The sequence below is a fragment of the Patiria miniata genome, unplaced genomic scaffold, assembly GCF_015706575.1.
Source record: "Patiria miniata isolate m_02_andy unplaced genomic scaffold, ASM1570657v1 HiC_scaffold_20, whole genome shotgun sequence".
In the NCBI taxonomy this organism is placed as follows: Eukaryota; Metazoa; Echinodermata; class Asteroidea; order Valvatida; family Asterinidae; genus Patiria; species Patiria miniata.
Window position 1 is genome coordinate 34761139 of NW_024037059.1, and position 70810 is coordinate 34831948.

At 40.4% G+C, this 70810-nt stretch overlaps 6 protein-coding genes and 1 long non-coding RNA gene across 8 annotated transcripts; 6 read left to right on the plus strand and 1 right to left on the minus strand.

The window, feature by feature from the left end:
• Positions 1-9025: 9025 nt before the first annotated feature.
• On the plus strand, positions 9026-11853 carry LOC119728072 (monocarboxylate transporter 12-like). The gene is made up of 4 exons (XM_038200146.1): positions 9026-9269; positions 10175-10474; positions 11235-11741; positions 11828-11853. Exons 1-4 carry the CDS (start codon positions 9128-9130, stop codon positions 11851-11853), a joined length of 975 nt encoding a protein of 324 aa, XP_038056074.1. The 5' UTR covers positions 9026-9127.
• A 188-nt stretch (positions 11854-12041) lies between these two features.
• Positions 12042-15807, plus strand: LOC119727409 (monocarboxylate transporter 13-like). Of its 2 annotated transcripts, none has more exons than XM_038199275.1 (4): positions 12042-12251; positions 12684-12909; positions 13711-13854; positions 14466-15807. In XM_038199275.1, exons 1-4 carry the CDS (start codon positions 12051-12053, stop codon positions 14711-14713), a joined length of 819 nt encoding a protein of 272 aa, XP_038055203.1. In that variant the 5' UTR covers positions 12042-12050; the 3' UTR covers positions 14714-15807. The 2 variants fall into 2 exon arrangements, with proteins under 2 accessions (XP_038055203.1, XP_038055204.1); XM_038199276.1 differs by lacking the exon at positions 12042-12251 and adding an exon at positions 12284-12346.
• Positions 15808-18889: 3082 nt separating this feature from the next.
• On the plus strand, positions 18890-19710 carry LOC119729340. Its single transcript, XR_005271230.1, has 2 exons — positions 18890-19474; positions 19663-19710. It is a non-coding gene; the product is annotated as an uncharacterized LOC119729340 (long non-coding RNA).
• A 5189-nt stretch (positions 19711-24899) lies between these two features.
• Positions 24900-30512, plus strand: LOC119728073. The gene is made up of 5 exons (XM_038200147.1): positions 24900-25041; positions 25913-26212; positions 27527-28569; positions 28895-29120; positions 30505-30512. The coding sequence occupies exons 1-5, from the start codon at positions 24900-24902 to the stop codon at positions 30510-30512; spliced, it is 1719 nt and encodes a 572-aa protein (XP_038056075.1).
• A 273-nt stretch (positions 30513-30785) lies between these two features.
• LOC119729341 lies at positions 30786-32796 on the plus strand. Its single transcript, XM_038201966.1, has 2 exons — positions 30786-30920; positions 31514-32796. Exons 1-2 carry the CDS (start codon positions 30815-30817, stop codon positions 31759-31761), a joined length of 354 nt encoding a protein of 117 aa, XP_038057894.1. The 5' UTR covers positions 30786-30814; the 3' UTR covers positions 31762-32796.
• A 4305-nt stretch (positions 32797-37101) lies between these two features.
• LOC119728074 (tyrosine kinase receptor Cad96Ca-like) lies at positions 37102-47924 on the minus strand. Its single transcript, XM_038200148.1, has 13 exons — positions 47912-47924; positions 46718-46999; positions 45557-45784; positions 45061-45267; positions 44596-44740; positions 42375-42466; positions 41424-41660; positions 39189-39457; positions 38307-38429; positions 38029-38140; positions 37748-37847; positions 37435-37534; positions 37102-37313 (listed from the first exon to the last, which is right to left on the minus strand). Exons 1-13 carry the CDS (start codon positions 47922-47924, stop codon positions 37236-37238), a joined length of 1986 nt encoding a protein of 661 aa, XP_038056076.1. The 3' UTR covers positions 37102-37235.
• A 2979-nt stretch (positions 47925-50903) lies between these two features.
• Positions 50904-60740, plus strand: LOC119728075. The gene is made up of 9 exons (XM_038200149.1): positions 50904-50911; positions 53683-55352; positions 55440-55591; positions 55725-56105; positions 56769-56933; positions 57490-57822; positions 58050-58298; positions 59061-59288; positions 60528-60740. Exons 1-9 carry the CDS (start codon positions 50904-50906, stop codon positions 60738-60740), a joined length of 3399 nt encoding a protein of 1132 aa, XP_038056077.1.
• The last annotated feature ends 10070 nt before the right edge of the window (positions 60741-70810 follow it).

Consider the following 70810-nt stretch of genomic DNA (forward strand, 5'->3'; position numbering starts at 1 on the left):
TGTCATCGTGTGGCTATTTTAAGTTGAAAACCCTGAAAAATTTAAGTCAAAACCTCACCAATTCTCTTTGTAGGAGCTGATTTCCGCTCTAACACTGATCCAGTATGATCAGTAATGAAAACCCCATCCTCTGGTATATCCTTTTCACAAATAGAGTAAAACGTCAGAGGAATGTGTTGCATAGCAACCATCTTAGCCAGCAGTCTCTAGTTGTGTTGCTATGCAGCACGCAATGCAGGTCAGTAAAATGCTAACAATATTCCAGAATGTCAGGTATGTTGGAATGTACCTGTTTGATGCAGCTAGCTATGCTAGAATGTGCTTGCAGGATGCAGGAAAGTTAAGGAACCAAGCGAGGGCGTTGCAATAAACAGTTTCTGTAACTGCAGAGGGCGCTATTTTATGTTTTCAAAATAATGGCTCATCCTATAAATGTACAGCCTATGTACTGTGCATCTTAGATTTATGAAAAAAGTATGTTACTGAGACCTGTCTGTTGGAAAAACACACTGGTCACAGATGCGTGGGAATGACAACAAAAATCAACTTTAAGGTGTAAGTTATTTATCAAATACAATACACCGTTATAGAGGACTGTGTGTTGGAGGGCAGTCCATAGGATTGTGCATTGTTTGGCCAGCAAGTAGGGTAGCAGTGGGATGCTCGTTCTTCTCATGCAACCACTCCGACGTGTTCAGATCCATTATTTTGGTAGACTTTTCTTATATAACCTCTGCAGACCCTCAGTGTGCCTTCCGCCTGACGTATATGGCCTCGGAAACAAACAAAGGAATCGACAGCAACGACACTCCACTAAACACGAAGAGGGCGCTGCTGAAACTGCCCGTCAACTCATAAATCCGCCCTGTATAGAAAATAGAAAAAAATCGTTGAGATCTCATCATTTATTTAATTTGATGTGTCAACAACATAATTGTAATTGAATTGCATAAGTTTAGATTTAGATCAGGAAATGTGAAACCGACAATCGGAGGCAAAATAAATATGTAGATAGTTAAAAACCAACCTGATATCAATCCGCCAAGTGCCCCAGCAACGCTAACAAACATTCCTTGCCAGCCCAGTACACTAATCAACCGGTCGTCTGTCGAGAGGAATCGGACCATGACATCAATGGCCTGATAGTTCAAAGCAAAACCAACTCCTACTAGTCCTGTGAGAACTAACTGTCCCACAAACGGTTTGATAAAAGCATCGAGGAGGAATGATGCACTCACGATGCTTGCCCCGAAACACGCCCAGAAGGTCATGGGTGGCAGTATGCCGGCCCGCTGCATGAGGGGCACTCCTAACTTGCCAACTACGTTTCCAATCCCAAAGGCAGAGGGCAAAAAAGACGCCTGAATTTCGCTCAGGCCCTGAAACTGCCCATGCGACACCATATACACCAACCACGAGGAGTAGGTAAAAGTAGAAAAGCATCTTGCGCAGGTCAGCAAAACAAACCTCACATCTATCAACACTGCAAAATCGATTGCTTCCATGATGTGCCTGCAACACTGCCTCGCCTTATTTGCCTGACTTTTATGGTTTTCATGATTTGAGCGAGTAATACCATCGGAGCTTTCCGCTTTGTTTTCAGCGTTAATTCTCCCTCTTTCCTCGAGATTTTCATGATCGCTTACCGAAACCTCATGGTACTGCACAGTGTCTGATGAAGAGGAAGATGGATCCCGTTTTACTAACACGGCACACACTACCAGATGAAACGAGATAGCTCCCAACAAGAGTGTAGCTCCTCTCCAGCCATAGATATCCAACAGCACCTGTGTAACTGGTCCGTAAACCATCATACCTGTCGGAATGCCCATTGTCGATAGTCCGACAGCCAATGGATACTTCTCCTTGAAGTACGAGGCCATTACTACGTTGCTGATGAACACACTAAATGCTGCACCGAGACCTGAGAAAACCAATGTTCGGTTGTGAGCTTTAACAGAACATGTGTTTTTAGTGAAATATTGCATTCATAATGTGGTAAGCGTAATGAATCAGGAATAAAGTATGTCTACCTGATACTCCTACAATGAAAACAGCTACTTCAGATACGCTGAGTGATATCGACGTTAACATGAAGCCAAGCGTACTCAGAATTCCTCCAAACACCATCATGGGACGGCTGCCAAGTAAGCGACAAAGAGCTCCAACAGCAGGTCCTGCCAAAATCAAGGTCATAATGTAAACCGTTATCCCTGAGATGGTATATCTTGTCGGGTTGTTTTCCCATACTAGACCTTAACTTTATCTCCCGCCAAACACATCAATTTCCACCTCACCTTGTGATGTCACCCAAGACGAATCCAGGAAGCTCCGGCAATGCGAATGATTTTCAGGAAAAATATGTTCTCATACATTTAGCACATTTTGGATGTACACTTCGTGGAGAACTAAGTTGCAGGCAGCTGGACAAATTAGCGGTACGTTACGCATGACATCGACAACGCACGAGCCGGCCAATGACAGTGCAATACGTCATTATGAATATTTAATTTCTTATGAACTTTATTTAATATTCATTAGTCTTATTTCAATGGATACTTTAAATGCGTCCAAAGATTGATTAATTATTAATTATTAACAATCGACCGTGCGTGGCCTAGTGGTATTAGTGTTGTGTTTCAAATATCCGAGGTCCGAGTCCGAGGTTCGAATCTCGATGAATCTCCGTGAAATAAGTGACTGATCAATAAATACGAATAAAGGAAAGGAGAGGGTGAGAGTAGAGGAGGGATAGTGACGAAAATAATCATAAAAGGATGCAACTTTTTGTTTGGTCTCATAAATCTCCACTACTGATTGGGGCAGTTTTTGTGGTGCAAAAAACATGCATAGTTCAAATTCCAAGATTGTACTGACCCATAAATTTATGCAATAATCAGTAGAAGACTAAAATCCATCCGACCAGCCAGAGGTCGCTGTCCAGGTCGTTGGTCATGGGAAAGAGGAGCACACCCAGCGCTTTCAAGTTACCGTACACAACCAAATTGCAGGTAAACGCTGTGGCCACCATGACCCAGCCCCGCTTGTCGCGGTCGTAAGGAAGAGCAGCTGCACTTACAGATGGTGCCATTTCCAGAACGAATTGATGAAATATTTGGTCCGGCGAAAGATGATATAATTATTGCTCAGAACACGTTGATCTGAAAATATACAAAATGTACAGAGTCTCAAATCAAATCGCGACCAAACAAAAGCATGAACGAAGCCTCAATCCTGACTGTGTCGACTTTAAACCGAATAAGAATTGTGTTCTGTACATGTTCTTATTTTAAATGTGGTTCACGGCATTGCCAGATTCGACATGGATACTGTTCAATTAAATTTCCCCCCCCCCCCAAGAAAAGGTCATCGTTATACTAATATGGTCCACTGATGAAGAGATGGTGTTACTTAATACATGTACATACCAACTTATCACACGTAACATAGCGAATGGATAATTCTCTATTGCGACGAACCAATACTCGATCAGCAGTTTGATGACTCGAATATATCATTCTGCAGTAATTAATACCTGTTCTATTAGTAAATAGATATACCCCTCACCATTCGAATGAGCCCCAACTCTCTATGCTGAATCACTGTGACACGTAGGTACATGCACCGTGTGTGCACAACCTATTCAATTACACGCACAAGGCCACATTGAATGTAGAAAAACCCAATGGCACGCCATTATGAATGCCACTGTCAAGTATGTGACGGATTAGCCTATAACAATCTGAACAATAGCTATCACATGCTTTCGCCGCTAAAGGTCACCTGAGTATGGTGGCCTTAAAGGGACATCGCACATATATATTGACGCCAATATTGACGCCGATATTCACGACATGGCCTCCATGCAAATTTGAACAAAATATGGTACATATTTGTTTTAAAAAGCTTCAATCCTTTCAAACAAACCCTGGCATAATGGGACAGGCTGGCTGGTCTAGGCAGAATTGTAATGACTCGAATCAATGACTCGACTCGAGTCTGACTTGAGTCACAATTTTTGGTGACTCGACTCGACTCGAGTCCCTAAGGGTAAATGACTCGACTCGACTCGAGTCACTGCGAGCAAATGACTCGACTCGACTCGAGTCCCTCATCAGAAGACTCGACTCGACTCGAGCGAAGGCTAATAAGACTCGATCGAGTCCCAAAAATAAAAAGCGCAACTTTGAGAAAAGTATTTGCAATGACTAACGGTGCAAAATTTATGCTCACCTTACTTTGCGAATAGCAGTCATGTACAAATATACAAGTGTCACAGACTCTCACCTCATTGTTCTAGAACGCACAAAATACTATACGGGAACCAGATTTTTAACACATTTTCTAATTCGCTGTTTCATCATTGCCGGTTTTGGGCGATTTCTTATAAAGCTTTTGGATTTGAACGCTCGCTAAATTTATGGCCTCCTTTTATACATTTTGATAAACATAGTGTTCAAATAATCGTGACTCGAATTGACTCGAGCTACATATTTGACTCGACTCGACTCGACTCGACTCGACCTTTGACCTAATGACTCGACTCGACTCGAGTCACAAAAATCAGTGACTCGTTACAACTCTGGGTCTAGGTGCTGAAGTTCACTGGGAAACGTCATAGTGGCCGGATCCGCGTTTTGCCCGAAATTTACGGGATAATTTCAAAACATCTTTATGTGACTATAGATTGTTAATCATAATTCTACATGTGATTTTAAGTGTTTTTAGTGTATTTCGAGTAATTCTGGGGAATTTGGCAGATTTTTGATAAATCGGACAGATTTTGTATGTGCATTTAGCAGAATTTGGCTCTGACCTTACGGTCACACTGATTGGACGTCTGTGTCCTTGCAGCAAGGGAAGTTCGCGCTAACACAAACACAATATTAAAATGTGTGTACTGTATAGTAGGGTGTGCCAGACAAGTTGCTTGAGTTGCTACCTAGGTTGCTCAAAACAAGAAGAATATTCACGCCTGAGTGGGTTTGCGACTGAGGTCATCATGTCGTGAATATTGGCGTCAATATTGGCGTCAATATTTGCGACATGGAGACCATGTCGTGAATATTGGCGTCAATATTTGCGACATGGAGGCCATGTCGTGAATATTGGCGTCAATATTGGCGTCAATATTTGCGACTTGGAGACCATGACGTAAATATTGGCGTGAATATTGGCGTCAATATTTGCGACTTGGGTCCATGTCGTGAATAATGGCGTGAATATTGGCGTCAATATTTGCGACTTGGTCCATGTCGTGAATATTGGCGTCAATATTGGCGCAAATATTTGTGACTTGGAGACAATGTCGTGAATCTTGGCGTCAATATTGGCGTCAATATTTGCGACTTGGAGACCATGTCGTGAATATTGGCGTCAATATTGGCGTCAATATTTGCGACTTGGGTCCATGTCGTGAATATTGTCGTGAATATTGGCGTCAATATTTGCGACTTGGGTCCATGTCGTGAATATTGGTGTCAATATTGGCGCAAATATTTGCGACATGCAGGCGATGGCGTGAATATTGGCGTGAATATTGGCGTCAATATTATGTGCGATGTCCCTTTAAAGCCACCATACCTGAGCACTATATAAATAGTGTCTGAATTGGTACCAAATTAAACTGGAGAGGGAAAGATCATGGGCGTCGCAAGGGGGGGGGGGCGTTTGCCCCCCCCCCCGAAAAGCCAAAAAAGGGGAAAAAAACGAAGAAAAAAAAGAAAAAGAAAAATAGAGAAGAAAAAGAGGCGCGGAGTCATAGTGGTGTAAATTCAATGGGATGGAGAGGGACAAAATGTCCCTTCCCCCTCTAAAACTGTTAAATCGGGAATATGTTGAGAAATACAGGATTTTGGGGGTACAAATATGTTTCCCCCCGCTAGAAAAAAATCCTGATCACGCCCATGGGGAAGATAGGACAGTCTGCTTAAATAGGGAAACAGGGCATGTACTTGCTCAAATGTCGCGATGAGGCGCACGGCAGGTATGCACAACTTTTCCCCATGCACTCAACGTGAAACTTTAGTTATGCAAAGCCGCTAAATTAATTTTTAGGGGTAAAATTATGCAGATATGCAACATTTTAAAGCAGATTATTCCCTAATTAATAGCAGCATCTCTGCGCTTTTTTTTTTAAAGTATCATGCTAATGAGCTTTTGTAAAGGTTCAAAGATTGGGGTGGTAATGTGAACGATGTATGCACTTTGAATCATGTTCATTACTTTAGTGTTTATGGCAGGATAATTTTCAAAGTAAACAATACATTTATTATTTAATTATGAATGATTTTTAAAAGAAATTATGCATTTTTTAAGTGTACAGCGTTTGTTATGTTAGCTAAAGCATTTTAGAAAATAATCTTTATTATTATTATAACTTATAATTAATAAATTGTTGACTTAATTAATTAAAGTAAGTAATAAATTATTAATGCATTTATTTTATTTTTTTTCTCAGAAATTATGCATATTTTTTAAATGTACAGCGCTTGAAATGTAATGTAAGGCATTTTAAAAATAATATGAATTGCTGTAGTACGTAATTGTTAAATTGATTAAAGGGAAAATACAACATTTGCAAACATCGAAAATTAAAATGACCAAGTTTTTACGAAATACCTTACAGGATGTTGGTAAATGACAGTCTAAAGCATCCTGTAAAATTATGGCACCTGATGTGAAGTCATTTTCAAGAAAATTGTATTTTTTTTTACATTGTCAACGGTGGTGGGCCGACCACCGTAGGAAAACCTAACTATTTTTCACTACTGCTCCAAATTTACCATTTTTTTCAGTCCAATTTTGTTTGCTAATTGGTTTTTATGTTCATGAATAGGTGTAGGTCAGCTAGACTGGTTTCCTTAGCGTACAATTTTCCGGCATCTGTAAATTGATCCATTTCATCTTCAGTGGAGTCAGGGAACCAGACTACTTGAACATTGTTTTTCTTGGTTTTTCCAGCATTTTCGAAGACAAAACTTCCAACATGTCAGTGTAACAATAATTTGATCTATTATACTAACCCCTCAAATAGTTCATTTCTGAACATTAAAGCATAAGGCCAAACAAAAGTCTCCGGTTTCTGGTATGGAGCTTGCCCAAAAAGTGGTGCGGCGACGCGGCTTTTTTTTTTTACCTGATTTTTTTGCTTCAAATGTCGACTAATGACTGCAAATTGTGCCCGACTAAACTTAGTGCAAATGTATGGGAACTTCAGGGAAGACTGGTTAAGCAATCGCCGCAAGAGCCCTCATTGATTGCATTGCTCGGTCTCCCCGACCCCGAAAAAATATTGATAAGCATTGCTAAATCTTGCCTTTTTTTCATTGACACTTCTTTAATTCCCCCTTTTATTCATTTATTCGTTCATTCATTTAATCCTTTACTTATTTAAAATTATTTTTTTCGGTGTATTCGTCTGTTTAAAGTTCTTTTCTTCTATAAAAATCCCGCTGGCATTTCACACTCGATGTTCTATAATTCATGTATTAATTCCCCTTCTTAGCGTCATGCGCGTTTACCTACCTGCCGTAAGCGGCGCCCTTCAGCATATCCCCCGATTTGATGACATCATCGTGTTTCACAGGTCACCGTACAAATAGATACCCAGCGTCCTATGTTCCCTCTCTAGTATCTTTGATTGGTACGTGTGCTAAAATGGTCACTATAAGACCAAACGCCAAGGGCGTTTATCTGGCAGGTTCTTGACACCGTACAGGCCTACATTTCATGAATCTATGTGAATTGGACATGAAATTACACTAGAATATTGTGAGAAACACGCAATACAAATCCACGAAACTCGCAATTTAAAAGTTTAGTTTCTACGTAGTACGTTGGCTTGAAGATAATACCGAGCAATCACGTCACCATTTTATCAGTGCCCGCTATGTTGCGCTAAATTCACAAATAACGAGCTGGGTATAGGAGCAAAAGTGGAGTTCAAATTTGTTGTTTTGTGGCAAGTAAGTCTCTCTCTTTAAACCCTTTAGCGTCATACGCAAGTAAGTCTCTCTCTATAAACCGCACAGCATCCCCTTTTGCCCGAACCCCCATCACGACCACAAACCTCCTAAAGAAAACCACTTCGCAAAGCAAACTGGGTAGTGCTGACCTCGTTTGAGTGGCTGAAGCTTTATATTATACCAATAATCAGTGGGGTGACGGAGGGCCTTTTTTGTGATTGAAGGAGGTGTTTGTTACACAACCCTTTGTCCATCCACGTTTTATTGTTAAACCTTGCGCTTCTAAGGTCGTAGGCCTACATGTTAGTTCAGCACATGCCTACAACTTACCATTATTAGCGGGTTGTACATACAGTTCTTGTTTTACCCTTTTTTTTTTCAAATTTTCAAGAAAACCTGTTTTTTTTTCCCACGATTGGCCGTCTATTCTAACGTCTCGTGGAATTCAAAAAGCGCCACCAATTGTATGAAATCGACCATGAATATTTTAAGAGATATACAAGAGATAAGAGGAAAGCCGTGTCCAGAAACTTGGCGTCACAACATCGAGTTTTGTGAACAGGTGTGACATTTGCATGTGATCTAATACAAGCTGATAAAGCAGCTGATGGTAGCGTTTATATTGCTTGAAGGTCATGACTGGGAGAGGGAGCCGCCTCTATCATATGACCTTCTTTCATATAAATCTGGATTATTTAATGACTATTTGGTTTGCATGTCATTGCAACCCCGTTTAAGCATCAGCAGATATGAATACCTAACGGCAGATATTTATGACCAAATCACAATACGCTCCTCTCAGGCACATGTGAGCTGTGATCACAACAAAAAGTAACTTGAAGGTTTCAGTAATTTAAGTGATAATAGATCCAGCCATTATCACTACTCTGTAAGTGACGGTTACACAGATCAAATAAAATTGCATGTTGAGCGCGACCAATCAAAATTGGATGCGGAGGATCACACACCAAAAAAAACACCTGAAGGTTAAAGCTGTTTATCTTCTCTTATTGTCAGTTTAGACAGTTTCAATAAAATGCCAGAATTGGACGCGATAAACCAAGGCTTGTATCGGTTATTGTGATAATGTATAAGGTAATTAACTTCTCTAGTAGCCTCATTCGCACTCACCAACAGTGTTTTGGCTAGACCAAACCAAAATGGCGGTGACAGCTGGTTGGAAAATATTGGTCGTTTTAGCCGTTTTCGCACAGTTGTTCGTGACCACGGGGCCCCTGTATAACTACAATGTTTTCTTTGTAAGGTTCCAAGATGAGTTTCAGACGGATGCAGTTGTGACAGGTGAGCGAAGTAGATCAATATTTGTCCTGCATCGTCACACATTTGACATTGGGTAAAGTTTATAGATTTATTTGTGTTTATTTTATATGCCTATACTATACTGATGTATTTTGGAATACAATTTTAGGCCATAACCAGTGTCCCATGAAACATCTCCAAGAGTTGTCACCTGTTTTGGAGAGAGAAAATCTGTTTAATCTTCAATAATTCATTGTGTCTGTTTAGAACAGTGCAAGAATCCTCTCTGCCGCGTAGCCCCCGCGCCTATTGAGCTTTTTCAACGTTATACCAGACCCTTGGCTTACTTCCCTTATTTCCTTGTCTAACTCTGTTTAATGATGGAACTAGATGTTACTTTAAGTTTGCTACATCAATCCCAAAGTAAACGATTTAGCGCTAGTTGCAGGTCTAGAAAGAGATAGCAAAGTTAAGCTACCAGGTCCGAATAACCAAACAGTGTTGTTTGAATAGCACCTATAGTACCTGACAATTGAAAACTTTTTGTTTTGGTTTGAGGTAGGTAAGGGTGTGTGTTTCTGCTGTTTTCCAAAGGGTGCACCGTAGTTCTGCTTCCGAGTTCAAACTGCTGTTAGTAGCCCATTAAGTAACGGTGTTTGTAACGCCATATTGTTGAGGAAGTCGGGATGCTGCAATGACACTAGTTCTTCGTCACAAACTACCAAAATATTCGTTTATAAAAGACATTTAGTAACATTACTTTAATTTTAAATTCCAATTGCGAATGTATATTGTTTGTTTTTTTAAGCTCACGTCACCTTTGCATTACAGTTGTTTTTACATGTGCCCCAAATTGCTTTGCTACAGCGCCCACATTCGCTCGAAATATAGCCTATTATTGTATCTTTCATCGAATTGTATTCAAGGGTATTTTCTTTTCTTTTCAGGGTGGTTGGGATCATTGAGTTCGTCGCTGCTCTGTGCATCATCTCCCCTCGCTGCAGTCATCGGCTCCAAAATCGGCAATCTTCGCCTTTCGGTCCTCGGCGTCGTCCTGGCCTTGTCTGGTTTCCTGTCGACGTCATTCATAACCTCGTTGGGGCACGGGTACCTGACTCTGGGCATCATGGCGGGCCTGGGGGCGGGCTTCGCTTTCTGTGCGGCTGGTAGTCTGCTGTTGGATTGGTACTCGGACCAGCCAGGGAACTGCCGCGCCACGGGAAGCGCATTGCTTGGAAGCTCAGTTGGTATGTGTTAAGTTCGTTTATAAGCCCTGCACACGAGGCTTGATTTTATCGGATATTAAAAGGCAGAATTCAGAGGAAATTCAAAGGAAATGTTTTCCAGAAAATGTTGGCGTTTTTTGCCAGAAAAAAATATTTTTTTTAATTTTATTTATTTATTTATTTATTTATTTATTACATTTCTTTACCCAGGGAATATTTTATTTATTGATAAAAAACAAACTATGTGTATTTTCACTATTAACCCAAAATTTTCACTCCTTTTTAATGGATTTATTTACTTGTTTTCCCAGGGAATACTCAAACAGTTTAAAACTCGTTTCAATTTGGGCCCTGCATACATTACAAATGACTATACATACACGTACAATTACAAATAAAGTTGCGTAGTCCTCTGACCTCTTCCAGGTAATTGGTTCAATTCTTTGTCTCGATGACGGGCGTTGGGGGTCTTGGTTGGCAATGGAGAAGGGGGGGGGGTTGACGTCGCTTCGGCTGCGGGTAGCACTGGTTGGATAGCCGAAAAACTGTCGAAACATCTAGGCTAACTAAAGTTGGTATCTTTGGGGCATCGGAATACAACATTGTACCAAAGACGGAATCTATTTAAGCCCATAATTTCTTTGCTTATGCCTATAGACCAAGACAAACTTAGATCTCCAAACATCTTATGCACATTCGGCAACGATTGTGCCAGATAGCCTATCTTTGGATTTTTTTCGGTTTATTTCATTGTTGTAACTTAAACTAAATTTACTTTTAGGTGTCATGGTTTTTGGGCCTGTGCTCAATACACTCAATGCATCGTGTGGATGGAGAAACTCATTCAGAATTCTAAGTGGCGTGATGCTCCTCGTCGGTCTAGCGTCGGCACTGACTTTATGGAAGTCCAACAAAGTAAGACAACGCAGCCAAAATGAAGAGGGAAAAGCCGCTAGGGAGAAGACTTTATCCCACTCTACTAAGGAGATGATTGATGGGTCTAGCTCTACTAAGGGGAAGAAAGACACCATCACCCCAGACGACGACAGAGCCACATTAACCACAGTTAATTCATTCAACGATGCCGAGACGATACCTGAATGGAGGGAAGTCACTGTCATCCTCGAAAATGAGACAGTAATCAAAAAGACGGTTCAAAATGGCGAGGACAGGATACGAGAAGAGTCAAACATCTCCGAAGGAGAAGAGGACAAAATCAGCAAGCACGATGAGAGAACAACAGAAGAGGCTTCGTCCAAACATTGCGAGAAGATACCCAAAGAGTCTGGTGTGTCAGAAGGGGAAAAAGAGACTACCTGCCGGAACGATGAGACAGTTATCCATAAGACATTGTCTCAAGATGGCGATACAAAGATTTCCGAAGAGTCAGATACTTCTGAAGGAAAGGAAAACACAATCAGCCAGGACGATGAGGAAGCCCCAAGAGAGACCTCATCCAACTACAGCAAGAAACCACTAGTAGAATCTGACGCCTCAAAATGGAAGAAAGTTGCCATCGGCCAAGACGACGAGCGCGAAAAGACATTTAAAGGTTATGACAACTCGGATGGTGAGAAAGACATCATCAGCCAAGAAGATGAGACGGCTTCCGAAGAGATATCGTCCAACGCTTGCGAGAAGATATTTGCAGGACCTTTTGCCTCTGACAGGAATAAAGACGCCACTGGCTTGTCCAGAGTGGCAACTACCAGAAAGTGTTCATCCAAGGATCTCGTTGAGAATACGTCTGGAGCATGCTGGTTTGACGCATCTGACTATCGGAAAGAAATCAGTGACAGTAAGTTCCGAGTGCTCTTGGACATAGAGGTGTGGCTCTGGGTTATGAACAACACATTCGCACAGATTGGCTGGTCATTTGTAATTGTGAACTATGTAAGTACACTCCAGGAATTACTACATTATGTTATACATTGTTAGCTTCCTCGGCAATCAACTTGTTAAAAATGTATTTTTTTGTTTGCACAAAAACAGTATATGGTGCAGTATCACCACTCACGAGAGGCCCATTGTGCTCTAAGCACTAACATTCCATCAGAGTGTTAATAAGACTACATCGATTTCGTGTCTGCGTCGGCAGGAGGTAATTGTGTTCCTGTGCACGGCAGTGTGCATTGTATCTATTTTTTACCGTTGAACAAACTCCAATGCGGCTTGCTACTTTTTTCTTTGACAGTTTTCAATTAATGTTGGTATTCTCTTCATAAATCAGTCCAGCTTCATGGAGAGGAACGAGCTATCCACCGAGCAGATCTCCTTTGTTTTAACGGTGTTTGGCGCTGCGGAAGTAGCCGGCAAAATCGCCTTCGCCATGTTTGGAGATCGCTTGCCCTGTCTGAAGATGTACGTGATAGTGACGTCCTCGCTTTGTGGCGCTGTTGTCTCAGCCTTCCTGACGCTCTGTTCAACTTTTCAGCAGATGATGTGCTTATCAATCGGTAATGTTATGTTTCTTTTTCTTTCAATTTTGTTTTTGAATGGACATAAAATCAATCGTTTTCTTTAGGTTTATGTTGTGTTAATTGACTGTGCACATGACACTTTTGTGGAATATTACACCAATACACAAACAAATAACATCGCTCACAACTTTGGCTTGCAATTGTTTTCTTTGCACATCTCATTCTTTAAATTCTTTCCAATTACGTATGTTTATCTTTTAGAATATCATTTCTTTATTATCTTCAAATCAATCAAATCGAAGTTTATTATCCACACATAAAAGTATAGAAATTCAGCTTCCACTGGCATTTCTGAACAATGACATTACATAAAAGCACTATCCAATATGTAGTGCAATATGCACCGATCACTAAAAAAAATAATACAATACAGTTAAATTGAGAGGACCACGATGCATTACACATACAATTAGTCGTAAGTCAACATAGCACACAACAATAAAAAAGACAAGACCATACAAATGACATATTAAAATGACGGCTCTTCAGACAGTAATATCAATATCAATATCACCTATTGAACAGATAGATAGCGTTTTGAACAAACGAGTTCCTAGTGTGACAATGTGAAGTGGGTGGGACGCAAAGACATATGATCTATTGAATTTAAACCAAATACTAGGTTTGCGGATGACAGCCATTTTTTTGTAAAGCGTTGGTTCTGAAAAAACAACAACCCGGTTTTGAGAGTGATTTCTCGCCCCACCCCCTTTTCATATTTTATAAAAGAGGAGGAATAAGGGGGTAACTCTTCCTTTATGTTGATTTGTTTTCCAGCATGGGGCCTCTGTCGAGGAGGATGTTACGGTGCGTCTATGGCAGCTGCTAACGAGTTATTTCGGAGCTACGGTCCTCGTGTCGTTACTGCAATCGCTTTGTTTGGATTCGGTCTGGGGAGTCTGATGGGCGCCCCGATCTTAGGTGAGTCTGGACTACGTGCCTGACTACGAACTGAGAGCAAACGCTCGTAACGTGTTTTATTTGTGCCCAAGTCCAGTTGCAATTTGTCGCGTACTTCTCACTAGTCTGGTTCCCAGAGTGTCACTGCGTCAAAGTTCACATTGCATATCATTGATCTTTCTCCTGTCGTGATCAAGGACTATACGACCCTTCCGGATTTTATGCAAATAGTAAGCACAAGGTATTTAAAAGCACAACAAAAATGTCTTCACTACTTTTACTATCCAACTAATGCATAATAATTGGCGTGGCTTCTGTGTGTTATTTTGGCATTTTTTTGTGTACGATCATATGGAGGCGTCTGCGTGTTGTTAGGGTAAAAGGTAGAAATTGATGGTTTGGAGTTTTTTTTTCCCACTCATTTTCCCAAAAGAAAAATTAGGGTAGGGGCTGTTAGAATAGGGTAGGTGGCGAAACCGGAAGCAGAACTATTTTTTTTGGCCTAAGTGTATGTTTGTCTCTTTTTTCATATACTTCCTTTTCCTACAAAACAAATAACCTTTGGATATGAGAGTAGTTCTGTCAAAATGTTTATTTGGCTTAATATTGGTGTATTTCAATCTCTATTGCAGGCGGGTTGTACGACCTAACTGGCGACTACACATTCAGTCTCTTCGTCCTTGTGGGCAGTTTCTCGCTCTCCGTCCTTTGCGCGGTATTGATTCCCGCCAAAAGAAAGTTACAGCGGCGTTGGTGTGTCTCGCGAGATGCAATGGAGAATAAAAGGCACCACAACAAGTCGAGTGACACTGTTTACTTGGAGAAACCGAACACCGCAGAGTTGGGAACGCCTAACCCGGCGTATGAAAGCGAGTGTTGAACAGAGTTGTGGTTGAGTCAGTTACAACCTTAATTCACAAAGAAAACCACAAAACTAAAAACCACAAATCTATCACAAGTCTAGTCGCAGGCCAATCACAAGTCAATCACAAATGAAATCACAATTTAAAACACAAGTCAATCATCAGGTAAATCACACACGCCAATCACAAGTGAAATCACAAGTGAAATCACAAGTTAAAAAACAAGTTCATCATTAAAGTCAAATCACAAGCCAACCACAGTTCAATCACAATTTAAATCACAGTCCACTATAGGCCAAACCACACGCTCATCATAAATCAAATCACAAGTCCATCACAAGTCAAATCGCAAGTCAATCATAAGTCATATCACAAGTCCGTTCTAAGACAAAGCATACGCTCATCATAAGTCAGGTCACAAGTCCGTCATATGTAAAATCTCAAGTTGTTCACAATTCACACCACAAGTTGGTGGCGGGTTAGCTCACTTTTGAAAGGGGACAATGCCATTCTCAAAGTTCATATGAATTACCTGTGATTTGACCTGACACTAAAATGACTGTGAATTGACATTGGAAAACTTGTGTGGACTTGACTAAAAATCTGATGTTGCGTCAAGACAAAAATCCACTGCTGGCCAGTTTGATGGTATTTTAATATGTATATCTTAACTATTTTCTTTCTCCAAATGTTTACTTATTGATCAAAGAATGGGATGCTCTGGTTCCATGCAGATTTGACATGAAATGATCGTAGACAGAATGTGATAAAACAGAGTCTTTAATAATCCGTCCAAATAATCCGTAACTGCATTGTGGAAAGGAAAAGTATGACTGATTAGGGCCTTATGGTATTTTATCTGGGTTTTGAAACCTTCTTAGAATTGTTTTCAAAGTGTGGACATTTCGTCGCATATCACTGTCTTTCATTGTCTGAGTAAGAAACGTTACCGATCAAGTACACGTATGAAAGTGACTTACATTTTTGCCGTCAAAGTTATATCTTGCAATTAACTTCGATTCACTAGATGGTAAAGCTATATAATCACCACTTAATCTATGGTTCAGCAGAAGGGCACCCAAAATCAACCCAAGTAGCATTACATCGCTTTAAGGTGGTCAGGCAATATCACCTTAGTCAGAACGTTACTCAGCGTCAACCAGGTTAAGGTAAACGCTACACAATAGCAATATAGGTTTCACTATATAACTCTAGTAGTTAAGCAATAATGGTTGACTATTTCAATCTAGTTAAGCATAATGTTACAATTTCAAGCTGTTTAGCAGAACGTTTCACTATATTAATCTAGTTAAGCAAAAAGTTACACCGTATACATTTAAATGAGTGGATGGTTATGTATGTTTGTATGTCAATATGGTTAAGAGATGAGTATAAAAATATTTACATTTATTTATAAGATGCACTCACGCAAAAAGCTGGATACACCTCTTAGTGATTCTTAAACTCTTGTAATATATCTATGTACATACTTCATAATTACGAAGTACATAAACCAATAGTTTGGCGAATTTCATTATTGAGCATTCGCGCCTTCCTTCTTCGTTATGCGTACAGGTAATGGTTAAATTCATAATGTCAAAGCATGAGCAATAACCCAGGGGACGTGGTAACAGAATCTGCATTCTGTGTTATTTTTCGTGCAATCGAAAAGAGATGGAAACTTTCGTTTGGACTCACAAGACACCCCAAAACACTTCGCTGTCCAGAGGTTTTTTTAAGCGAAACGTTACTTCAGAACACGACGATCTCTTTAATTGTGCTTGTACCCCGCTGTGCTATTGCACGCACACGATGAAATGTTTATCCCGAAAGAAAATCGTGATGTGCACATGCAGAACACCGAACTTGCATATTGTGTGTCTTGATATGAAAAGGCTAAATTATTAATGTTTATATCCCCCATCCCTCAGAATCAGGGTTTACATGCATCTTAAAATGTGCCAAGGCCACTTCTTCTCATCTGTGCAATGCGATGTGCATTCATTTTACTTATTTAGCATCTTCTGAAACTCATTTCCTAGATGAAAGACGCCATTTTGGAATGTTGGCGCTCAAAGAGGAAATTTTCTCCTAAATGTAGTCTTTACTATACATGTTTTGTCTTCAAGAAAAGGCTACTCGCGGTTACTATGCATTTTTTTAACCAGCATCATTTCCTTTTTTTTGAGGGGGGGGGGCGGGGTTTAACGTCATTTTTTGATAAATATTTAATTGAAGATCTCTGCACACAGCGCTTTTAATTTGATTGTAGTTCTCAGAATATCATCCACATCCTTCCGTTTCGTGTTTCAGACTTTCTCATTGTCCTCCATTATTCCTATGACCGCGTAGATGCTTTCGTCAATGTTTCCCACGGTTATGCACACCTGTTTATACAAAAGTAAATGAAAAACCAATATCAAAATTTCTGAATTATACATGTTGGTTCCCCAGTTAACATCATTTTGCATCTTTTGATTTGCTAATAGTATTTATGTGCTTTACCTCTTCTTCAATAAGCAATGCCTCCAGATTCTCGACAACATCTTTGAAACGTTGGTCTTGCCCTCGGGTTTTTATGCCAGCAACTCCGCATGATGGAATATCTGGGGGAAATGCAGTAAACGATTAATAGATCAAAGAATGGAGGCCTAACATAAGGGTGCCAGTCTATGCCACATCTTTCTGATCATCACAAGATTATACTAAAGTTTGCACACATAGTTTGGCACTGTAGTTTGCACACAACGTGACTGGAATGGTTTGTTATGCTATTTTCTTATCGTAACTGCGGTATACTAACGTTCATTAATACTTACAGTTGTTTCTTGCAGTTATTTGGTCTGGATATGCGCTAGCCTTTGTTCAACTTGGGTCCATGTCGTGAATATAGGCGTCAATATTGGCGTCAATATTTGCGACTTGGGTCCATGTCGTGAATATTGGCGTCAACATTGGCGTTAATATTTGCGACTTGGGTCCATGTCGTGAATATTGGCGTCAATATTAGCGTCAATATTTGCGACTTGGGTCCATGTCGTGAATATTGCTGTCAATATTGACGCAAATATTTGCGACATGGAGGCGATGTCGTGAATATTGGCGTCAATATTGGCGTCAATATATATGTGCGATGTCCCTTTAAAGCCACCATACCTGAGCAATATATAAATTGTGTCTGATTTGGTACCAAATTAAACTGGAGAGGGAAAGATCATGGGCGTCGCAAGGGGGGGGGGCGCCCCCCCCCCGAAAAGCCAAAAAAAGGGGAAAAAACGAAGAAAAAAAAAAGAAAAAGAGAGAAGAAAAAGAGGTGCGGAGTCATAGTGGTGTACATTCAATGGGATGGAGAGGGACAAAATTTCCCTTCCCCCTCTAAAACTGATAAATCGGGAATATGTTGAGAAATACAGGATTTTGGGGGTTAAAAGTATGTTCCCCCCCCTAGAAAAAAATCCTGGTCACGCCCATGGGGAAGATAGGACGGGTCCGCTTAAATAGGGAAACAGGGCATGTACTTGCTCAAATGTCGCGATGAGGCGCACGGCAGGTATGCAAAACTTTTCCCCATGCACTCAACGTGAAACTTTAGTTATGCAAAGCCGCTAAATTAATTTTTAGGGGTAAAATTATGCACATATGCAACATTTTAAAGCAGATTATTCCCTGATTAATAGCAGCATTTCTCCGCTTTTTTAAAAAGTATTATGCTAATGAGCTTTTGTACACGTTCAGAGATTGGGGTGGTAATGTGAACAATGTATGCACTTTGAATCATGTTCATTACTTTAGTGTTTATGGCAGGATAATTTTCAAAGTAATGTGGGGAAATGGATTATGAATATACATGTAGTACCTTTAAACTAAGCCCTAAACTGCTGCTTTAAGGCGAATTGTTTACAGCGCGCACATCACCTCGGGTGCGGTAGTCGCCTTCCGCCAAACAGGAACTAGTTCTGGATCATCCTATGTTTGTAACCCTTATCTGATGTATAATTCATCTTTTGGTGATAACCCTATGTGAATTGAGTTAAGACAACAATTATGTTAGAACACTTTTAATAGTTGAAATCAAGGGATAATGCAGATTTACTCACATGGAAATGGCCCATGGATACATAAGTTGTTAAGTAATACGGCCTCTTTCGGCGTCCCTAGAATGGCGTGAGGAAAAGGGCTTACGGTGAGAGACAATTTCATTGAATTTCTGCTTGTATTTAATGGTTTGCCAACACTCCTTGTGTTTGAAGGATAGTATCATATTGAACTGATATCATAGGTGTGGTTTTGGAAGGGTAAAGCTGAGGGGTTAGTTCAGAAAACAGCTGTAATTCTGCGCTCATGTCAGCCGGCCATGCGATCTATTTGTAGCTATCATCAGTGCGTAGCGTGTACATGTACATTTCTATACGTGGGCTCGTGTTGTGTGCGCGCGTCTGTACGTGCAATGTACATGAACTTGTAAACAAGGGTTGTCATTTTCACCTAGTCTGTGTGGCCAGTGCGTACGGCTCTATAAATGCTTTACTGTTTTTACGCATCAAACATTGTGTTTTGGGGCATTCGTGCAGCATTTGCATGTAGTTTACTGATTGTTTTATCAATTGAACTGCAAGATTATTCAAGCACTTATTTCATGTATTTGTTTAATTGTAATTTCTGTGTGATTGGATTGTTTCCTTAGACCGCTAGCTCAGAGACATTCCTCCATGATCACATACATGTACATGTAGTACAGCCAGGGTCCTGTTTTACTGAAGGCTCAAGCCTAGTGTTGGGTGAGCATCTCATGCTTATCTTAATTAAATAATTGAACAGAGAGACTTTGGACATTTATTCTGACAAGGTTTATAATTTATTCTTTATTATTTTACAATTGTGTGTGAAATCAAGACTTTTAATTAAATAATTTCTTGTAATTAATATGCGTGTAATGAAACAATAAAGTTTATAAATGTCATTTCAGGGGTTTTGTTTTCGTAGTCAACACAATAAAAACCGAGACAGCAAGTTACAACCAAGAGTTGGCGTGTTATATTTTTGGACAAGGCCTACTGCTCCCTGACCCGGGATTCACATCCCACACCGTTGGTTCAGCGCAAGCTGACAACACCAAGTTGTCCCCCATCGTGGGATTTACTACAGTAAATAATACATAAATTATTTAATTATTAATGATTTTTAAAAGAAATTATGCATTTTTTAAGTGTACAGCGTTTGTTATGTTAGCTAAAGCATATTAAAAAATAATCTTTGTACTCTTTTCGCCCCAATAGGGTGACTTTCCCATAGACTTGTGCACAAACCTAAACTGTCACCTCACCCAAGTTTACCTTATGTTTTTTCCACGAAATTTAGTATTTATACTAATTGGACCATGAGGAATCGATCTAGATGGTTAGCGACAGCAAAATTCCTTGTCCTAAGGGTCGTTTTCATAAAAGGGCGACAGTTATTTTGTCGCCTCAATAAGGTGTATCGCCCTATTGTGGACGGAGTTCGCAAAACCTGTCGCCCTATTACAGTAATAGTAGTAATTATTATAACTTATAATTAATAAATTGTTGACTTAATTAATTAAAGTAAGTAATTAATTATTAATGCATTATTTTATTTTCTTCTCAGAAATTATGCTGTATTAGGTAATTGTTAAATTGATTAATTAATTGAATTGTTAATGCATTTATTGTTTAATTTTTTAAAAGAATTATGCATTTTTTAAATGTTTGCAGCTCTTGTAATGTAATGTTATGCATTTTTAAAATAATGTGAATTATTATTTGAACGTCAAAGCTTCAAAAATCATTCTATTTATGTTATGAGCAAGGGGTTATAATCGGGAAATGATGTATTCATATTTAATAATAAAAATACCATGCCTATTTGCTTTTCAAGGCAAAAAATTTGAAGCTGGTCTCCATATTTCAACAACTTCAGGGAAGCTGTAGACTTGTTAGGCAATCGCCGCAAGAGTCCTCATTGATTGCATTGCTTCGTCCCCCGCCCCTTAAAAAATATCGAATTTGGTCAGACCAAAGTTCCGGAATTGACGGGGCCACGCGGCTTTTTTTTTTTTTTTTTTGCTTTGTTTTTTTCTTCAAGCTTGGATTGTACAGACAAGGTAGGTACTATTTTGCTTTTTTGGTGTCCTCATGTACATTGGTATCCTCCATAATTTGCCTTGGTGCTTTCGATCATTTGCCTTGGTGCAATTTCCCATTCCTTGGTGCTCTTTGGTAAAAAAAAAATGAGGAGGTGCGGAAATAGAGGGCCCTGTTGGAGCTACCGCGGAACATAGTGAAAAAAAAAAGATCGACGCACATGATTAAAATCGACGCGCGCGCTGACCAGAGACCGACTTATTATTTTTTTTGGCCTAAGCATTGCTAAATCTCGACGTATTTTCATCGACATTCCTTTTATTCCCCTTTTTATTCATTTATTTGTTCAATCCTTCAATCCTTTACTTATTTTTAAATTAGTTTCTCGGTGTATTTGTCTGTTTACAGTTTTTTCTTTAATGAAAGTCCCGCTTGCATTTTACACCGATGCCCTATAATTCATGTATTAGGTAGCAGACAAGTAAATAAACTTCCATAGACCCCAATGGTAAATGCTCCCACTTCGAAAATTCGGGAAAAATACTCACTACTCTCCAAGGTGTTCGAGACATACATCAAATTAAAGCTTATTTCATCATCTTTCATTTTCTTTTCAATTTTTGGGGGGACAACTTATGACTTTTAGGAGAAATTTCCAACTGAAGATGATCACCCCTGAAATAGTCCTGAAGCCCATCGCCATTTTGATAAACGATGCCTACACTTCATTGCAAAATAGAGCGCTTTTAGGGTGCAAATATCATCAAAATTACACAGAACTGCAAGCTCCCAGTCCTGTGCACGGCTTCCACCAATATTTTTTACAAACCCTCAAGTTCATGACCCACAGCATGCTCAATAACCGAAGATTTTGAGGGCATGCAAATCGTGATTTGGCCGGTGCAGGCAATTTCGGACCGATTTACTGGTCTGCACCCTATAAAGAAGCGAGGTTTTGAAAAAATTCCCCAAACCACTTGTGCGGCACGAGGAAGGATGGATGACTCATATTTCATCAAAAAATTGCAAGAAAAAACATATCTGACTGCGATTTCTGGCCTGAAACAAGCCCTCTGTTTGCGGCTACCTTACTGCAGGGCACCCCCATTGGCCGTTATTTGAGTTTTTGCTCCTTCCGACCCCAAATTACCCCCCCCCCCCCCCCATGTTCGCTCGAAATTACTGTGATCGGACGACGGTCCATCGGCCCTATTCAGATTTTTGGCGCATTTGTTGCGGAACCGCCATTGGTGACCCCTTTTGAAACGCTGCCCCCCCCCCCCCAGGTTCCGCCTCCCTGAAAAAAAACACTCCCCAAACATTTGACAACAAACGATGGAAGGCGCCATTTTGAAACTACACTGTAGGTAGCAGACCAGTAAATAAACTTCCATAGACCCCAATGGTAAATGCTCCCACTTCAAAAATTCGGGAAAAATACTCACTACTCTTCAAGGTGTTCGAGACATACATCAAATTAAAGCTTATTTCATCATCTTTCATTTTCTTTTCAATTTGTGGGAGGTCAACTTATGACTTTTAGGAGAAATTTCCATCTAAAGATGATCACCCCTGAAAATAGTCCTGAAGCCCATCGCCATTTTTAAAAACGATGCCTACACTCCATTGCAAAATAGAGCGCTTTTCGGGTCCAAATTACATCAAAATTACACAGAACTGCAAGCTCCCAGCCCTGTGCACGGCTTTCACCCATATTTGTTACAAACCCTCAAGTTCATGGCCCACAGCATGCTTAATAACCGAAGATTTTGAGGGCATGCAAATCGTGATTTGGCCGGCGTAGGCAATTTCGGACCGATTTACTGGTCTGCACCCATTAATTCCCCTTAGCGTCATGCGCGTTTACTTACCTGCCGTAAGCGGCGCCCTTCCGCATATCCCCCAATTTGATGACGTCATTGTGTTTCACAGGTCACCGTACAAATAGATACCCGGTGTCCTATGTTCCCTCTCTAGTATCTTTATTTGGTATGTGTGCTAAAATGGTCACCAAGACCAAAAGCCACGGGCGTTTATTTGCCAGGTTCTTGACACCGTAGACCTACAAATCATAAATTGTACATGAAAATACACTAGAAGATTGTAAGAAACACACAATACAAATCCACGAAACTCGCAATTTAAAAGTTGAGTTTCTACGTAGTTGGCTTGAAGATAATACCGAGCAATTACGTCACCATTTCATCAGTGCCCGCTATGTTGCGCTAAATTCACAAATAACGAGCTGGGTATAGGAGCAAAAGTGGAGTTCAAATTTTTTGTTGTGGCAAGTAAGTCTCTCTCTTATAACTGCACAGCATCCCCTGTTGCCCGAACCCCCACACGACCGCAAACCTCCTGAAGAAAACCACTTCGCAAACCTAACTGGGTAGTGCTGACATCGTTTGAGTGACTGAAGCTTTATATTATACCTCACTCGGAGCAGTCGATAGGGTTGGTGGCACTCGTACTGGCCTGGATGGGATAGCCTCAGTGGGGAATTACGTGCCTCCCGTACTTCCGTGCTAGTTGGCCATCTAAATAAAGCATTTATTAAGTAAAATATCTTCTCTACTAAAATAAACACAATCTTGGCTACTGCCTTATCAATCAATGTCCAAATATGACGTCACGGCGCAATATTCTTTAAAACAATGATCATGATCTCAATCAATAGATTTTCTATACCAAAGGAAATGTAGCTAACTTTCTCAACAATCAAGTAAATATCAAGAAAGAGGAAAAGAAGGTGAAAAATCATTCTTAAAGGCACATACTCTACAATAAATCTGGATAGTTCGTAACGTTAAATATGAACACACATCATTCCTTTAAGGTACATCTCTATCTAAGACTCTCAGGCTTTCTTTAATCGAATTTAAGTCATATCCAACACACATGTCATTCTCTGGGAAAATGACTAGCATGAATTTATATAAACACATAACATTTAAATTAGAAAATAACTGAATACTCACAGTCACAAGAGACTCTTCTCTTCTCCGAAAAAAACATGGAATGTAGCCTCAAACCATGTGCCCCTCACAAGCAAATAGGTGTACTGGAGAGTCAATATCTCTCAAAATCACACACAAAATAAGTGGATGGCAATCGAAATTATTACAAATTGCAACATCCAAACAGAAGTAGAATCGCTGCGGGGCAATAATTGCTAGCAGGCCGCCGGCACTGCTCGAGATATCAAGCTTTCTGCCGCACCTAAAAAAACAAAAGCCTCGCCACGCCACGATGCTCCCAGAAGTCCGTAGGACCAAAAAACATATTCAAAGTTTCCCGCGACGACAGTACCTTTAACCTTTCTTTGCGACCAAAACCACTCAACCTTGGAACAACAACAAACGTGACTATGACCAACGACGCACACAGACCTAGACATGTACAAGTCATCTAACCACTGAAAAGTTACATCAAAGTTACTCGCTAAAAAAAAGACTTTGTGACACTTGGCATCACAACATCCAGTTTTGTAAACAGGTGTGACATTTGCATGTGATCTATTACAAGCTGACAGAGCAGCTGATGGTAGCGTTAATATGCTTGGAGGGGCGTGGCTGGGGGAGGGAGCACGTTCCTCCATTCCCAGCTGGACTACGTGCAAGGCTTATTTGGTCATGCGAAACCGCCACCACTATCATATGACCTTCTTTCATATAAATCTGGATTATTTGATGACTATTTTGTTTGCATGTCATTGCAACCCCGTTTAAGCATCAGCAGATCTGAATACCTAACGGCAGATATTTATGACCAAATCACAATACTGTCCTCTCAGGCACATGTGAGCTGTGATCACAACAAAAAGTAACTTGAAGGTTTCAGCAATTTAAGTGATAATAGATCCAGCCATTATCACTACTCTGTAAGTGACGGTTACACAGATCACACACAAAAAACCAACAACCTGAAGGTTAAAGCAGTTTATCTTCTCTTATTGTCAGTTCAGACAGTTTCAATAGAATGCCAGGCTTGGACGCGATAAACCAAGGCTTGTATCGGTTATTGTGATAATGCGTAAGGTAATTAACTTCTCTAGTAGCCTCATTCGCACTCACCAATAGTGTTTTGCCTAAAGCAAACCAAAATGTCGGTGGCAACTGGTTGGAAAATATTGGTCGTTTTGGCCGTTTTCGCACAGTTGTTCGTGACCGCGGGGCCCCTGTATAACTACAATGTTTTCTTTGTAAGGTTCCAAGATGAGTTTCAAACGAGTGCAGCTGTGACAGGTGAGCGAAGTAGATCAATATTTGTCCTGCATCGTCACACATTTGACATTGGGTAAAGTTTATAGATTTATTTGTGTTTATTTTATATGCCTATACTATACTGATGTATTTTGGAATACAATTTTAGGCCATAACCAGTGTCCCATGAAACATCTCCAAGAGTTGTCATCTGTTTCGGAGAGAGAAAATCCGTTAAATCTTCAACAATTCATTGTGTCTGTTTAGAACAGTGCAAAAATCCTCTCTGCCGCGTAGCCCCCGCGCCCACCACTTGAGCCTTTGCAACGTTATACCATACCCTTGGCTAACTTCCCTTATTTCCTTGTCTAACTCTGTTTAATCAATCCCAAAGTAAACGATTTACCGCTAGTTGAAGGTCTAGAAAGAGATAGCAAAGTTAACCTACCAGGTCCGAATAACCAAACAGTGTTGTTTGAATAGCATCTAGTACCTGACATTTGAAAACTTTTTGTTATGTGTTTAAAGGTAGGTAAGGGTGTGTGTTTCTGCTGTTTTCCAAAGGATGCACCGTAGTTCTGCTTTCGAGTTCAAACCGCTGTTAGTAGCCCATTAAGTAACGGTGTTTGTTACGCCATATTGTTGAGGAAGTCGGGGTGCTGCAATGACACCAGTTCTTCGTCACAAACTACCAAAATACCAGTTTATAAAAGACATTTAGTAACATTACTTTAATTTTAAATTCCAATTGCGAATGTGTATTGTGTTTTTAAGCTCACGTCACCCTTGCATTACAGTTGTTTATACATGTGCCCCAAATTGCTTTGCTACAGCGCCCACATTCGCTCGAAATATAGCCTATTATTGTATCTTTCATCGAATTGTTTTCAAGGGTATTTTCTTTTCTTTTCAGGGTGGTTGGGATCATTGAGTTCGTCGCTGCTCTGTGCATCATCTCCCCTCGCTGCAGTCATTGGCTCCAAAATCGGCAATCTTCGCCTTTCGGTCCTCGGCGTCGTCCTGGCCTTGTCTGGTTTCATGTCGTCGTCATTCATAACCTCGCTAGGCCACGGATACCTGACTCTGGGCATCATGGCGGGCCTGGGGGCGGGCTTCGCTCACTTTGCAGCTGGTAGTCTGCTGTTGGATTGGTACTCGGACCAGCCAGAGAACTGCCGCGCCACGGGAAGTGCATTGCTTGGAAGCTCAGTTGGTATGTGTTACGTTCGTTTATAAGCCCCGAACACAGGGCTTGACTTTTTGAGTCTTGTTCCCAAGACCTGGCAATTATTCCCGACGCTCACGTCTAAATTGTAGGTCAGACAGTCTCCGTGGCTTAAATAAACATGACGACATTGATGGCCCTTCGTTTCCGATTTCGCTGTATCACTAATAGCTTTTAATGTTTTGATCAAATTTTTAGATAAATCACTTGCTTCGTAAAATTATACAGTTAAGATAATACAGTTTGATATTTCTGTAAGATAACATTGACTAATGTTGATATGAAATCTTCAAAATTAAGCACCCAAAATAGCACTGTTAGCAGGCCGAGCCGAATGAAGACCACGCAAAGTTTTGGAAATTCCCGGTAACGGTCATCAAATTCAAAATAGTACATGACGCTGCTAAAAGTTCGCCCATACGATCCGAGTATACTTGATCCACAAAATCGTCGTTGAATTTCAAGTTTGAAATTCACGTGACGTAAATTGTAATTCAATGTATTACCGGAGGCTACCCGACCTTAAATTCATCAGGAATGGTCAGAATCTTTTTATCTGGGAACAAGACTATGTCAGGATTCAGAGGAAATTCAAAGGAAATGCTTACCAGAAAAATGTTGTTTTTCTCAACAGAAATTAATGGATTTATCTATTTATTTATTACATTTCTTTAGCCAGGGAATACTTTATTTATTGTTAAAAAACAAACTGCAGACGTCACTTGATGAACATGTGTATTTTTACTATTAATCCAAAATTCTGACGGTTTTTTTAAAGGATTTATTTATATATTTACCCATGGAATACTCAAACAGTTTAAAACTGGTTTCAATTGGGGCTCTGCATACATTACAAAATGTCTACATACACGTACAATTACAAATTAAGTTGCGTAGTTCTCTGACCTCTTCCAGGTATTGGTTCAATTCTTTGTCTCGATGACTGGCGTTGTGGGTCTTGGTTTGCAATGGGGGGGGGGGGGGGTGGGGGTTGACGTTGATTCGGCTGCGGATGTGGGTAGTACTGGTTAGATAGCCGGAAAACTGTCGAAACATCTGGGCCAGCTACATTTGGTTTCTTTGGGGCATCAGAATAAAACGTTGTATCACAGGGGGAATCTGTTAGATCTATTTAAGCTCATAATTACTTTGCTTATGCCTATAAACCAAGACAAACTTAGATATCCAAACATCTTATGCACGATCGGCATCGATTGTGCCATCACAGATAGAGACATGGCCTATCTTTGGATTGTTTTTAGTTTATCTCAGTGTTGTAACTTAAACTAAATTTACTTTTAGGTGTCATGGTTTTTGGGCCTGTGCTCAATACTCTCAATGCATCGTGTGGATGGAGAAACTCATTCAGAATTCTAAGTGGCGTGATGCTCCTCGTCGGTCTAGCGTCGGCACTGACTTTCTGGAAGTGCAACAAAGTAAGACAAAGCAGCCAAAATGAAGAGGAAAAAGCCGCTAGGGAGAAGACTTCATCCCACTATACTAAGGAGATGATTGATGGGTCTAGCTCTACTAAGGGGAAGAAAGACAGCATCACCCCAGAAGACGAGAGAGCTACATTAACCACAGTTAATTCATTCAACGATCCCGAGACGATACCTGAATGGAAGGAAGTCACTGTCATCCTCGAAAATGAGACAGTAATCAAAAAGACGGCTCAAAATGGCGAAGACAAGATACCCAAAGAGTCTGATGTGTCTGAAGGGGAGAAAGAGACTACCCGCCGGAATGATGAGACAGTTATCCATAAGACGTTATCTTACGATGGCGATAAAACGATTTCTGAAGAGTCAGATACTTCTGAAGGAAAGGAAAACACAATCAGCCAGGACGATGAGGAAGCCCCAAAAGAGACCTCATCCAACTGCAGCAAACAACCACTAGTAGGATCTGACTCCTCAAAATGGAAGAAAGTTGCCATTGGCCAAGACGATGAGACAGCTATCAAAAAGAGCTCATCCTACGAGCGCGAAAAGACATTTAAAGTTTATGACAACTCTGACGGCGAAAAAGACATCATCAGCCAAGAAGATGAGACGGCTTCCGAAGAGATATCGTCCAACGTTTGCGAGAAGATATTTGCAGGACCTTTTGCCTCTGACAGGAATAAAGACGCCACTGGCTTGTCCAGAGTGGCAACTACCAGAAAGTGTTCATCCAAGGATCTCGTTGAGAATACGTCTGGAGCATGCTGGTTTGACGCATCTGACTATCGGAAAGAAATCAGTGACAGTAAGTTCCGAGTGCTCTTGGATGTAGAGGTGTGGCTCTGGGTTATGAACATCACATTCGCACAGATTGGCTGGTCATTTGTAATTGTGAACTATGTAAGTACACTCCAGGAATTATTACATAAAGTTATACATTGTTATACATTGTCAACTTGTTAAAAATGTATGATTTCGTTTGCACAAAAACAGTACATGGTGCAGTATCACCACAGTGTGTTCTAAGCACTAACGTTCCATTAGAGTGTTTATAAGACTACATCGATTTCGTGTCTGCGTCATTAGGAGGTAATTGCGTTCCTGTGCATGGCAGTGTGCATTGTATCTGTTTTTTTTTTTTTACCGTTGAACAAACTCCAATGCGGCTTGCTACTTTTTTCTTTGACAGTTGTCAATTAATGTTGGTATTCTCTTCACAAATCAGTCCAGCTTCATGGAGAGGAACGAGCTATCCACCGAGCAGATCTCCTTTGTTTTAACGGTGTTTGGCGCTGCGGAAGTAGCCGGCAAAATCGCCTTCGCCATGTTTGGAGATCGCTTGCCCTGTCTGAAGATGTACGTGACAGTGACGTCCTCGTTTTGTGGCGCTGTTGTCTCAGCCTTCCTGACGCTCTGTTCAACTTTTCAGCAGATGATGTGCTTATCAGTCGGTAACGTTTTGCTTGCTTTTTTTCAATTTTGTTTTTGAATGGACATAAAATCAATCGTTTTCTTTAGGTTTATGTTGTGTTAATTGACTGTGCACATGACACTTTTGCGGAATATTACATCTATACATAAACAAATAACATCGCTCACAACTTTGGCTTTCAATTTTTTCCTTGCACGTCTCTTTCTTTATATTCTTTTCAATTACGTATGTTTATCGTTTAGAATATCATTTCTTTATTATCTTCAAATCAATCAAATTGAAGTCTATTATCCACACTAAAAAGTATAAAAATTCAGCTTCCACTGGCATTTCTGAACAATGACATTACATAAAATCACTAACCAATATAGTACAATGTGCACAGATCACTGTAACTCACTAAAAATAAACCAATACAAAACAGTTAAATTGAGAGGACCACGATAGATTACATATTCAATTCGTTAATCAACATAGCAAACAACAATAAAAAAAAGATAACAAAAAAGATAACATCGTACAAATGACAAATTAAAACGAATTCGGGCGATTCACAATGCAGTGCACCACCAACAGTTTGCCACGCACAGTCCATTTTTCAAGTTTACGGTCGACAAAACACGGTCCATTTGATGAGTGTCAGTAGACAACTTGAGCAAATTTGTTTTAGATAGGGGCAAAGCGTTCTGCCGCCTTACCAAAAATCACCATATTGATAAAAAGAAAAGAAAAGAAAAACACTATACTCGAATCATAAGCTTACGAAACTACCGCCCGGAAAAACGAACAATTTCAAATGTCCCAAGCTACGAATTTGTCGATCGATTTCCACAAGGGTGCACGCCTGTAAATAGGCAAAAAATCCGTCCACCGAGCTCATGAATAAAAGTTATACCTTCAAAATATTCTATATTAGAGAGTTTTGAGAGCCATAAAATTGGGGAATTGAAGAGATATGGTAATGAATCTCTGGCCCGGACTTGGGGCTTCCAATTCTGAGCATTTTGGATGCTATTGGGCTCGAAAGTGGCGCTATTATGCCATGTTGTGGAGGGATCGTTTTTCAAGATGGCTACTTTTCCGCTTTGGGGAAAAAAGGGGTCGTCTTTTTTGGGTGAGAATATCTCGAAAAGTCAATGGTCAACCCACCCAAAAATGAAAAGAAAATGAAAGATGAGACACTGATCATCAGTTTTTTTGTGCAGCTTGAATACCTGTGAGAGTTCTGAGTATTCTAAAAAAAACTTTGAAGTATGCGCATTTAGCACTTGTGTCTATGGGATTTTTTTTTGCAGGGTTGCAACTCTCCGTGGCAAACTCTTGGTGGCGCACTGCATTGTGAATCTCCCGAATTGACGGCTCTTCAGACAGTAATATCAATATCAATATCACCTATTGAACAGATAGATAGCGTTTTCAACAAACGAGTTCCTAGTGTGACAACGTGAAGTGGGTGGGACGCAAAGACAGATACCTGATCTATTGAATTTAAAATTCAATAGAATTTAAACCAAATAATTAGGTTTGCGGATGACAGCCATTTTTTGTAAGGTGTTGGTTCCGAAAAAAAACCCGCTGGGTTTGAGAGTGCTTTCTCGCTCCTCCCCCTCTCAATAACTCATAAAAGAGGAGGGATAAGGGGGTAACTCTTCCTTTATGTTGATTTGTTTTCCAGCATGGGGCCTCTGTCGAGGAGGATGTTACGGTACGTGTATGGCAGCTCCCAACGAGTTATTTCGGAGCTACGGTCCTCGTGTCGTTACTGCAATCGCTTTGTTTGGATTCGGTCTGGGGAGTCTGATCGGCGCCCCGATCTTAGGTGAGTCTGGGCTACGTGCAAACGCTCGTAACGTGTTTTATTTGTGCCAAAGTCTAGTTGCAATTTGTCACGTACTTCTCACTAGTCTGGTTCCCAGAGTGTCACTGCGTCAAAGTTCACATTGCATATCATTGATCTTTCTCCTGTCGTGGTCAAGGAATATACGACCCTTCCGGATTTTATGCAAATACTAAGCACAAGGTATTTAAAAGCACAAGAAAAATGTCTTCACTGCTTTTACTATCCAACTAATGCATAATAATTGGCGTGGCTTTTGTGGGTTATTTTGGCATTTTTTTGTGTACGATCATATGGAGGCGTCTGCGTGTTGTCAAGGGTAAAAGGTAGAAATTGATGGTTTGGAGTGTTTTTTCCCCCTCATTTTCCCAAAAGAAAAATTAGGGTAGGGGCTGTTAGAATAGGGTAGGTGGCGAAACCGGAAGCAGAACTATTTGTTTTTGGCCTAGGTGTATGTTTGTCTCTTTTTTCATATACTTCCTTTTCCTACAAAACAAATAACCTTTGGATATGAGAGTAGTTCTGTCAAAATGTTTATTTGGCTTAATATTGGTGTATTTCAATCTCTATTGCAGGCGGGTTGTACGACCTAACTGGCGACTACACATTCAGTCTCTTCGTCCTTGTGGGCAGTTTCTCGCTCTCCGTCCTTTGCGCGGTATTGATTCCCGCCAAAAGAAAGTTACAGCGGCGTTGGTGTGTCTCGCGAGATGCGATGGAGAATAAAAGGCACCAGAGCAAGTCCAGTGACACTGTTTACTTTGAGAAACCGAACACCGCAGAGTTGGGAACGCCTAACCCGGCGTATGAAAGCGAGTGTTGAACAGAGTTGTGGTTGAGTCATTTACAACCTTAATTCACAAAGAAAACCATAAAACTAAAAACCACAAATCTATCACAAGTCTAGTCACAGGGCAATCACAAGTCAATCACAAATGAAATCACAAGTTAAACAAGTTAAGTCCATCATCAGGTAAATCACACACGCCAACCACAAGTGAAATCACAAGTGAAATCACAAGTTAAAAAACAAGATCATCATTAAAGTCAAATCACAAGCCAACCACAGTTCAATCACAATTTAAATCACAGTCCACTATAAGCCACACCACACGTTCATCATAAATCAAATCACAAGTCCATCACAAGTCAAATCGCAAGTCCATCATAAGTCATATCACAAGTCCGTTCTAAGCCGAAGCATACGCTCATCATAAGTCAGGTCACAAGTCAGTCATATGTAAAATCTCAAGTTGTTCACAATTCACATCACAAGTCGGTGGCGGGTTAGCTCACTTTTGAAAGGGGACAATGCCATTCTCAAAGTTCATATGAATTACCTGTGATTTGACCTGACACTAAAATGACTGTGAATTGACATTGGAAAACTTGTGTGGACTTGACTAAAAATCTGATGTTGCGTCAAGACAAAAATCCACTGCTGGCCAGTTTGATGGTATTTTAATATGTATATCTTAACTATTTTTTTTCTCCAATTGTTTACTTATTGATCAAAGAATGGGATGCTCTGGTTCCATGCAGATTTGACATATAATGATCGTAGACAGAATGTGATAAAACAGAGTCTTTAATAATCCGTCCAAATAATCCGTAACTGCATTGTGGAAAGGAATAGTATGACTGATTAGGGCCTTATGGTAATTTATCTGGGTTTTGAAACCTTCTTAGAATTGTTTTCAAAGTGTGGACATTTCGCCGCATATCACTGTCTTTCATTGTCTGAGTAAGAAACGTTACTGATCAAGTACACGTATGAAAGTGACTTACTTTTTGCCGTCAAAGTTATATCTTGCAATTAACTTCGATTTACTAGATGGTAAAGCTATATAATCACCACTTAATCCAAGGGCGGAAATCGCTCCTTGAACGTGGGGGGGACAGGTTTTTTTTTCTCCCCGAAATTATATTACTCACAAAAAGTCACAGGCTGAACGGCAATGGCGTAGCCAGGATTTTTTCAGTAGTGGGGGGGGGGGGGGGGGGGGCTGGTGGGGGGGGGCTGGAACATTTCATTGGGGGGGTCAAGCAGGGGCGTCAATCGCTTCTCAAAAGTGGGGGGGGCATACCTTGATCATAAGTGATGCAAGCGCGAAGCGCTGGTGGGGGGGGCTGGAACATTTCATTGGGGGGGTCAAGCAGGGGCGTCAATCGCTTCTCAAAAGTGGGGGGGGGGCATACCTTGATCATAACTGATGCAAGCGCGAAGCGCGAAGCCCTTACGGCGTGGGGTTCGGGGCCCGCTTAAGGGCCCCGAACAAAAATTGGATTCTACATGTTCTGTGGTGTGACTTGAAGCAATTTCTTACGATTTTCTTCCATGCTTTAACTAATATTTTCTTGGCAAAAGACAATTATTTGAACATCGTTTTCGAGGTTGGAGACATTGAATCAGCTATCGGTATTCTTAGCTATTGGCGTGGGGTTCGGGGCCCGCTTATGGGCCCCGAAAAAAAAATGGATTTTCGATGCTCTGTGGTGTGATCTGAGGCAATTTCTTACCACTTTAACCAATAATTATCTTAGCACAAAAGATAATAATTTAAACATAATTTTCGAGGTTTTCTCAGCTAAAGGCATAAGAAAATTTTGTGAACATTGTTTTCGAGGTTGGAGTCATTGAATCAGCTACCAGAATTCTGAGCTATAGGCGTGGGGTTCGGAGCCCGCTTAAGGGCCCCGAAAAATTTTGGATTCTAAATGCTCTGTGGTGCTATCTGAGGCAATTTCTGACCGCTTTAACCAATATTTTTTAAGCAAAAGATGCATCGTAGTACATAATAGGGCCCTGTAAATGAGACACGAGTTCAAAAATGGGGGGATGGGACATTTGATATTGTGTCCCCCACTCTTCAAAAGGTGTGGAAGGACATGTCCCCTGTCCCCCCCCCCAGGATTGACGCCTATGGCGTCATGTAGATCAATGATATTTTTTTTAGAAACTCAAAATCTCAGTTGGGGGGGGGGGGCGACTAGGGGGGGCGACAAGGTTTCATGAGGGCGGTCCCCCCACGCCCCCCCCCCCCCCGGTGGCTACGCCACTGCTGAACGGACAACTTTCCACTCGTAATATTGCCATGGGGTATGGCAGCCATAGCGAGAGACTTGAAATCAAGTCTGTAATGAGTTTTAAATTTAATCGCGTCCGCCGCAAGGGCGGATCCAGAACACAACTTTTTTAGGGGGGCCAAAAAAAAGTTTGGGCCCCCCAAAAAGTGGGTCCAAAAAATTACGGCGTGGGGTTTCGGGGCCCGCTTAAGGGCCCCGAAAAAAAATTTGGATTCTAGATGCTCTGTGGTGCGATCTGAGGCAATTTCTGACCACTTTTACCAATTTTTTTTTAAAATAAAGATGGGGGTGTACTCATTGCCTGCCTTTATTGCGATGTCACATACAAAAAAAATTGTTTCGTGTTTTTTTTTTGGGGGGGGGGGGGTCATGGCCCCCTTGATAATGCAACAGTATATTTCTAAACCTCATTGTGTGCATCGGGCATGTTGTCATTGCGGTTCTGTAACCTTAAAAATGGGCACAAACCGCGGACGAGTTCGTTTTCAGGGTGATTAGTTAAACTACAACAAACCATATGGGCCAAAAGGAGCTTACGTTTACAGTCGACGCGCACTTCATTTTCTGAAGGGATTTACAATTATTCGTAACAGTTTCAACTTCCATAATTACTTAAATATTACTCCTTTTATTCAAAGACAGTTGCAAAAGTACTAATATTATCTACAATGTTATACGCTTTTTTACTGTAAACAGGACTGCCAAATAAAATGGAAACTTGAAAATGATCGTGTAATAATTAACCCCATATTAATAATGGTGTTTCTTCGTAAGCCAGATGGGCTACTATTGGCCCTCGCTATGGAAACATCATGCATATGCATTGCAGTGGCTGCATATTTGAATATTCGCTTGAAAACGTCTTAGTCAAGTCCGAATTAGACACAGACTGACCATGCCGCGCGTTAGTACATGATTTTGCATGAATGGTTGTAGCGCTGACGTTGCATGAACGGCGGTGGTATGCGGATTTTGGCGCTGATCGATGACGGACATAAACCACTATAGTCTAACTACTTGTCATCAAGTCTACCATAGCGATTGCGGGCCGGAGTGGGGCCGAAATAGGAGTAGCAAATTATATGACGTACGCAGGCAACATTGTGTATAACGTATACCGCATGAACCAACACGCACGTACAGTACATGTACGTGGGTAGGCTAGGCGTACAAGAGCCGCGTGGTCGAACCACTGATCTCTATATAAAGACTGGATAGCGGATATGCATACAACATTCACACAGTAGACTTTGCATATTGACCAATTCGCCCCCGGTCTCACGAAGATGGCCGCGCATAATACGAACGTTCTACGCGTAAATACGCGCGCGTTGTATCAACAGTTGACGCGCATTTTGGTCACGTACACATATTATGATGTTCTAAAAGGAACACATTTCCGTAGTGATTATTTTTTCAAAAACGCCGAAAAAGTGATTTGCGGCATTATAAAAGTAACCACTACGTTAGAAAAATTGTAGTAAACCTTGGTCAGTTGGTCAGTGGTGGTGGCCAAAATATAAGCCAAGTGAGCCGCGACGTTACAAAAGAAATCATGCTGTCTATAAAGACGGCAACTTGTCCTTTGTAGATCACCAGCCGGTCTCACCAATATGGCGTCAAATTCGTACATTGTGCGGCTCTTTATTAGCTATCCAGTCTTTATATAGAGATCAGTGGGTCGAACCGACAAGAAAACCAAATTGGTTCTCAGCCACAACTAAACTAGCGACTTATCAAAGAGGCTTTTCCCTAAGACTCTGCCATGGTTGGTCACCCACCCATACCTACACATGAAAACATGGAGGGGACATTCGACATTGTGTCCCCCCTTACCAAATTTATGGGGGGGGGGACGTGTCCCCCCTGTCCCCCCCGGGATTTTCGCCCATGACTTAATCTATGGTTCAGCAGAAGGGCACCCAAAATCAACCCAAGAAAGCATTACATCGCTTTAAGATGGCAGGCAATATCACCTTAGTTAGAACGTTACTCAGCATCAACGAGGTTAAGCTAAACGCTACACAGTAGCAATATAGGTTTCACTATATAACTTTAGTAATTAAGCAATAATGGTAGACTATATCAATCTAGTTAAGCATAATGTTACAAGTATCAAGTTGTTTAGCAGAACGTTTCACTTTATTAATCTATTATAAGATTGACACACTGAGTATACAGTCGGTGAAAGGCAAAACCTAATATGATTTATTAATCTAGTTAAGCAATAAGTTACACATTTAAATGATTGGATGGTTATGTATTTTTGTATGTCAATCTGGTTAAGAGATGAGTATAAATATATTTGCAACATTTATTTATAAGATGCACTCACGCAAAAAGCTGGATACACCTCTTAGTGATTCTTAAACTCTTGTAATATATCTATGTACACACTTCATAATTACGAAGTACATAAACCAATAGTTTGGCGAATTACATTATTGAGCATTCGCGCCTTCCTTCTTCGTTATGCGTACAGGTAATGGTTAAATTCATAATGTCAAAGCAAGAGCAATAACCCAGGGGACGTGGTAACAGAATCTGCATTCTGTGTTATTTTTCGTGCAATCGAAAAGAGATGGAAACTTTCGTTTGGACTCACAAGACACCCCAAAACACTTCGCTGTCCAGACGTTTTTTTAAGCAAAACGTTACTTCAGAACACGACGATCTCTTTAATTGTGTTTGTACCCCGCTATGCTTTTGCACGCACACGATGAAATGTTTATCCCGAAATCTTGATGTAAACATGCAGAACACCGAACTTGCTTATTGCGTGTCTTGATATGAAAAGGCTAAATTATTAAAGTTTATATCCCCCATCCCTCAGAATCAGGCTTTACAAGTTTACATGCATCTTAAAATGTGCCAAGGCCACTTCTTCTGATCTGTGCGATGCGATGTGCATTCATTTTACTTATTTAGCATCTTATGAAACTCATTTCCTAGATGAAAGACGCCATTTTGGAATTTTGGCGCTCAAAGAGGAAATTTTCTCCTACATGTAGTCTTTACTATTATAATACATGTTTTGTCTTCAAGAAAATTTCCTTTTGGGGGGGGGGGGGCGGGGTTCAACGTAATTTTTTGATAAATATTTAATTGAAGATCTCTGCACACGAAGTAGGCAGAGACCATATCCTTATGTAGCGCTTTTAACTTGATTGTAGTTCTCAGAATATCATCCACATCCTTCCGTTTCGTGTTTCAGACTTTCTCGTTGTCCTCCATTATTCCTATGACCGCGTAGATGCTTTCGTCAATGTTTTCCACAGTTATGCACGCCTGTTTATAAAAAAGTAAATGAAAAACCAATATCAAAATTTCTGAATTATACATGTTGGTTCTCCAGTTAACATCATTTTGCATCTTTTGATTTGCTAATAGTATTTATTATGTGCTTTACCACTTCTTCACTAAGCAACGCCTTCAGAATCTCGACAACATCTTGAAACGTTGGTCTTGCCCTCGGGTTTTCATGCCAGCAACTCCGCATGATGGAATATCTGGGGGAAATGCAGTAAACGATTGATAGATCAAAGAATGGAGGCCTAACATAAGGTTGCCAGTCTATGCCACATCTTTCTGATCATCACAAGATTATACTAAAGTTTGCACACATAGTTTGGCACTGTAGTTTGCACACAACGTGACAGGAATGGTTTGTTATGCTATTTTCTTATCGTAACTGCGGTATACTAACGTTCATTAATACTTACAGTTGTTTCTTGCAGTTTTTTGGTCTGGACATGCGGTAGCCTTTGTTCAACTGGTTCACCAGAGCTTTTGTAGTCATAATATGTGGGTATGGCCGGGCACCTGTCAAAATTGTTAAATTTAAATCGGCAGCGTTTATCTATATTTATCTGTGAGAATAATCTTTTTGTCTTTGAACATATCCAGTTAAAAGACATCAAGTTCGGATTACCTCTTCAATGGTACATCTGTATAGTAAGGAATAATTATGTAAATATAGTTCAAGTCTGAATAGTAATCTTACCAAGCGTTACGATCTCCCACATCAGAATCCCAAAAGACCATACGTCACTCTTAATTGTGTACACGTCATCAATTAAGGACTCCAGCGCCATCCACCGCATGGGTAGTGGACCCTGTCAGGCAAACCATAGCCAGCTTTTTAACACCGGTGAATATTTGAATGGTTGGTTTTGCCTTCACTGACACTAAGAACGTAAGCACTGAGTACCCATACCAATGGTTTCTGTGTGTTGTGTTGATAGATCGATAGGTTTACAATTCAAGAAAAACAAGCGATACCTGGGATTCTCGCTGGTAGACTCTGATATTCATGACGTCACGAGCGAGTCCAAAGTCAGACACCTTGCAGACCATGTCTTCACCAACCAGTACGTTACGGGCGGCCAGGTCTCGGTGGATGCACTGCAAAGTCAGAAGGATTTGGGGAATTGTGGATTGTGGATTGTAATAACAAATAATACAGGGGCCTTTTTTTTGCTACTTGGTGTAATTTTTGGTGTATTAACTGGTCATTTTTTCTAAAAGGTTTTGAAGTGTCTAACCGATAGGAAAAACTGTAAATCCTACGTTTTGAATTGGGAATAGGGCATTTTACGGAACGAAATTTCAGATAAACAAAGACCGGTAAAAAAAAGTCTACAGTGCTGAAGACATATACAAAATGAAAGTTTAAATAATCATCCCTTATTTTGTATTCAATTTTTGTGCGGTTTTCCTAAAACTTTGCGGTAAGTTTTCTCTCCAAAGATTACCGTCTAATACATTTTTTCCTGAAGTCCAATGCTATTTTGAAAATCTTCCTCTTACTTGCAAGGCCACAAAACCTCCAAGAAGGAAAACTGAGGGTATATCACTGGTGATTTGATCGACGCAAGCAATGTTGGGCCTATTTTCTGATCTTCAGTCTTCGTTAATACCAACGTCATCAAGCCAGATGGTTCAGCGAATGATGGTACGTCACAAAGGTTGTCATGTCTAATTTGTTACATTATTTCTAAAATTGGAGTATTACAAATTTCTACAAATTGCTTCAATAAACGTGATATTTCGACCATCAGTATTCCCAAATTTGCGTTCCTCTTATAAGCGCCTTCACTCGCTCAGATCAGAATGTGTTAATAATTTTATTTACTTAATAAGGTCTAGCACCAAGACTCCTACCTTTTGCGAATCCAAAAATGCCATTCCATTGGCTACGTCCCTGGCGAATTTGACCAAGGTCAACGAGAGTGATTGACTCGGCCCAGAAATGTTACCGTAGCCGGTCCCAGTATCTGTGATTCTGTATCCCATCAGAACTTTCTTGAGGTCGCCCTTACCCAGGTACTCCACGATGAGATAGATGGGATCTTTAATTAAATAAACAAAATTACAGGCAACCACACTCAAAATCAAAATGTTAGCCGGATCCCACGACAAGAGCATTTGAATATATTTCAACAATGTTTGATTTTTTCCCCGCATACATTACACTGAGCCTTTCAGCCCTTTGTTTTGATAAATAGCTCAGGTTGAATTCTTAATATATGTTATTTGGGTAAAAATGATGACCGGACAAAAAAGGCATACTATTATATACTTATTTTAGCTACAAAAATTGTGACGAAATCTTTTGAGTTCGGTCACAAATATCCCCAGTGCAATACACCGGGCAAAAGCGTACTTATAAATATAAAAGTGAAAATCTGCGAATACATATCAATAATATCTTGATGATAAATTTATGATGTGTTTTAAAATTTAAAAATATCCTTTTCCAATTTGAATGATTTCCAGGATATTTTACACCATGGTGTTTAAGCTACACAGAAAAAATGATGATCAATGTGTCATCTTCAATTTTCTTCATTTTTTGGTGGGTTGACCATTGAGTTTTCGAAAAAAATCTCACCCAAAGAAGATGACCCCTATTTTTCCCAAAGCGGAAAAGTAGCCATCTTGAAAAACATTCCCTCCCCAACATGAAAATATAGCGCCACCTTCAAGCTCAATTGCATCCAAAAAGCTCAGAATTGGAAGGCCCAAGTCCGGGCAAGAGGTTCATTGCCATATTTCTTAAATTCCGCAATTGTATGGCTCTAAGAACTCTCTAATATAGAATATTTTGAGGGTATTACTTTTATTCTTGAGCTCGGCGGATGGGTTTAGGCCTATTTACAGGTGTGCACCTTTTGAACGGGTCGACAGTTTTGTATTGTTTCCCAAACCACTATTACGGCAAGTTAAAGGATCAGTTACTCATATTCCATCAAAAAATTTAAAGAAAAACAATTGTCCGAGGTCGAAATTAGGCCTAAAAAAGTGCCGTGTTTTTGTGCGCCTGCTAGCTGGAGCGCCCCCAACGACAGTAAATTGAGTTTCAGCCACTTTGAAGCTCAAAATACCCCTCCCCCCTCGCCCCCCTCCTCTTTTTCAACTCGCAGTTGTTGTAATTGGCTGATGGCCTACGGCTCCCTTACGATTTGGGATCATATGTTGCGGAACAGCCCTTGTTGATTTCTTTAAAATACTTTTGCCCCCCCCCCCATAGGTTCCGCCCACTGAAGAAAAAACACTGCCGCGGCGAAGCGCTTGCGCAAAGAGGCCTTGTTTGTCATTCTGATAGGGTGCAACAGTGTATTAAAATTCCCATAGACACTAGTGCTAAATGCCCATACATATAAATTCTTTTAAAAATACTCAGAACGCTCACAGGTATTTAAATTGCACAGAAAACTAACGATCAATGTGTCATCTTTGATTTTCTTTCAATTTTTGGTGGGTTGACCATTGACTTTTTGAAAAATTCTCACCCAAAGAAGACGACTCCTATTTTTTCCAAAGCGGAAAAGTAGCCATCTTGAAAAACGATCCCTCCACAACATGAAAATACAGCGCCACTTTCGAGCTCAATTGCATCCAAAATGCTCAGAATCGGAAGGCCCTAGTCTGGGCCAAAGGTTCATTGCCATATTTCTTCAATTCCGCATTTTATGGCTCTCAGAGCTTTCTTATATAGAATATTTTGAGGCTATAATCTTACTCATGAGCTCGGCGGATGGGTTGAGGCCTATATATTTAAAGGTGTGAACCCATATTTTCATTAATATCCAACAATGTACTGACGTGGGAATAATAATATGTTTAATGGAGTCGCCGTTTTAAGAAGCATTTTGGTTCAATCGCTTATTTGTTATAGTTGATGAAGATTTGCCGATGCAAATTTGAATTTTCTGTTAATTTTTGGGTAATTAATAAGTTGTTATTAGACATTTTGAGATCACAATACGAGGGTACTCGGATGAATAAAACATTACCAAAACGGAATTGCGCCCTCCTATGGCCGCCACATCTCAAAGGGCCAAATGTTGGCATTGCTTGCACTGCTAAAGATCGCCAGCCCTATACGGGGTTTACCTTTGATTGTTTTGATTGCAACCTCTGTTCGTTTGTCAACTTCCTTGATCCCAAGTGCGGTCCCCAGCAGCACTCTCCCAAAGGCACCTCGTCCAATCTCTTTCTGGATTTCTAAGAGATATCGTGTGAAAGAGAGATTGGGGCCTACATTGCCGTAGGCCGCATGCGCAGCTTGGATCTCGTGTCCAGGGGTGTAATCATTCGCTGTCGTTGTGGCCAGTGCACCCAATGGAATATCTGGTTGAAATCAAGCAGATGTACACAAATAAATATGTGTATGGAACATGGATACTACTTCTTCTTTCGAAATCAGACTTGATGGACTGCAATAAACAAAGTAAATAGTAGTAGACAATCTCATGCCAATTTCATGTCAATCAATCACAAGTCATCGTAAATCATCGTAAGTAATCAGCGGTCATTGTTGTCATAATTCAATAACTAGACACGCCAATAAAGAGACATATCAAATTATCGTCAATTCCTAGCCATTCGTCTAAAATCAAGTGACAATCTACTCAAATAAATTGGGAAGAAGCCACGAACTGGTCATTTTTCACCACCGGTAAACTATGTTTTGACATGTCAGTGATTTGATTATGTGATTACCTCAATTTGAATTATGATTGTCTTGCGTTTGACTTGTAATTTACCTCGGATCGTCGGTGATTGCCTTCCGATTGACTTTGCTTTAGTTATGATTGACTTCAGATTGGTCTGTGATTGACTTGTAATTAACATACTATTGGCTTGTGATTTGACTCGAACTTTGGCGATCTATTATTACGAATCGACTCTTTGCGTGGGTTCCTGACTGCTTTTATTATTATTCAAAGATTTTGTAAACTTTTTATTTATTATTTATTTAAAACCATATTCAATAAAAGTAACCAATCCAGCAGAAGCTTATCATTTGGGGGCCGTCTCATTACTCATCTTTTCGTGACTCACCATCGAGTTGATCATCTGTCTGTATTGTACAAACTACAGCCTGGTCTTCTGGAGGCAGTTGTTGCGAATGAGGGTTTGGGGGCCTGGGACTGCTAAGGGGAAAAACAACAAACAGTTTAATGTTTGCAGGACCCGATGTTTCCAACTTAGCTACATGGTTATGAAGGGTTTGTCTAGAGTTTTATAACAACATAAAATGCGTTGTCCATTGCATCTTTCAAGACTTTGTTTCCAACTGATATTTGGAAACAAAGTCTGGTTTTGTTTTTGTGTTTACCGGGAAAGGGCGTAATCCTACATTTCGCCACTACATGTTAAGTTAGATGGAATGGAGTTCTGCCGCAACCATGAGTCTTTTAGTTTTTCTCAGACTTGTTTTTTCCTTCTAAATGACAGCAAGCCAGACGGAATAATTTTACCGGGTGTTTAGTAGTACCAGAATTAATCCAAGCATGGAAATATGAGCGGAAGGAGTTAGAAGTCTAGTACTGAAAAGTGTTATCTGTGTATATCTGTAATCACTAATGCTAGAAGAAAGAATTTGCTTTGCTTTGTGGATAGCACCACACATCGCCATAATGATTTTGAAAGTGTTTGTTCAGAGTTGGCTAATACTGGCTAACAATGTGGTCAGTATCACTAAAACAACCATTTCATGTCGAACAAAATGCTCTTTACCTTCAGTATGAAAACTTGTGAAACTTCCCAAAATATTACATTTCATTAATGATGTATTGCCAATTAAAATTGCCGAAAAGACATGACAACTTATTGGAACAAATATCAATTTATCTCCAATCACAGGAACAGATAGCGGTTTCAAGGACCAACAACTGCACATCAATATTAACTCACATAACTCTTCACAACTCACATCTATAAACAACTGTGCATTTGTTAAAACCTGGGCCCAATTTCACGGCGCTGCTTAACAGTTAGCAGAAAAGTTGTGTTTAGCATAGCACAAAAATTTGCTAACCTTGGACGTGCTAACGGTCGTGCGTGCTTGGAGATTTCTATTGTTACGTCACTAAGTTAAGCAATTTTTTCCTCTGAAGTAAGCGTGCCTTTTGTTGTGCTTATGCTTACGGTCTCCATGAAATAGACGAAGACTCTGTTAGCAGAAAATTGTGTGCTTAGCAACGCCGTGAAATCGGGCCCAGTCTTGTCGTTAAATATGTTTCTTTCAAAAAAGAACAACGACGTGACATGACGTATTACGCAGCATGTACACTGTAAAGAAAATTGGGCAAAAAGGGTTAACTATTCGACCAACGTTCAACTATTGGGCGATCATCGTGTTCAAAGGCCGCTTGCATTCGCGCTTTGAATGGTCGAGGCTTGCGGTCAAAGTGCTGTAGCTATGGACATTCCCTAGGGATTGGAATGTTAACTGTCAAAATGTACATCGACCAAGAGTACTGACTCCTTCCCTTCATATCTCCATGATCCAAGTAAGCTTTTTGATAAAAAATTCTATCATTTTTTTTTTTGGGGGGGGAGATAAATGCATATGATCGCACTTTCCTTTAAAAGGGCATTACGGCCTGAATTTCCTCCAAGATAACGTGTTTTGGATTGTTAACTAAAACTATTTCTAAGGTCGGGTCGAAAGAAAACAAACCTAATGTCTTATCACGTTCCCGAGCTAAGACAAAAGAAAAAAAATCCGCTTGTTTACATCGGACGCGGCGTACATTTTGTGGCATAAGCATTGCTAGTTCAAGTCGTGTCTATTCATTGATCTGGTGCACGGTGCCCTCTGGAGACATGTGCACAATAGGGAACAAAAGACTGTACACGTCTCCACAGAGCAATTTCTATAGGTGAATTAACCTTGTCTCCACAAGGTTATCAGGAAATAGATTTCAATTAAATAACTAGGAATTTTCAAGGTGTGTTGATTCGACGCAAATAGAAGTAATTTATGTAAGGGATATTTTTAGTCCGAATTTCGGCCCAGGAAATTAATTCTAGTTAAAATATGAGCATTTTGTAAGTTCACTTTCAAACTCAAAAACTTTAGTACACGAAAACAAAGAAATGACCCCACAAAGACACAAATTTCAGTATGCTTGGTGTGGACGTTTATATTCTACTTTTAAATATTCTTTGCATTTAATATCATTTCTTTTAAAACGTGTTTTGTAGCTTGGGGCGCATTTTAGGCCGTAATGTACCTTTAAGAAATAAATTGTGTATGTCGATTACTGTGTCTCACCTGTCGTTTCTAACAAGCTGGTGGCGATTCACTAACTCTCGCTTTTTACGCCGTCGCATACAAACTACAAACAGGCCAAGAGCTGCAAATAGAACGATGAAGCCCGCCACCAACGGTACAACTATGACTCCAATATCCCACGGTTCTGCACAAAACAACATCGTAATCTTGCTATTTTCGTAATGAAATTTCAATGAGCATTTGGATCCATTTTTGGCAAACATTGTTGCTGGCGCCTTCCAAGCTATATTATGGCTTCAGAATCTTTCTGAAACCGTTTATGTTCAAAGCAATTGGAAATATATTACAGGTACAGTACACAGTGTGATGTTTCTGAAACAAACACGGGCCCTTATTGAGCTTTGTAGTGAGTCTAATCTCATTGAGCCAAAGCTGGAGACGAAGCCTCGGTTTGGAACTCAAACCTCAGACACAATGAAGTGTTGATAACAGTCACTGACCTACCGTTGCTGCTAGATACCCCTGCAGTCACTTTAGCCGCTGTTATCTCAGACCTAATATTGGGCTTGCTACTTCCAACGTCATTTGACATGATGATGTCAGCCACAGAAGTCCGACCTTGGGATGCTACAGTGGATGATACGACCGTCGTTGTCCCACTTTGGGGCAGCGCTGTGGATGACACGACTGCTGTTGTCCTACTTTGGGGTTCTGCAATTGATGACACAAGTGTCGTTGACCCGAAAGAGAATACCGTGGTGATCATTTTACTAATGTATATATAATTGAGGACATTCATGTGCATGGTATAACCTTTACCCTTGATTTTGTTTTTAGAAAATGCAATGTTCAAGTAATGACTCATGACGACGTTATACTTCCTTCTTTTATTCTTTCTATTCATAATGAGTCTTAAACGTCGTTAGTCGCCTCCTCCTTGCCTTTCGCTGAGAATAACAAAGTAGACAGTGCTTACTGTAATGCATGCAATCTAACCAACCTTCACATGTTGGTACTAAGTCACTCCACGTGACGTTGTTGTAGTCAGTCTCAATACATTCAATACTTGATGCTCCATGGAGGGTATATCCAGGGTCACAGGAGAAATCTACACGAGTCCCGAAGAACTTGAAATTGTTGAGATTGTAAGACAGTGAACGCAGGTTGGAGATGGCGTTGTCTCCGTTGGTGGGTGGTCCTATGTCGTTACTGCATACTCCGTCTAAAACTGAAGCGTTAAATACAGAGTGTTGATGTACACTGAATATTGAAATTAAATTAGGGCTAGCACAGAGCAAAGTGATATATGCATGGTATTTCATTCACTCGACCCACCGCCCAAACAGGGTGCTGGGTAGGGCTAGTTTCTTGAGGATGCATGACGTAATTGCTTTGAGCCCTCACTGTATAGAATGTGTTGGAAAAATAACACGTTTTTCAACACTTGCTTATGCGCGTGATACGTGCGCGCTGAATGTACGTCCATCGATTAAGGTAGCAAGCTACCCACAATGCTTTGCAACGCCTGTGTTTCCTTCACAACTGTTTGTGAAATAGATTAGCCCTTCCCAGCGCCCATATTTGGGCGGTGGGTACGAGTGAAGGCATTTCTTTGCGTTTTATTTGGGAGTTCGTGGTTTCGATTATGCATTAATCCAATAATGCTTTTATCCCATTGTATTGAATTGTATTTGTAATTTATTGCATTTGTAATGTATTGTATTTTTACATGTTTGTAGTCATACTTTATTGTATGCAGGACTCCAATGGAAACCGGTTTTGAACTGTTTGGGTTAATTACTCTGGCTATTGAAATGTAATAAATAAATAAATAAATAAATTAGGTGGCATTAAATTACTATTGGTGTCTGTTATTTCATTTACGGCAACCGAACTACGATAGCGTCAAATGTAAGTCAAATTTTTGATTGATGTCTAGACAATGAGGGACTCAAATTTATGTCACTTTTTGGCATTTTAGTAGGCATCCCAGAAGCTGAACTAAAACTAACATAAGCGTCAGCCTATACAAAAAGCTGCAGTAGTCCAACAAGTAGTAATGCAGGTCTTGTTTTGTTTGGACACCAAAAATAGAACAATCTGTTTAGGATTATAAAACAAGGACAAATCTATTCTGTCAATCCATTGGTTCTGTACTCACTTCTGTACACAGATATGCGCCAACTGTCTCCACAGATCTGGTCGCTGTTTCCGGTGCATCTATCTTGACAATCGGACTCCGGTTTTTTCCCGTGTTTATCGTAGACTTCGTTATTCTCACAGAAGCATTCGTTTGCGTATTCCAATCCGGCGTATTTATACTCGGTAGGTTCCAAACAGTTTCTGAAGCACCACTCTACTGACTGGTGAGTGCGTTCTATTCCTGGACCAACCGATAGGGCGCGAACTCGATTGTCACCAAAACATCCCAAATAGCCAGGAACTGGGGGAAAATGAAAACATAACTTAATTATGTAAATAGCACAGCTCTTGAATGTATACTATTATGAGTTCAGTGTAGATCATTTGTTATTTGTGCATTTTTTTTCGTTTGAAGCAACAAAAGTGTTCAAAATCTATAAACGGGTGCTTGACAACTATTCCGATGAAGTTTTTGCTCCGCAAATTTTGTATATTCCGAGAAAACCAAAATTGTTGGATGTCGTTTTTCATTCAAATTTGTCAAGTCACGTTTTGAATTGCCCGTGAAATCAGCGTTCGTGACACGTAGGCTACTCATTCAGCCGATTGCAGCTACGTGACTTCACGCACTGAACCGACGAATAATATACGTGTAATATACGATGCGTCACTTAACGCATCTTTGGAAATGGTCTTCCGTCAGAAAGAATGATTTCATATGGATTTTATTGGCATTACTATCTTTTAACCAAGTAAACTTTTCAACAATAATGAAACCGTTTGGGTAGCTGACAAAGCATATCGTCAACAGGTCTTTGACAATTAAAATTGTCATCTGATATTTTCTAAGTATCGAGATGATAGTTAACAAAAGACACTTGACCATGCAACAAAGGTCAATAATCTTATCAATCAGATTACATGATGTATGTATTCTATGTATTTAAAAAGTAAAGCAAAATATGTGATAACTTTAATTTTTAATATAGTAAAATGTATTTTTAAGAAATACATGTATATAATGAAAAAGGACTCCTTAACCCCAAAGTCATGCTGTCACTCAAATTTACTTATGTGGTATTAGATGACCAAGAAATACATAAATACGAACCAGTTTGTTGATTTGTGGGAACGAGTGAAGCGTGTAAGGTCAACAGCCAGAACATTACGCTGCGACATGACGGACGAAGCACGTCACCAGGTAGATGCATACGTGGTGGTGTCATCTTTGATCTGAAGGATCGGTTAAAAACGTAAAGATCCTGGAAAATGTAGTCTAAAAATCAACAGTTACATGATATGTACTGGAGAGAAGTTTGGTGACAAACACTTCATGTTTCCCAAGAGGTGAGTGCAAGCAGGCGCGCTGGTCTAATCATGCCTCTAGATATGCACCATCTACTATCGATCACTAGCGTCTTGGGCCAAGACTAATCAATGCCATCTACAGAACATGGTCCATGTCCCTAGAGGAGACACCTCTCAGACTGACCTCAAGGCTAAGGGTGCAGGTCCATTTGGAGGAAATACACCGCGTTTAATTCTCTGTTAATGATTTCACACTCTCCGCATGCTTATAACACAGTAAACCTGCAACAAAGTCGTCTTGGCAACACAACTGTCTGCAATATCAGGGTACGCGGAATCATAGCGAGGCATAAACGCAAACAAACATGGCTGTGTAAATAGTGTGTGAGGTGAACGATTGACTCTCGCAAAGTTATTAAGAACGTCAATCGGCTGTAGCTTGCGAGAGTCGCTTGTCAACCGCACGTACTATTACGCCGCCATTTTTGTTTGGGTTATGTCTCGCTTTGTTTTTCCAAGATGGCGTACCCCGATAAAGGTCTGTGCACAATAATGTAAGCAATGTACAACAATATGAGTAATACGCACCAGCATCAGCAATGCACAACATCAGCAATGTACAGCAGTGTACAACAGCATAAGCATGTACATATCGTAACAGCTTTGCAAACCAGCGTTAGAAACGTAACGCTATGTACAGCCTAGTACTTGCAACACACCAGCTATGCATGCCAGCGTAACCTCATATTGCTCATACGACTTTGTGCAAACCGCGCATAAGCATTGCACAAACGCAGAACACAAGTAATCAACCTACTTCGTGTCTACTCTCTGTCCGCATCTCAGCCCCGCCTAAGTATAACAGCACACACCACATCTCGTTTCTGCCTAATACGTACATAGGTCTTATGCCTTACAGGTATATCAGGAGGGTACGTTCTTTGTCATTTTGAATGCACAAAACGATTACTCATGCCTACCCTTGCAATACACAATCATTGCTCTCTAACTCCGCAGTAACGCAATTTTGTCTATACGGGCATGCACCGGTCAATCCTAGTATATTGGCATGAATGATTTTCATGAAAATCCGAAAATAAAGTTCTTATTACAGATTTGGTTTAATACCTGCTAAACATTTTGGAGACATACACATGTTAGATATTCAGAACAACTTTGGTATGGCGTACTTTGTAACATACGTTATAATTGCTTTCATGGAGATAACGTGAGTTGTTACATTTTAATACAACGATCTGTCGGATACACTCTTCTATTTTTAAAATATCTTCAACATTTATCTAACGTTTCCTTGGTTTTATGAACCCATCCATCAAAGGCATTGATCCAACTTACAACCGTTTTTTATTGACATCCTTGCCAGATGTAGAAGTAGGATCACAGAGCATAATACTTTCGTCACACATTACAATTAAGGGTGGCGATCCCGTGGGAGGGGGGGGGGACATGTTCCCCTCCATGTCCCCCCCTAAAGATAAACAGTGGACTCAATTGTCCATTCAAAAATCAAACTTAAATTTGATTTTGTTCGATAACAATATTCGGGACTTGGGTGAGTTTTGATGTAACGCACAGTATTCTGTATATTCTATACCGTTTTTGTCTTGAAACCTTGAGATTCTGGTGGGTGAAGAAAGGACTGATGACTTAATTAAGTTGCAAAATTGTTTCCAAATTATTATTCCAGTTAATGAAAATCGGGGCATATCTTGAACGATATAACATTTTCCTTTGCGACGAGGGAGTTTAGCAGCCTTTCTATAATTGTTGATGGCATTGGCATTTAAAACAATAGAGTTTACTAGCAGTGAGCAAATTTACAGATAATCTTATTATTATTTGAAGTTAAATTTTAAAATACGAATGTTTCTAAAGCCTATAGTCCCCTCTTTTTTGCGTACACGCACTGAAAGTCATGCGACATGTGAATCACGTCATTGCGCCGATGTACTGTGATTGAACTTATAGATACGTGTACTTGGCTGCGACCTTTGCCATTGTCATGTATGCAGCAGTTCCACTGAGCACTAATTATAGTGAGTATAACATTATGCCCAAAGCAATGATCAAGACCTCCGTCCGTCTGTCTGTCCGTCCGTCCTCTCCGTACGTTAACTCATTTGGAGTTTGAACGACCAAAATTCCCCGGCCCCGAATCAGGAAATTGGTTCACCGTGAAAATACTTCCCTCTGGTTAATATCTCAAGTCCTTAGTATGATAACCTTTGATCAAACTGAAACGTTCAAGGTCCACAGTTCTATTTTCAATTGATGACATCATCAGGTGTATAAAAAAAAACCTCGGTACCGAGAACTCGGTATCGATTCTTCATAAATATACCAAGATACTTGTTAAATTATGTTTACGTGTCTGTAGAAAAAAACAACATTACAGTGTTTGAACTAGTCTCCCGCAAAAAAAATTTCAGCTGATGGAGTTGCTTTAAAGTCTTAAAGAGTAACACCCTCTTTGAAAAAAAAAATACTAGATTGTTTTCCAATTACAAAGAATCGATTACATTACGGGGAATTCCTTTGAGTGTGCAATTTCGGAATAGCTGTCGTAAAGCAGCCGAGATATGTGTACAGTTCCGGTTTGCTTGTTCTAAATTGGTGAACTGAATTCTCACAAATTAACCTATGAAGGCAACGTTATTGTAGATTGAAGCATTTTTGGGCATGCTAAAGAGTGGAAAAATCGAGCTCAAACAATAGATAACGGAGCCTGGAGTGAAGATCCGAGAGGAGCCGAAGGACCCAAGGCGGAACCAGTGGAAAACGAACCGGGGAGGGAAATGGGAAGTTAGAGAAACAAGAGAAAGAACGCCAAAAAGAAACGGAAATCAAAGTCATCTAAACCTGATGATACCGACGACATGACGGGGTAAGTATGGGCAGTGGCGTAGCCAGGGCGAGTGAGAAAGAGGGCTGAATGTCAGAATGGTACAAGGGAGGGGCGCCCAATTTCATCCGTGCGCGATTTTGTCCCCCAAACGACAGCCGCTTGGGGTGTACGCATGGCGTTTTTGAACTTTCCTTTTCTCCCTGCCACATTCCGTCAAACAACTCCTTTAATTGACATCTTCAAGAGAGAACTTAAATCTCATCTAGGCCTATACTTCAGTAGTTATTTCACTATGATTGGAGCTTGACTATTTGCGTGTGTGAAGGTGCCTTGAACGGGCCTTCGGATAAGTGCACTATATAAATCTATATAAATTATTAAAAATAAAAATAGGTAAAAAAGAAATGAAATTCGGACTGTATTTCCCTTAAAAAAATATACTGCAAAGCCCCAGAAAGAAAAAAAATCTGGTACAAAACGGTGACTTGTACCCACACCGCGAGAATCACCATACTGTACCAATTAAGCTATCGCACTGCTTGCCAATTCTTGGGGAAAAAAATAATATACATGTATACATGCGTACGTTTCATAAAAGTATCGTAGAGGCCGCTCAACAACCATGTATAATGGATGTAGTTTGGGAAAAGAAAATTCGCCACCCGGCCATCGTAAAATCCAAAAGTGCAAACCGAAATCATGGTAAATGCCAAATTACTGCGTTTTGATATTCGCTTTCCACGGGACCTTAAAATAAACAGAAAAACGTGTTTTATATGAACTTTATCTTTAACCCACTACTCACGGTAACATGGGACTATGCTTTTTTGGGGTTTACAAATTTCTAGTAGTTGGCATCTGGGGGCGACGACTTTTACTGCGGGGAAGGGGGAGGAGGGCATGCTCCTCCACAAACCCCGTAGCTACGCCGCTGAGTATAGGCCTATAGCGGCCACATGTCCTCTCTTCCCAAGGGGCGAAGGTGTGCACCGTACGCATTTCCCGACCCACCACTCATTCACCCCGAAAACAAAATGAGCAAAGGTCCGTAAAAGGGCTTTTTGAAGCATTCGTTACAAGTGGATGCAAATATCTACAATCATTTTGTTGGACGAAGAAGGGCGTGCATATTATCGAAGTCCTCTTTGCACCTGTGTTACTTACTGATTCACTAACTAACCCACTGATCTGTCAGTTGTGAATTAGACCTTGGCCAAAAGTTTGAATACGGTTACCCCATAATAGTCCGGTCAAATTAGAACAAAACAGGGCCTGACCTATAGAACAAACTGCACTAGAATTTGTTTTAATGCCATCACGCTGAGATAATATCACTTTTTAACATACTAACAATCTAATTTCATCAAAGGAGTGGAAAAGTGTTTTTATTAACTTTTTCGCTACTAATTTTTCGTCATACGTAAACAGCCGTGGAGAGCGTCATGTTTTTCTTTTGCGTCCGTTTCTCGTCAGAAAATCAGTTCACATCACGTATGAGACTTCGCGAGACACGACTGATCACAGCAGACGACATTTCTATGTCCACCAATTATTAAAATATATGGTAATACGCTGCCGCACAATACTATATGAAATTTTCAAAAAATCAAGAAATTAGTTTTTGCCGCCCGAAATATTTATGGGTTAAAACAAATCAATTTTTTGCCCATAAGCCATTTGTTTCACGGAAAAGCTTTGCATAAACAGGTCTGCTTGAAAAAAAGGCGGGAAATGATATGACAAAGAGATCCATTTGAATGTAAATTTCAGGTATCTAGGCCGATAGGCCAGAGTCCAATTTTAAATATTAGGGAAAATATCTTTAATTGAAGATTTTTCGCAATTTTTCGTGCATTTTTTTTCAATTTTTTATCATCCCTAACCCCTCCCCTATACCGCCGACACGGATTTGTGCCACTGGCCAACACCCCCATAGGCGTAGCCAGTCCTTTTCCACTCTGCCCTTATTTTCTCCAGCGCTTAATTACCCCCCCCCCCCCCCAATATTTGTAAAGAGTTCCCTTCTTTTGTTATCAAGTGCCCCTTTTTTTTGTGATCAAGTGCAATTAATTGTGCCATCGTCCATCATGGGTGTTTTTTTTTAATTTCGCGCAAGTATCGCCCTGAAAAACACCAAAATTGTCAGTTAGTGTGCGTAATCGTCGGTTTTGAACAGCGCCCCATCGACAGATGGTTCCAATCACCACTTTCTCCCCCCCCCCCCCTAGATAAACCTTCATTAAAAATAAAAAAGTCAAACTACATCACTATGACCATGTTGACGGGGGAGTGGGTCATACGAGGGGGGTCAATTGCTCCATCATTGTAATTTTCTTTTATTTTATCCAAGATTTCTTCTTTTTTAACTGATGACGTCATTTCATTGAACAATGACTACGACAGGGCAATTGATCAAAGTTTTCCCCATTGTTGTTAAAAAACATATTTTATGCGAACATTAATTGATTATCAATTTCCGGTCAAACTCCGTAAGGGACAGCCATTACTTACAAAAGGAAGTTACTATATTAGTTTTCCAAAACCGACTATTGGCTCAACTGATAGGCTGTTAACAGTTCACAGTGTCTATTCCGAGACAAGAAACGAGCATATACATTGAACAATTATGACGACCATTAGATTCACAGACAACCAGATTATTACGTGTTTGTGTATACTTAGACGTATTACATTGAAGCAGCTTTCTGTCAAAATGTCAACTCGCATTCCCGAGCTACTTTGATGATTGTCATATAAATCAACACGATTTTACGTTACTGATGTGATTTTCCGTAATATGTACCTTACAGAAATGAGGAGAGAATGCTGCCTTGGAAAGACAGACCTCTTTGTCACTTCACTTGGAATCTGAAAGTTGCGGTCACTACCGATTACGAGCGAATTATACGTAACATAGATCATGATTTAGAAGAGACACCAAATGTATTGAGGATAGAAAGCCTTCTGTTTAGAGCCTATCTAGAGGTATGGGACAACCGAAAGCGTTGGGATGTCCGCAAGGCGAGAGAATTCCTCGACAGAGCCGACGAATGCATAGAGCGAACAGACGTGCAATTACGTAAGGGCTACAGAGTTGTAGCACTCCTGAATCGGATGTGGATCGAATACAAATGTCATAATACGCAAAAAGTGACAGATCTACTCAATGAATTGAACAGTGTGAGGTTACGGGATAAAGACCACTCTGTAGTCGGGGCAGTGCGAGCAGCAGCATTAACACGTCTGGGACCCCATGTTAAGGAAACTGCTTTGCAGCTGTTCGAAGTAGCACTGCAGAGCTTCCCGAAAAATGTAGACTTCATCTATGGGGCTGGGCTGATGACAGGCAGAATGGCTCGATACAGGAGATCCGGAAGCTCTCTATACAAAAAGCTGGACAAAGAAGGTCAAAGGCTCATGGACAATGAAAAAGAGTATTGGCTGAAGATGATGAGGAAGAACGATGAATATCAGCTGGCGAGATCATCTCTTGGATTGAACCTCAGTCGACGAGGAAAAAAGGACAGAAAAAAAGGATGTCAGCATTTGACAAAAGCCTACGAAAAAAACCCCGAGGTTCAAGAGGTAGTGCGAAATTTGGCACGATTTTACAAAGGTACAAGAGAGTTTGAAGAGGCGATACCATTATTAAAAAATGGTATTGAACGGAGCCCAGACTGTCCAGAAAGTCATTTTCAGTTGGCATTGTGCTACATCGCATGCTCTAAAAGAGACAAAGCAATACAGGAGAAAAAGGACGAGTGGAACAAGGAAGCCCTTGAGGAGCTTCATAAATGCTTGGATCTCAACAAAGGACATAATTTTGCATTAACGAAATTATGCAATGTTCACGCTGCCCTTGGGAACCACGAAGAAGCTGAAAAGATCTACGAAACCGGGTTGCAGCAGTCTGAACACCGGACATCCGAAGATAAGCTAGATCTTTACTTTAGATATGCCAAGTTCCTCCATTATACACCAGCGGCCTCGAGACACGATTCAAGGATGGATATGTGGCACACAGTGATGGATATCGCAGCGTCGTTTGAATATCTAGACGAGGCGTCTGGTACATGGCAAGTGTCAGAGAAGGCTAAATGGCCTAAAGAGCTAGCTCACGAAAAACTGTTGGAGTACTATGTAAGTCAGAACAATTCATGCCTCGAAGTCGGAATTCTGCACTTTCAAAACTTCAATTTTAAAGAAGCTGAGAGGTTATTAGTACAACATGATACTGAGGCTAACTTTAAAATTACATGGTACTTGGCACAGACGTACCTGAAGATGGGTCTTGAAGAAGAACTGCAGGCTCTATCTCAAAATATCGGACCAGATGAAGCAAAAGAGACATTCAGGAAGGCTCACGAAAATGCTCTGCGTGCAATGGAAGTTGGGTTGAACCAGGGAGAGAGTCGAAAACTATTGGCGGATATTGCTCTAGCTATCGCACACAACGAGTTTCAGCTGTTAAACCTTCAGCGTCAGGAGATTCCATCCACATCCACGCAGAGTGAGGACATCCCAATAGAGGACACCCTGGTAGTTGACCAAGAGGCTCAACCGCCAGAGCCAACTCTTGCTTCCATACCACTAGAGTCTCGATGCATAATGTTCTACAGGAAGGCTGTCAGATGTGGCAGTCTTGTCGCCAGCTTGGAGTTACTCAGACTGATCCAAAAAGATAGCCTTCAAATCACATCAAGATGGATATTCCTACAAGTAGGTCGTTATTTTTATATCTCCGTTTGTACCTGTGCTCATATGGTATTTTAACTCGAATTAAATCTACAATGACACTTTTTGGCTACAACTCTATTTCTTTATTTACCATTTCTATTTTCCGGTTATATAGATTCTTGCGGAAATTGACGTGAGCTGCTCCCTACGTAGTAGCAATTTTCTACACCAAGAGGAAAACCCCCTCTCTTTCGGCGAGGGTCTCAGCAGCCGCGATAGAGACAAAGACGCATCGGCGTTGAATTGTAAAACCATTAAGCGTGATGTGATGGCCATCTTGCATCAGGAGCCGTTCTTCAGACAGGCTTGGAGGGAGCATTTCAACATGGAGAGAGAAATACTCCTACACAGGTTTGAAAACAACGAAGGGGAGCTGGAGTTGGATGGAAGGGAAGAGGAAAAGAAGGACACGTTTTCGGATGAAATAGTCCATGCTGCTACCGATTGCTGTGAGAAACTACGTCCCCTGTTGGACCGTATTGTTGTCAGGTTTGGGGTAGGTATTCTGTGGATTACAGGGAAAAGCAATGTAACTAGTTTCAATCAGTTTCAAGTGATTCTTTGTTAGTGACTGTTCGTTGCGACAACAGAACAAACGTTTGGGAATTAAGTACAAAGTACAAAGTACAAAGAAAAAAGTACAAAGCCTGTGGAAATCAGTGAAATTTGCGTCTATACTGTCCCTACTTTACACAAATTTGATTCTTGTTCTCATACCGAATTTGCAGCTTATAATTGGCTAATTTATTTCAACAAAACGTTTATATTGAGCGTTTGCAACCGCTTAGAAAAAGGCTTTTATATTGAGTTATGTTTGCGTACAATAGGGTGCGCCCTTCGAGTAGACATGGTTCCCGGATTCTACATTATCGATATTGATAGAGAGTGGGAACCAGTCTACCATGTGAGAAGTAAATTATTGTCGGGCCGCAAATTATTTGAAATTTGTAGGGGCTCTAACTTTACAACTAAATGATCGTCGATTGTTTTCATCCGCTGATCAAATGTGAATAACTTGTCTTATAGGTCTATCTTTGCGGTGAAACGTAAAAACAGCACAGACATTGCAGCTTTGATTGGAACATCAATACCCCAATCATAATCAGCCCCAGTAAGAATGTTAATTCGGGTTTTTTTTTTTTTTTTTTTTTCATTTCAGAAAGAAGAGCTCGGCCTTGGAGAAATGAGAGGTCAGTATTTTCCTCTAATACTAGACGAAAGAAATGCCGCGAACATTCAAGACAAATTTCGAAGAAACGTCATTGCAACCTTCGGGATCGACATGAAGAAACATTATCCAAAGCTCTACGAGCAGCTCCTAATGGTATGCAATACTGATACACGCACTGTAGGCCTTCACATATCTGGAAGATGACGTTGTTCTGTCATTTGCCTTGAAAGAGTACCGTCTAGTTCCAAACCAAGCATTTATTAATTGTATAAGTCATGACGGGGATAAGTAAGCACTTTCTTAATCTGTCAAAGACAGTTAAGACCTTACCAGTGATACACAGATAAATCTTGCTCAAAGACCTTTTTTATGCTGCCACCATTTCAGTCTTGTTCCCTGTAGCAAATATTAGTACTAAATGATAAAGATTTTTGTTCAAAAAAGGACCGGACTATTTGTCCTTCCAGCCTCGCTTTGGTTACGTTGATTTGAATGGAAACAAAATCAAGAGGGCCGCAACAGCCTCCCTTTTGTTACGTTGATTTAAATGGGATAAAAATCAAGAAGGCCGCAACATAATAATGGTCTATAGGGACGTCGATAAAGAGGTTGAACGACGCAATTGAACACCTATATAAAACTTGATTTCTCTACATGGTAAATTTAAAATGAAACATGATTCACCAATCTTATTTTACCTTCGTTTCAGACACAACCAGGGTGCAGTTCCCAAAATGGCTTCCTGAAAACGTTTTGCACGCTGGTTAACAAGATCAAACACAGTGATGTTCATTTAAATGACATACTACAGACATCCAAGGACCCAGTCGCCTTGGCTCGTCAGTGCACAGATAAGGTCGAGGAGATCTGCAACTTTTTCTTCGTCGCCATGAAGAAGTCCAGAGATCTGCAGACGAAGGTGAAGCAACTTGAGGATGATATCAGACGTGGCGAGCATGAGACAGCCGACGAGCTGCTTCAAGTGCTGTCAAACAACGAAGACTTTGTCGTCCGGATCGGAAGTACTTGGACATTACTTGAGGTAAGCTTCACATCGGGATAACTAGTAGAAAACTACATACAAGTTGTGAACCAGCACCTTCAGAAATACAACCTGGGTTCTTAAACGAACACATCGAATTAACTTATTTGAAACCAGACACATAGATTCTGTCTTGACTGACAACGACAACAACATTTAAAGAAACTTTGTCTGAAACCGTAAAACATCTACATTCTACATGTTGCGTGATTGCTTCATTTTCGCAGATGATGGCGTTGATTCGTACAAGCAGAAGGCTGTCTTCGCCACGTGATGTGGAGACTGACGAGCTGGAGTCGAAACTGACCGATGGAGGATGCACGTTTACTCAAAAACTCCGCCGGTGCCATCAAACAGTTGAAGACGCGCTATTGCACCGGAATAACGAAGTTCGGACGAAGTGTAGAGACACATGCAGAGAGGCCGTCAAACTACTGAATTCAGTTTTAGCTAAGCATAAGAACGAGGTAGGGAATGTTTTGTACGTTTTTAGTTTCAACTATAAATAAGTACGATTTTAAAGTCTTTGGTTTTCAGACATTGTCATTTAGCGTCGGTATGTACTTGCTTTGAAGGTATATGGCTGCTTTCTGAAATATACACTGTCAACATGGTGCATATGCTCAAATAGTTTTTTTGTAACCGCTTTTTCCGCACGTTTACTTCAGATGTGTTTGCACAGTAAGGAAGCTTGTAATAAGTGCCCCCAATAATACTCGACTTCAATTCTATAAGTAATTTTCTTTACTTGTTTTCAATTTACACTTGATGGTATCAATGGACTTTCGTCCTGTGCCTATAAACATGTCACAGACATCTACTGATCTGAACATTTCGTAGATTTGAACATACAACAGTGGTGCAATTTACCGTTTAGAAACGGTTGAAGCTCTAAACGGTTGCTAATAATGTATTAAGGAAAGCCCTTTAATTGCGGTTGACGCCTCTGGTTACCCTGCCTCGAGTCCAACCAATGTTGCGTTCTAGAAATTGAGTTCTGCGCCATGACTATCGTTCGTAGGACAACGATGGGTACAATAACCAAATAGTCGGTCCTTAGGCACTCAGATTAAATTCGAATGATGGGTAAGATCTCTTTGGTTGCTAGATTTGGGAGAAATGCATAGGTTTTGTTTTTGAGTAGACAGCTATTTAAAATCAATTACGATAGACAAGACAAGGGTTTCTTGAATACATGTTTTAATCATTTCTGAATGGTGTACAACCTTTTTTTTCAGTGTGGAGCTGCAGCCAACCTGAAACCGAATTCACCGAAGGTATCTCGGCGAGCACAGAAAGTAACAGAGGAGAGGCCTATTGCTTTTCCCTTTCTGGACATGTGCCCTGATGATGAAAGCCGCCAGCAAAATGAACCCGGCCACTGGAAGGGGGTAGTCAAGAAGCAGCTGGAGAAAAACCTCAGCAAGATGGGGGTCGACAAGAAACTGGTGGACATAATCTTGAAGGTATGCGTACAAGTGTTCAGTTCACTTTGTGGTAGCTGTCGTGTAACGCCCGTGAGAAAGTAGGTTCTGATGGCAAGGAGACAAAATGAAGCTAAGTTTAGTTTTCGCGTGCGCTTTCGATTTCCAGTACGAGCCAGGTGGGGAAGAGGGTTACAAACTCTCAGATAAAAGCACAGATGGCGCGTCGTTACACTTTGTAAACAAAGCGTGACATCACAATGCTTTAGGTTTCTTAAACTGCGCTCACTGATGTCTACTAAACTGCGCTGCATGCTCAATAGTATTGGCCCAAAACGTCAGTGGTCAAGAGCGGTAGCAATGTTCTGCATTGACATTGCATGATTGTTTAGTTCTCTCAGTAACGTCTTATTCATTTCGTAGCAATGTGGGCGTGGCCATTTTATGTAAAGATGACCGTCTGTATAAATTCGAACAAAACGGCAGTTCCATTTGCCGCAGTATTCGCGCCCTCGCGTGGGGTATCACTGCGTTGCATAATTAGCGATGATGCTTGCTCACTGCCCATATGAGCTCCGTGAGCTACAAAAAGAGGGCGCCCTTTCACCTAACAAAGACGTCCCATGATAAACCGCTGATACGAATTGGCCAAGACGTTAATAGTGGGAGAAGGCCCGCTGGTCTAATCGCTGTGCCATTAGAGGGCGCACTATTCACCGTCCACTATCGATCACTAGCGTCTTTGGCAACTGACCTCAAGCTCAACTCCCGGCATAGACACGCTTACGCTCACATGCTCAACGTTTCCAGGGTTTCCTTTTCTCATGTAGTGTTTCTAATGTACAGAGTCCAGTTTAGAGTTAGGACTCTTCTTTGCTACAAACCTCCAGTGCGAGCGCTGCAGTTCTCCTCATTATGACAGACGACTAACGGCATACACATTTAATCGGCGTAGGCCTTTTCAGGCCTGCTATCTGCAACCATCGGGATCTCGTGGGAGATAAAAATGCGTTGAGTGTCCCAGGGATTAAACAGAGAAATACTGAGCGCTATAGCATCAGATCAGAAGAGCGCTGTGAGACAAAACAAAGTTTCGCTCTATGGCGTGAGATGTCAAGGATATTTCAACCTGTCATGAAACACTTGCAACACTGAGGTATTTGTTGCAACGTAACCTTGAAGGCTTCAACCGTCACAGACTCCTGTAAAAATGACTCCTGTACTCAAAGTAAAAATGAACCTCAATGCCATATTCTTTACACATAATGTTTTTAATAACAGGCCCAACCATGCGTCTCCGAAGAGAACTATAATTTCATAGCCATGGAGACATTTCTCCAGGGAGGAGGTGATGACGTCATTGTCCGGATAACGACATGCAATGGTGAAGAGAAATCATTCCAGGTGTTGGATCTCACCCGCTGGTGCACGGATAACGCTGAAAGACTTGCGCTGGAAATGGCTACCATTATCCCTTCGCTGGTGCACGGTTAAACCAAAGAGACTTACGATTGAAACAGGTGCCATTATACCTGGCACACCATAAGTTACACATATTGCAGCTTTACGTCAATGTTTAATCAAACTTAATTCGGATGCATTTAAGATAATTAACTATATAACCTAATAAATAAATAAATCAAAGAAAGAGCCTTATATATGCTTGTATTTATCCAAGAATCAAAGTTATCATGTAACAAAAGAATAAAATGTGTTTTTCTCAAAGAAGAATGGAACAGAAACACATACAATTTTTTTTTAATAAGGGAATAAATGTGTGCTCCGGAGGTTTTTATCACTCTGTTAAGACCACTTAGAGTCTGGGTGCTGATAATTACCCGAGCCGGAGGCGAGGGTAATTATCAGCACCCAGACTCTAAGTGGTCTTAAACAGAGTGATAAATACCGACGGAGCACATATTTATTCCCATTCATAAATACATTTTCGGTAAAAAAAAATCATATAATTCGTTCAAAACATCCCGATTTTGTTCAACAAATTCACTTTATGTTTTTTGAAACATCCCTCTTGCAAAATAATGGAGTGTTCAGCTGGCGAGTAAGATGTAAACAACCCTTTTATGGAGATTGATGCGCGCGTATCATGTTCTGCGCGATGTCGCACAGAACGCACCTGGCGCGTTGCGTTTTGAATTTTGAACTATAAAATTCTGCCTCCCTAGTAGTGTTGCGCATGCCTACGTGAGGATTGTGAACGTTCAACCAATGAAACGATAAGAGGCACTGGATTTGTAGGAGTCCACATTTTATTGTGACACTGGAAAAGTGTTTAAGACCAGCTAGCCATGTCTTTATCATCCGTTTAAGACCGGCCACGTGACGGGTTCTCGACCAATAGGAATGCGTAAACAGTCTTAGGTATTTGTGAATAAGCAATAATAATATGACTTAGCATATTGGGATATTAAATAAACTCCATTTGGGGTATTAAATAGACTACATCCTTTTTAACCTACTCAGAACTTACATTTCACACTTTTGTGGAAATTCACTGCATTGAACAATACAGTACAGTATCTAATTATCCTATAAGTAAGATTTGAGGCTTTGCACGGTGGATATACTAAATAATGAAAGGTTTGCGGAAACACCATGTGCGAATAATTTCTCAACTAAGAGAATGGTTCTGAAAAGAACCAGAGGTAAAAACTCGACGTTCCGGTCAGTATGCTCTGACCGTCAGAGCATACTGAAGACGGTCAGAGCATACTGACCGGAACGTCGAGTTTATACCTCTGGTTCTTTTCAGAACCATTCTCTTAGTTGAGAAATTATTCGCACATGGTGTTTCCGCAAACCTTTCATTATTTAATTATCTTATGAAGTTTGTGTTAAGTGTAGCCTTGACCCAGGCCGCTCAAACCGGGCGCCCCTCTAGAATGTGAACAATTAACCGTTGTTCCAGCGTATCATGATCGCGCACAATGTGTGGCTGTAATTAGCCACCGGACTGTTGCTGGTTCCTTGGGGCAACTTCTGTAGTCTGGTTCCCAGACCTTACGATTCTGACTTTTCTAATGAATCTAAAGTGAGGTAGGCACAAATCGAGAGCTTGCCCAGAACTTTGTCCCAGTGGACAGGTTTTTGTTATTTAAATTCGACGACAGTGAATGCACAAGGTATCTACTAATTCGTACTATAGAGGAACAGAGATCTGTTCACAATAAGGGGTTTCTGTTCGATCTCTCAATTCTGATTCGTTATCGCTGTAATAAACCACGGATTTGTATTGTGTTCATGCTGATTTTTTTCCAAATGTATTTAAGGGTCTACGAAATGAATTATAAAATGCATATTTGTAGCATATTTGTAGCAAATATCCTTTACTCTGAAATGCATAAAAAAATATTAGACATCCCTTTTTGGTAAAATAAAGTTGTAAACTGCACACTTGTAAACATTTAAAATGTTTCATGCTTTTCCCGACAATTACTGATGAGGGCGCTGCTGCTGTAATATAAAACCATTTTAGGAATAGGGTTTTTCTCTTCAAATTGTTAGTCTAAAATGCTGCTTACTTGCGTTGATAAAGTATAATGTATTTCTGTCAAATACTGAAACATTAATGAACCGATAACAGAACAATTCTGGTGATTTTTTTTATACTAAAGCAGATGTAAGACTGAAGTTTCTACCTTAAATGACATCACATTTTTGCTCAATGATGTGGAAATTTGTATTAACATACAAACCAAAAGGCACCTAAAACGCCCTTAAAATGGTAATATGAAGATTAAAAATATTTTCAATGGAACACAAAAGTACATTTCCAAGGATTGGATTTCAAAATAAAATCCTTTTATCATGGGCCCTTCAACAGTGTTGTAGTCGAGTACTTTTTCCCGAGTACCCGGTGCTGCCGAATAGGTTGCTGAGTTCGAGTACGAGTACGAGTACTTCCGAGTGCGAGTACTTGTACATGTATACAGACGATATATTGCGTGATTTTTGTCACGAACAAGTTACAACTTGAGCACAAAGTGCCAAAAATTCTTCACAGGCCGACAATTTTTGACAAGCGAGCATGGACGGTACAACATGCAACGTAGCAGATTCGTTGTAACGTACGTGTACTACGCTATAGTCTGCTCCCTTGACGCGACGTGACAATCCTAGGCCTGTGTTTTATGTCTGTGGGCCTGATGCGGGAACCAGACTAGGGGCTGTTTTCCAAACCCCGGCTTCGGCTCAGTCTCTTCCCCGATTCATGCAGGTTTGCAATAGGGCTGGACCCGGACAGGGAGCCGAAAGCGGGGTTCGGAAAACTGTTCCAATCACCAAGGTTAATCGAACGACTATTTTGAGGAACGCCTCAGCGTTTTACGTTAGTCATGCCATACAAACTTTGTTTCAAGTACGAGTACCTTTATGATCGAGTACAATTTTGACATGTCGAGTACGAGTACTTTGACATTGAAGTACGAGTACGAGTACGAATACTACAACACTGCCCTTTAAGTGTCTTGACGAACTGTATTGTGTTATACCTAATCTTTAAAAGAGTTTTCATTTTTCATTTTTACTAAATATCAGATATCTCGAGGAATCTCGAGGAAAAGTGCTGGAAATGTAATATTTGAAAATAAAGATGGCTTGTAGTATTAAGTGCATCATAATGCTATCGAGGATTGTTTGATATGCACATTGTCAAATACTTTCATGGGAGAGATCACTAGCAGCTATGGGAACGATGTTGGTCATTATTTGAGACGTCATTCAATAGCAAACAAGGGCGCCAACAAATGATTTTTTAGTGTTAAACCAGCAATACGATTAAGGTTCACCTTTTTGAATAGGCCTCAATTGGAAGAAATTAAATGAACGATAAGCTGATAAATGTGAGAACTTTGTGGCTGTAGTATGGTTCATACGTCTTTTCTTTGAGAATTGGGGAAAAAAGATGATCTCTGTTATGAATATAAAATTGGAATAGTCTGCTACACATATATAAACTGCTTCGAGTGGTGTAGTAAAACTAGCCTCCCGAGGTGATCCATGAAGCATTCTATTTTTCCCGAGGCGAAGCCGAAGGAATATAGAATGCTCCATGGATCACCAAGGGAGGCTAGTTTTACTACACCACGAGATATAGCAGTCAATATTTGTTTTATAAGACCTGTCCCGTTATAAGCGATAACTGATTAATTTCATCTGAATAAAACAAAAGTTTATTTCCCTTTGAATACGAAATTAATTGAATACTAACTTGCTGTTTTTTTTACTACCCCTTCACGAAATGTTTAAACCCAGCTCTGTAGCGCTCGCGCTTGGAAACAATACGCGCAACGTGTAACACACACACGACTTTGCATTTCGCACACAGTGCGTGTAGTAGGCTACTTTGGTTGCTACGGGTATACTTTGGTTGCTATGAGTATAGTACTTTTGGCCGTGCACTGAAATATAGCTAAGATAGAAAGTTCCATGTGACCCGCTCTCAGCCAATCAAGACACAGCATCTGTGGGTGAGGTGTTATAAGAAAAATTATGCGGTCAATCATGTTTTTTCCTGATCTTATTTGTACCAGTTTCGTTTCCTCGTTTAGATTTGAGGAAAGCAACATTACCCTTAAGGGGTTTTATACTCAAAGGAAACAAGCACAGGATATGGTGGGGATGTGGCCGGTTATGGGTTGTGTTTTTTTGGCATCATGGTAAGTTTAACAGCCTTTCCTATTTTCAAGAATATAGCGATTGCAAATTATAAGCCTCACAGCGATCGCATGGGCCATTCAGATACTTCCTCGAATTAAAGGGATACTCCAACTTGCTTAAATGATTGGTAGCCGTTTGGAATTTATAATTTTACAAAGCAATTGTCGAGAAAGAAACCATGGGACATTAAGGCAATGATGAAACACATATCATATATGGTAGGAAGGAACAAATGCATGTTTTCTGCTGTAAAGAAACAGATTGCCCTTTAAATTCCGTCCGTAACATATGCTACCATAACGTTCAGATGAAAAACATCAGTATGCATTCAATATGCAGAATTCAGTGATTTATAATTCAAGTATTCCAACAAATACCAATATACCAAAAGTTATTCAACATGTGAATCCCTTGAACGAGCTAAGATTTTCTGAAATGGGGTGGCTGGGGTGTTGAAATATACAATATGTTTCAAGGGATGATGAGGCATTGCAGTAATAGACCAAAGACCTGAAACAGTGAATCAAGATAAGTGATATAATAACGTTATTACGACTCTAAAGGGATTTTGTTCGTTGTGTCGTACAATAATCACTATTGGTCAGTTGGGGGTGTGGTTTGCAAACCAAACCACCCTCCTCGGATTCGCCATTGCAATATGAACATGTTTCTACTATGTTAACACCAATTCGGAGGTGTTTATTATGTGAGAATACAGTACTCCTTGCATTTTGTAAAGTTTACATGCGATTTCATTGTCCATTTTCTGGTTATCATAATTGTTACGATTTTTGTAGCATATTGTCAATATTCCAGTGATTTGGTCGAAATCAGTATTTTAGTACTGGTTTTTTTTAATAATGGATTTATGGTAGGAATGTAATTTTTGAACACTCCATATTTATACTTTTACGACCGTTTACGTGCAACACCTGCACAAACAAACTGCTACTTGAACTTAATTTGGTTCCCACATTCCATACAAAAACATGCAGTGAGCCATAACGGATATCTAGCCGGAACCAAATCGTATTGTTCTAACTGCAACTTAAAGCAAAGGGTGTTAGACACGGTGACAATCTTAACATAGGAATAAACTATGAAATCTGCAATCGCGCATTTTTCATCTGTGAGTGGAGTGCATTAGTACTGGCGGCACATAATCTGGTCATTGTCGGTGAAACATAGCCATGTTTCTACCAAAGCATCGCCTGGTTAGTAATGGATCATTGTCTGGTCGCCTGTTTGCTTTAGCTCTGTTCATTACAGCTTGCAGGCTTGTATTAGTTTTGTCGCAGCCACAGAACGGTAAGTCATAATTGGCTGTTTCGGCAACTTGCCGAAACAGCGTTTTTTTTGTGAAGATTTGCTTTTCTTTTTTAGATATTCTCCCTAGCATTAATATAAATATGATAAAAGTAATGTTTTGCTCCATCAAAATGAAATACTCATGTTAGGTACTTTGAGAAACTGATGAGCGATATCTGCCTGCACAACTGTTCTGGTCACCCTGTATGTTGAATGGCATTTTTAGCTGGTGATCCATTTCTGCTAAGCGTGAAAGTTTTCCTGGTTAACAGTTTTCTTAGCAGCTCTATGAAATTGCCCCCACCCCCATCATTGTAATCATGATAGAGATATATCACTAGCATGTTCGTTAATTCTAAAACCAGAAACCAATTATCGAAAACAATAACTAGAGATGTTTAATAATTAATGCATGTTTGAATCAAGTTGGTCGTGTGTTTTGAGGATGTAGATTTTTCACATACAAGTTATTGCAGAAACATGTCAATCAATTTAATGCGGAATAACAGTGGTTTCTAAAAAATACATTTACAAACTTACCACATTTGTTAGAAAAAAAACTTACCTTAAGTAATTGATGAAGTGTTCGTTTTTTTCCAGGATGTCGGTGTCTGTCAGGAGTTTGCAACGAGTTGACTGGAGAGTGTATCTGCCCAGATAACGTGGTCGGTAGCGGGTGTGATCGCTGTGTTGACATGACCTTTGGTTATGACCCGCTTGTTGGCTGCGCGGTAAACCTTTCACTTTACTTTTGCAGTACTTTTGCACTACATGTAAATGTATCACACAGCTACTATTTCTTTACAATTTGGCTGGTTTGGTATCCTCATTGCAAGTACACGGTGAGTCAGAAAGATAGGTATCCAGTAAAAAGCAATTTTGTTTTCGTCAACTTAAAGACTACTATAGAGCAATTTAAAGATAGAAACACAAACTACAAGTTTCAGCAATCATCTAACTTTTGTTTCACCTAATTTGTGTTTTGTGGTTCGGGAGATACAGAATTGTTCCCAAAAATCAATTTTGTCCACAGATCACTGAATCAGGCTAAAACACACCGCACACACACAAACCTTACACTGTCGCCTCCCCACGCCCCCCCCCCCTCGGCTACGCCACTGCTTACACATGAAGGCTAATGTTTTTTTGTGTTTACTTTCGTGTTGTTTATTCAACAATATTTCTGATTATTGCAGAGCTGATAGACTTCGAAAGTTTGACATGAATACAGTTTTCTGAAACCTTTTTCGTCTCATTTTGTTATTCATTTCACATGGCTGAGAATGATTAAGGATTCCATTTGTGTGCGTTTGTCATTCACGCCTAGCATGTCTGTAAAATCAACACATATTAGCATATTGGGTATTCCATGGACACCTTTTTTTTACCTCTCTTTTTTCCCGAAACATTGTAACTTTCAGAAATGCTACCCACTTCACCAGTTGACAGCTAATTAACAGGCGTTTCCGTTGATATCCTATTTTCAACACCCGTCTTAATTTTTTTTTTTTAATTAGGGATACCCATCTTTCTGACTCACACTGTACCAAGAGTGTAATATTAATTGTATGTAATGATCGAATGTGGCAGCTTACGGAAGATTAAAGCAAACATGTCGAGGGAGATAGGAGTGCTCTCTCGAACATTGCAGGGTAAAGCAAGGCGACAGGAAATATCGACCTATAGTTGAGTCAGGTTTGCTATTATTAATAGGTTCAGTTTTTCTGTTTAGTCTTTATTGCCCTATCTGAACACTTGTAAGCTGTTTCCTTTTTTTTGCTGAGAGAACGGGTCGCATTTTGTACTGCCCAAGGAAGCATTTGTCTAAAAACGTGTTTTTAAAACACTCAATTTTTTTTTCAAAGGAATGTAACTGTAATAGCAGGGGTGTCGTTGATGGAGATTATAACTGTAACGGCGACACGGGCCAGTGCAAGTGAGTCAGACAGCCGTCAAAGCTGTTTGTTTTTTCTTTAAGCCAAATATTAAGCTAAGATAAGTTTGCGGTGGTACCATGTGAATAAATCTCTTTTGTATGTGTGGTTCTGAAAAGAACCGAAGGGACTCAACAAAATATTGTTTTTACCAAGTACTAATGTCCTGACATGTCATTCCAACTTTTGAGCAATTCTCAACTCTTTTTATTCTATATTTTTTATATTTCTTTTCCACTTTAGTCTTCCATTGTTCCCTCCCAACTCTCCCATAAGTTTTCCTCCGAAAACACCTGAGAAATTCTAGTTCTGAAGTTTCCCCCTGCAAAAACAATGTAAATGGTAGGACTTTGACTATTAAGGCTGGATATTTAAGCCTTTTTATACCACTAAAGGTTATAGTCATCTCGCTTCTTATGACTTCCATGTTTGAAACCGTTTTGTTTTGAACTTGATAGGGAACAGTGTAGTTTGAAATGTGAAGTCTTCAATTTCATATGCTTATCTTAATGTACAAAATAGTGAGAACTCACGGACACATATAGGGTTAGTTAAAATAAAGGAAACCCAAATGTCAGGACCTTAAAATTTGTAAATTGTTTTGTTTTGCTAAAACAACACTTATCTTTTTTGGGATCCGTGGGCAGAACTTTAAAACGTTTTGGGGTTTCATATTTATGATTTTTTTTCAAAAGTCCTTAAGTTGAAAGTATTGGAGTGATAAGAATAATTTTTGTTCACACAGAAAGCTTGTTAATTGGGCTTTCATGTTCTGGATTTGAAAAGTGCTACATGCAGAACTTCATTTAACGATTGGTTCTGCCATTTTGGGTTTCATATTTATTGATTGACTCACCCTGTACAATGGAAAAAGTCCATGGGGGCCACACATCACTTGAATCCAAAACACACACCACGATTACATCTCTATTTTTGGCACCCAATCAGCTGCAAGGCCAACATCGGGGGTCGTCAGTGCGACCAGTGTCAGCCCGGATACCACCGCTACCCGTTCTGTGATGCTTGCTCCTGCGATGTGAGCGGAAGCGAGGATGGCATCTGCGACCAGGCTACTGCACTGTGCCTGTGCAAGGTACGGACAATATCGGTCACTTAAAACTCCAATGCGTTCCTCTCGAAATATCAGACACCTGCCGAGCCATTCTTTGGTCACTGTTTGACATAATGTTTCAAGTCTTGTTTCAAATGTCATTCATAAGTGAGTTGTCACAACGGTACGACACAGCTCCCTACCCATACACGTATCCGGTGCACAAAGTGAATCTGAACAGCTGTTTGTGAAATTATTCATTGTAAGCTGCTCTGTCACTAAAGTGCATGCGCAAAATAGGTCCTGCTGGCTTTAGCTGATTATTGTAATTAATTGCCTATCGGTGGCCGATTTTTTTCGTGCAATACCTCATTGGCAAGTTCAAGGTTAATATAGTATGCTAGAAAAGTATCAATTCAATTAGACAATCTATTCTTTGTGTCGCAACTTCCAAATAAAAAGGATGGTCACAAACATTGAGTAAATGTTCTATTTGATTCCTGGATGATGGCAGTTTGTCACAAACAAGTTACAACATTTTGACGTTACTTCCAGGAAAATGTTGAAGGTGTTCGATGTGACCAGTGCAAGCCGGGTACCTTCTACTTGGAAGCTTCCAACCCTAAAGGCTGCATCAGCTGTTTCTGCTTTGGTCACTCCTCTGACTGCCGCAGCTACGGCCGACCACGGGAAAAGGTACAAGTGTTTAAATCCTTCTACCCTTTTTCAGGGCTCACAGCACAAGCAAGATGAGGCAAGCCTAGTAAGGCACGTCCCGGTGCGCACAATCTGTTCAAAAGATTCAGAATTATTATTCACTAGATTGGAAGGTTTTTCGTGCATCTGATGCAATGGGCTGGATCAGGCAATTCATTGCAGGCTCAGTTCTACGGGGGGGGGGGGGGGGAGGCTATAGCCCCACAAATTCTGGCTACCCCCCCCCACCCCCCCCCCCCAAAAAAAAAAAACACATGGCAGTAGCCAATTTTAGAAGGTGGCGTCACATGGGAATTGTCTCACCCCACAAAAACGATACTCGTGTGGTGATTGTAGAATTTTATCAGCGCTCCCAGTTGAAAATGTGGTACGAGCCCCCCCCCCCCCCCCCCCCCACTGATTTGAGGAGGTGTAAGTGTCAGGAGAAAAAAGGTTAACATTTCAGCACGCCTCCCTTCCAACATTTCTGGATCCACCCCTGCTAGGCCCCCCCCCCCCCCCCAGCCCGGCTCACAAGTGACGGGGAGTCAGTCGGGGAGTCAGTCAGTCAGTCAGTCAGTCAGTGAGAAAGGTGTAAAGAGGAAACCAGGCTTTCCCTTTGGACTAGCACAGACAGGTTTTCGATGTGGCTTTGTATTTTGGGGCCGTTAATTGTCCATGTGCGAGACACACAACATATGCACACGTCGGGCATGCAACTTCCCTCGATCAGCTGGTTTCCCTATTTTTCAATTCACTCTTTATGCCATTAAAAATTGGAAAACATCGTTTAAAGTCTGGCAAAACCTGGAATTGTCTCAGTTGTGTTACTTCCCAGTTGCATACCTGTCACTTGCATTTGGGGCAAAGTGAAGTCGACTGGATTTTTATGAATTGGT

What these genes read in the sequence shown, in the direction of transcription:
- LOC119728072 (XM_038200146.1), top strand. Translation starts at nt 9,128, where the DNA reads ATGGCGGTGACAGCTGGTTGGAAAATATTGGTCGTTTTAGCCGTTTTC. An exon ending in GACGGATGCAGTTGTGACAG is followed by an intron (nt 9,270 to 10,174) that starts GTGAGCGAAGTA and finishes TTTTCTTTTCAG; the next exon opens with GGTGGTTGGGATCATTGAGT. An exon ending in ATTGCTTGGAAGCTCAGTTG is followed by an intron (nt 10,475 to 11,234) that starts GTATGTGTTAAG and finishes ATTTACTTTTAG; the next exon opens with GTGTCATGGTTTTTGGGCCT.
- LOC119728075 (XM_038200149.1), top strand. An exon ending in CAAGATGGATATTCCTACAA is followed by an intron (nt 55,592 to 55,724) that starts GTAGGTCGTTAT and finishes CCGGTTATATAG; the next exon opens with ATTCTTGCGGAAATTGACGT. An exon ending in GTATTGTTGTCAGGTTTGGG is followed by an intron (nt 56,106 to 56,768) that starts GTAGGTATTCTG and finishes TTTTCATTTCAG; the next exon opens with AAAGAAGAGCTCGGCCTTGG.
- LOC119729341 (XM_038201966.1), top strand. Translation starts at nt 30,815, where the DNA reads ATGGCAGCTCCCAACGAGTTATTTCGGAGCTACGGTCCTCGTGTCGTT. An exon ending in GATCGGCGCCCCGATCTTAG is followed by an intron (nt 30,921 to 31,513) that starts GTGAGTCTGGGC and finishes TCTCTATTGCAG; the next exon opens with GCGGGTTGTACGACCTAACT.
- LOC119728074 (XM_038200148.1), bottom strand. An exon ending in GCGCATATCTGTGTACAGAA is followed by an intron (nt 45,785 to 46,717) that starts GTGAGTACAGAA and finishes TTAACGCTTCAG; the next exon opens with TTTTAGACGGAGTATGCAGT. An exon ending in CAGCTTGTTAGAAACGACAG is followed by an intron (nt 42,467 to 44,595) that starts GTGAGACACAGT and finishes TTTTCCCCTTAG; the next exon opens with CAGTCCCAGGCCCCCAAACC.
- LOC119727409 (XM_038199275.1), top strand. Translation starts at nt 12,051, where the DNA reads ATGAGACGGCTTCCGAAGAGATATCGTCCAACGCTTGCGAGAAGATAT. An exon ending in TCGGAAAGAAATCAGTGACA is followed by an intron (nt 12,252 to 12,683) that starts GTAAGTTCCGAG and finishes TTCATAAATCAG; the next exon opens with TCCAGCTTCATGGAGAGGAA. An exon ending in GATGATGTGCTTATCAATCG is followed by an intron (nt 12,910 to 13,710) that starts GTAATGTTATGT and finishes TTTGTTTTCCAG; the next exon opens with CATGGGGCCTCTGTCGAGGA.
- LOC119728073 (XM_038200147.1), top strand. Translation starts at nt 24,900, where the DNA reads ATGTCGGTGGCAACTGGTTGGAAAATATTGGTCGTTTTGGCCGTTTTC. An exon ending in AACGAGTGCAGCTGTGACAG is followed by an intron (nt 25,042 to 25,912) that starts GTGAGCGAAGTA and finishes TTTTCTTTTCAG; the next exon opens with GGTGGTTGGGATCATTGAGT. An exon ending in ATTGCTTGGAAGCTCAGTTG is followed by an intron (nt 26,213 to 27,526) that starts GTATGTGTTACG and finishes ATTTACTTTTAG; the next exon opens with GTGTCATGGTTTTTGGGCCT.